Below are 68,556 nucleotides of genomic sequence, written 5' to 3'. Positions count from 1 at the left end.
CATATACCCTATACGCATACACTCATGCCCTTGAGCTACCCTCCACCATTATTTTCCCAACTCCCCCCTGCGCTGTACTCACTGGTGTGCCTGGGGCAGCCCTCACTGAAAATGCCAAGGTCAGGGCAGGCTGCAAAAGGTAGATCAGATACTCCCCAAACTGGTGGTTAACACTGAAGTTAAACTCACCAACTAGTCACAAACTGTGCTCCTGATCCCCTACACTGGTTGTCGAGAAGCTGAAAAAAGAAATCATACTGCCCCCTTTATTGCATTGCAGTTCTCTGCCTCCCAATCAGCATGTGATGGGTTGAACCCCGCATCTGAGATGCCACCTGATGTGCTGGGTTCGCACTGGTTCCGCCCGTTCCACCAGCCCGAGTTTCCTCACCCTGTTCTAGCTGTGCCAGGCCCTCAAGCCCTCTCCAGCACACTCATTCAGGCTGATTGCCAACTGTCTGGTGGGCGTTCCCACAGTTATAATTGTTACAAAGTCAATATTCCTAACCTCAGATACGGAAATGATACATGAATACAAATTGGATAAACATAATCAGTAGATCATAATCTTTTTAATGATACTCACATGACCCATCTTCCATAAAGCATATCTTAGTTATGCCATATTTATATCATACCAATATTTCTATGAAGAATATGGGGAGTCACACAGCACATAGGTCCAGTACAGTGAGAAGTTATTTAAAAACTCTGCTCACATATACAAAGAGTTCTTCTGACCCCAAAGGGTCAGCCACTTTACCAGGTCAATATTAGTTTGGATCTTACCCAAAATACCATGCTGCCAGCCAATCCTTCAGTGATTAAAACTAAAGATTTATTATAAAGGAAAAAGGAAGAACAAGAGAGTTGTTAAATAGTAAAACAGTCACATACATACAAAGACTTCAAAGTCCATATATCTGGTTCTTAGCAGTATTGGTGAGTTTGCTGGCTGGCTTGAAAGTCCCTCTGGAACACATCCACAGCTTGGAGTCACACATTCAGAGCTTCATTTGTAGAAAAGCAGTCACTGTGGTTCTGGATCCAGACATTTATACTGATGCACCAACACTGGATGAAGAGAAGTGTGCCCTCTCTACACTGAAAAACGGACGCGCAGTCGGTGCTGATGGCATCCCCCCAGAGCTGCTAAAATGTGTTATTGTTCCTGTAGCAGAATCACTTCTGGCCATATTTCATCTAGTGTGGAGAACTGGGACCCTGCCTGTTGTAGGAGCAGCAGTGATCTGTATGTTCTGTATGACTATGCTATGTATAACCTGTATGCTCAAAAGGTCTATTATACTTCCCCTCTCCCCGCTTTTGTCTCCTCTCCCTCTCTGAATACCTGTGAAGTGGCTTTCCCCCTCCCCCTCCCACTCCCTCTTGGAATGCTTGTGGGATGAATGGGCTGGTTGAACAGTTGGAAGATCAGAAGAGCTCCCAGGTAGACAAGATGTCTGGGACTCTAATTAGGCAGCGATCACACACCCAATGCATGGACACTGCCCGAGGTGGAGTGTGACCAACCAGACGTGGCCAAGTCATCTCTAGTTGCAGACCATGAGGAGCAGGTCCTTAAAAGGGGAAGGGGCCATGTGCTCAGCAGTGCACTCACAAGCTTGTACCTCCCATGAAGGCCCTTCGCCTGGACCGCCTGGACAGTGGTTCGCTGCGTTGCATTCCATCGTGCCTCGGGAAGACTTTCCTTCATCACACTGTCCATCACTGTGCTGTGGGACACTTACCTTGAAGGATCCTGACATCTCCAGTGCCATGCCTGTCCTGGGAGCGTGAGTATGCGAGTGTAAGTGTGATCCCCCCTCCCCCCTTCTTTTGAGCTTAGCTATCAGTATAATAAAAATGCTGCTTCCTGCCAAACTCTGGTGGGTCATTAGTCCTCCCTAAGCTTACTAGCTGGCCCAATTTCGGGTAACACTGCCAACCGCCTGGAAGGACGATATTGTGATCTCACTCTATAAGGGCAAGGGATCGTGCAGTGAAAGTAAGAGCTACAGGCCGATCACCTTGTTCTCCATTCCAGGGAAGGTGTTTGCGCATGTTTTGCTGGCACGCCTGGAGCCTTTGCTACACCGAAAGCATCGTCCCCAACAGCCAGGCTTTACGAGGAACAGGTCCACATTAGATGCCATTTTGGTCCTTCACTTGTTGTTGAAGATACATTGCGAGTTCAGAAAACCCCTGCACGTAGCGTATGTTGATCTTAAGGCTGCATTTGATTCAATAGACCGTGTCGCGTTACGGAAGGCCACAAGGGTGTAGGTGTCCCTACCACTCTGCTGGACTTGATTAGAGAGCTGCATAATGGAACCACTGCCTGTGTTCGTCTGGGGAACTGGGTGTCAGCACCTTTTAAATCAGTATCTGGTATTAGGCAGGGTTGCGTTTTGGCCCCTGCACTCTTTTGTTGAGCAATGGATTTATAATGCAGCATTCCGTCTGGTCCATAGGCACTGAGATCGGTGATCTCTCGCTCACAAACCTTGACTACGCTGATGACGTTGTTCTTTTAGTACAGAGCCCTGACAGGTTTCGTGAGGCCCTCCAGCATATGGAGGAGGAGTCAGCGAAGATTGGTCTCCATGTTTCATGGTCAAAGACAAAACTGCAAAATCTAGGACCAGGTCCACCCGCAACTCCAATCTCTTTGAACAATAAAACCATCAAATCAGTTTCCAGCTTTTGCTATCTGGGTTCTATACTTACCAGCTCCTCCAATTCTCACACGGAGGTTCTCCATCGGATTGGTATCGCAGCATCTGCCATGGGCCGTTTACAACGGATATGGAATCAAAATCATCTTAGTGTGACAACCAAGTTCAGGATTTATTCGAGCTGTATCCTCCCTATACTGTTGTATGGCTGCGAAACATGGACACTACACCGCTCAGACTGGACAAAGCTGGAGGCTTTCTACACAAAATGTCAACATCGTATATTGGGCAAAAAGTGGAATGACTTCATCTGTAATGCAGATGTTTATGGTTGCTCGGGTCTACAGACTACTGGGGCCATTGTCTGCAGGTCGCACCTTACGCTTTTCGGACATGTTGCAAGGATGCCACAAGATGTTCCAGCGAAGGCCGTTCTCTGGGTGGCTTGTGACATCTGGGATAAAATTCCACCAACCGAGGGGTGGAGGTGACCTAAAGGCAGACCCCCTATTACATGGGTTCATCAAGTCTGTTCCGATGTTGGACTCTCAGACGGTCAAGCCTTTGCGGTTGTGCAGGAATGGACCAAATGTCGAATGATCGCTATGGCCAACTGTCTGTCTAAGTGTTGAAGAAGAAGAGAAGACATGTGCACTGTTCCCCTCTGGTTTGTTACTCCCAAAGGTGTGAAGCCAGCCCCCCAGTTAGGAGCTAATTTTGGCACACGCACGCCACACAGTTTGCACCCCAGGGACCTTCTTCGGGTAAAAATAAACAAAAGGTTCATTGTATAGAAAAATCCCAGATTCCAAGATAAAATAGCAGGGAAAAGAAACATGTACAAGTTACCCAGAGTGAGTGACGGGGTGTGGGAATGGAGTGAGCAGGGGGGAGAGGCCTCAGAGAAGAGGCAGGGGTGGGACAAGGGTATTCATTTTTGTGCGAGTAGAAAGTTGGCAACCCTACCCTAAATTTCTATCAAGAGGAGCAAAGAAGACCAGGGAATTATAGACCAGTCAGCCTAACTTTGATACCTGGAAAGATACCGGCACAAATGAATAAATAATCAATTTGTAAGCATCTAGAGCAGGGGTTCTCAAACTTCATTGCAATTGGACCCTCTTCTGACAGCAAAGTTACTACATGACCAGGGGAGGGGGCGCAGCCCGAGCCCTGCTGCCCTGGGATGGGGAGGGAGGCAGCTGTATCCCAAATCCTGCCGCCCTGTGTGGGGGTGGAGCTTGGGTTTCAGCATCAGCCCTGGGTCCCAGGAAGTCTAATGCTGGCCCTAGCGACCCCATTAATATGAGGTAGTGACCCATTTTGGGGTCCCGACCCACAGTTTGAGAACTGATGATCTAGAGGATATAAGGGATAGCCAGCATGCATTTGTCAAGAACAATCATACTAAACCAACCTAATATCCCTCTTTGACAGGGTTCTGGGCCCAGTGGATGCGGGGAAGCAGCAGATGTGATATATCTTGATTTTAGGAAGGCTTTTGACACAATCCCACATGACAATCTCATAAACAAACTGGAAAAAGATGGTCTAGATGAAACTACTATAAAGTTACCTGCCTCTGGAGATTTCCATTACTTGCATCTGAAGAAGTGAGGTTCTTACCCACGAAAGCTTATGCTCCCTATACTTCTGTTAGTCTCAAAGGTGCCATAGGACCCTCTGTTGCTTTTTACAGATTCAGACTAACACGGCTACCCCTCTGATACTATAAAGTGGGTGCACAACTGGTTGAAAGACCATACTCAAAGAGTAGTTATGAATGGTTCACTGTCAAACTAGGAGGACATATCTAATGGGGTCCCACAGAGGTCAGTCTTGGGCCCAGTACTATTCAATATTTTCATTGATGACTTCTTGGATAATGGAGTGGAGAGTATGCTTATAAAATTGCACCAACGTGGGAAGGTTTGCAAACACTTTGGAGGATCGGATTAAAACTCAAAACACCCTGGACAAATTGGAGAATTGGGCAGAATTCAACAAGATGAAATTCAATAAAGACACGTGCCAAATAATTCACTTAGTAATTAAAAATCAAATGCACAACTACAAAATGGGGAACAACAGGCTAGGTGGTGGTATTGCTGGAAAGGGGTCTGAGTATCATAGTGGATCACAAATGAAATATGAGTCAACAATGTAATGCAGCTGCAAAAAAGACTAATTCATTCTAGGATGTATTAACTGGAGTGTCATATGTAAGACATGGGAGGTAATTGTCCCCTATCTACTCGGCACTAGTGAGGCCTCAGCTGGAGTAGTGTGTCCAGTTCTGGGTTCCATGCATTAGGAAAGATGTGGACAAACTAGAGTTACCATATTTCCACAATCAAACAAGAGGACACTGGGGGGGGGGGGGAAAGCCCTGCCCTAGCCCCGCCCCCATCCACTCCCTCCCACTTCCCACCCCCTGACTGCCCCCCTCAGAACCCCAACCCCCCCTGCTTCTTGTCCTCTGACTGCCCCCTGCTGAGAATCCCCCACTCTAACTGCCCCCCCTAGGACCCTACCTATCCCCTGACTGCCCCGACCCTTATCCACTTGCATGGGTGGCAGGATTGTAGAAATTTTGGTGGTGCCCAGAACCCACCCCCCTCACCTGCCTAAGGCTCTGGGAGGGGGGTTGGGTGGGGGGAGGAGGTCTGGGGTGCAGGTCCTGGGCTGGGGATTAGGGTGCAGGAGGGGTGCAGGTTCTGGGATAGAGTTTGGGTGCTGGGTGCAGGCTCTGGGCTGGGGCAGGGGATGGGTGTGCAGGAGGGGGTGAGGGGTGCAGGCTTTGGGAGGGAGTTTGAGGGCAGGAGGGGGTGTGTGGGAAGGGAGGAGGGGGTTTGGGAGGGAGTTTGGGGATAGGAGGGGATGCAGGGATGAGGGCTGTGGGTCTGAGGATGGGGATTCATGATGCAGGAGGGGGCTCAGGGCTGGGGCAGAGGATTAGGGTGCGGGGGGATGAGGGCTGGGGCTGAGGGGTTTGGGGCATTGGAGAGGCTCAGGGTTAAGATGGAAGGGCAGGGTAAGGGCAGCCTGTCTTGCCATTAGGGGATGGGGGATGCTAGGACCCAGGGGCAGCAGACAGCAGTTGCTGCTGGCTCTGGCAGTACAAGCAGATGGGGGGAGGGCCCACGGGGGGGGGGGACGGGACGCGTGGAGTCGGGGTGGCAGGTGGAGGCCGGGGACCCATCCAACACTCCCCCGCTCCCTGACTGCCCCCCCCCGACTCCCTTTACCATTCTGGCTCCACGTTTGCAAAACACGCTGCCCTGTGTGTCGGTTTGTGTGTTACACCGGGCTGCAGACAGGGGGAGGAGGCTGCTGGAGGCCAATGGGAGCGGGTCAATTGGCCCAGCCGCCCAATCAGCAGCCGCACTCTGCATGGAAGAGGGAGGGAGGTGAGGGAGAAAAACCCCCCAGATATTTTAACCTTGTTACCAGTTCCTCACGGATGGCTATTTAGAGATGCAAAAGCCAGACATATCCGGGGAAATATGGACGGATGGTAACCCTAGGACAAACTGGAGAGTGTCCCAAGGAGAGCAACAAAATTGATAAAAGGTTTAGAAAACCTGACCTATGAAGAAAGAAAAAAACTGAGGCCAGGTCTATGCCACAAACTTACATCAGTATAACTATGTTGCTCAGGGGTGTGAAAAATCAACCCCCCTGAGTGATACAGTTATACTGACCTGTCGCGGAGGTGGATTAACTATGCTGTTAGGAGAAGCTCTCCCATTAGTACAGTAGCATAGTCACTAAAGCGCTACAGCGCCATATGTGTAGACAAGCCATGAGCATGGATAGTCTTGACATAAAAAGTCTGAGTGGGAACATGATCACAGTCTTCAAATATGGTAAGGACTGTTATTAATAGAGAGGATGGTGGGCAATTGTTCTCCATGTCCCCTGAAGGTAGGACAAGAAGTAATGGGTTTAGACTACCACAAGGGAGATTTAAGTTAAGTATTAGAAAAAAAACTTTCCACCTGTAAGGGTACTTAAGTTCTGGAACAGGCTTCCAAGGGAGGCTGTGGAATCCCCATCACTAGAGGTTTTCAAGAACAGGTTGGACAAACACCTGTCGGGGTGGTCTAGCCTTACTTGGTCCTGCCTCAGCTCTGGGGACTGGACTAGATGACTTCTCAAGGTCTCTTCCAGCCCTGCATTTCTATGATTCTAGAACAGGTCCATGATATTCATAGACTCTCAGACTGGAAGGGACTTCGAGAGATCATCGAGTCCAGTCCCCTGCCCTCATGGCAGGACCAAATACTGTCTAGACCATCCCTGACAGACATTTATCTAACCTACTCTTAAATATCTCCAGAGATGGAGATTCCACAACCTCCCTAGGCAATTTATTCCAGTGTTTAACCACCCTGACAGTTAGGAACTTTTTCCTAATGTCCAACCTAGACCTCCCTTGCTGCAGTTTAAGCCCATTGCTTCTTGTTCTATCCTTAGAGGCTAAAATGAACAAGTTTTCTCCTTCCTCCTTATGACACCCTTTTAGATACCTGAAAACTGCTATCATGTCCCCTCTCAGTCTTCTCTTTTCCAAACTAAACAAACCCAATTCTTTCAGCCTTCCTTCATAGGTCATGTTCTCTAGACCTTTAATCGTTCTTGTTGCTCTTCTCTGGACCCGCTCCAATTTCTCCACATCTTTCTTGAAATGCAGTGCCCAGAACACAATACTCCAGTTGAGGACTAACTAGCGCAGAGTAGAGCGGAAGAATGACTTCTCGTATCTTGCTCACAACACACCTGTTAATGCATCCCAGAATCACGTTTGCTTTTTTTGCAACAGCATCACACTGTTGACTCATATTTAGCTTGTGGTCCACTATAAACCCTAGATCCCTTTCTGCCATACTCCTTCCTAGACAGTCTCTTCCCATTCTGTATGTATGAAACTGATTGTTCCTTCCTAAGTGAAGTACTTTGCATTTGTCTTTATTATGTAGTGTCCATGCCTGGCTTCTTCAGAGCTTCATAAGAATGTCAGCATCCTCCTTCTTTTCAAAACGTTTCTCAGAGTTGTGAGCAAAACCATCCCTCACAGAAGACATGGGCATGCTCTTGCATTGACCAGCCTCTGATGTCACAGGGCTCTCTTCAGCAGATATATTTATAACATTTCCTCCCTGGAGTTCTGATTGGCTCAGTGAGAAGGTGAGTAAATGGGAAGTGACCTGCCATGTGGTTTGTCTACAATGAAACCAACCATCCTATCGAGCTTCAGAAACAAATGCAGAGCCTGTCTAGTAACTGCCATACCCTGATTCTGGGCCAGGTGATCAGCCCCGCACTGTACACGTGCTGAAACACAATATCACAATATTTTAAGTGAGCCCCAAATATTTTTGTTGCACCTATGAGACTGTGTCCTCACACCTTTGTGGCTATCGCAGTCATGGACTCATTAATATTACCATCAGAATGGAAGAAAGGTATAACAGACAATGCTGTGTTTGTAAGTTACATTTTCCTGGGAGCTCATAGTTGGTAAAAAAACAAGGTTTATATCCTGTGTGGCTAGTGAGCAGGGAGAGGCTGAGATCAAAGGGGAATCTTTAAAGCACCAAAACCATGGATCAATTGGTTAAGTCTAACGGGAGAAGAGTGCCACCACTTTATACGCATTGTTTATAAAGGGGATCACTGTGCCACTAGGCCAACACCCTCTCTGTGCATAGCAGACTCTACCCGTGACACTATCAGGCCTTTATTCTGCTCAGGAAAGGTGTCCTGACCAGCATAGTGCAGACAAAAGGCATGAGAGCATCCTTAATTGTAATTTATTGAACTTGTGTCAGGCCAGAATTGATACTTGTTCAATATTGCCAAGGCTTTTCTACCCAGGGGACCGTTCAGGGAAGTTCAGAGGAGTGCCCCACTGCTTTGCTCCTTCTCTTTGGATTTAAAAGGTCAAATGGGGGATACACCTGGACTCTACAAGACTTTCAAAGTCTTCAACACAGGTCAAAGGCCTGAAGATTAATTGTGTTCAACACTCTTCGATGGCTTCCCTGACTGCCACTGTCAAAACTAAGGCCACTTTATAAAAGCATCCACACAAGGGTTTAAGGCATGTAACTTACATGCATTCACTTCGTATCTTTAGTTCCACACGGTCTAGACAAGCCCTTCATAAAGGAAGGGAACAAGGGAAATTGAGGAGGGAAAAGTCTCTGTTAATTCCTTTTGTTTAAAATATTTTAACTGGTTTTCCAGGACACCCACACAAACTGGGGGCTGCAGACATTCAGATGCAAATTTCTCTGCTGGCGAAGGAGCAGTGTTACCAAACAGCCAGTGTGTCGGAGTTGTCAAGCTATGAATAATAATGGTTAATTTAACATCTGAGTCAGCAGTAAAGTCTGTGTCCTCTGTGCTAAGAAAATGTGTGTTTTTATCATGGGGTAACTAACATGCATTACCCATCCCACTGTAAAAACAAAGCGGAGACAATGCTTTTCTCTCTCACCAGTAGAAGTTGGTCCAATAAAAGCTACTCACTGCCTTACCCACCTTCTCTCTAGTGGAGACCAGGCACTTTAGTTTCACCAAAAGGCAAACTAAGTGAGGTCAGCACTATGCCCCCAGTGACACTGGCCCAGCAGGCAGGGCCGGCTCCAGCTTTTTTGCCGCCCCAAGCGGCGAAGAGGAAAAAAAAAAGATAAAGCCGCAATCGGCGGCACTTTGGCGGCTGCTCTACCGCGCTGCTTCATTCTTTGGCGGCAATTCGGTGGCCGGTCCTTCCCTCCGAGGGACTGAGGGACCTGCTGCCGAAGACCCAGACGTGCCACCCCTTTCCATTGGCTGCCCCAAGCACCTGCTTTCTGCGCTGGTGCCGGCCCTGCCAGCAGGTGTCAGCTTATGCCAAAGTCTCAGGCCAATTCACTTATGTATTAGCATAGATCAAAGTGATTGTTATATGTGTAAGAGTGTATTTGGTATTTAAATGACATGAAAACTAATGGGATGTTAAATGCATTGTTTTCACTTATCTGTATCCTGTTATAATGTAGTAGCAAACATTTGCATTGTGTATACCCCTGTAACTAAATAACCCATCAACCAAGGAAGAAGCCTTGTGGGATGCAAATGAAGAACGTTAGCAGGCAAGTGCTAATTTGTGCCCATTTGAAGGCAAGTGGTCATTGTGTGTGATGATCAGAGATCAAACTCTTCTCTCTCTCTCCACCAATCAAAGAAAGAACCCACATGGGTGGTGACCCTGTCAGCTAGTTTTCTGTGAGAAGAAGCTATAAGTGTGAATTCAGGGAAAAATCCTGCATTTCTGGAATCTCTGGACTCAAAGGGCAGAATAACTGAACGAGAAGATGGAGATCCCCAGAGTTATTCTGGGTAGCCCTGAGAGACTTTTGGGAAACTGGCAAATTACTACATCTCTGCTACCATTTGGAATGATAGAATGTGATGCACCTGTACGTATATTTTACCTGTTTTAACCTCTCAATATATCATTTCTTTTTCTTAGCTAATAAACTTTTAGTTAGTTTACTATAAAGTTGGCTAGGACCGTTGTCTTTGATGTAAGATCTAGAATGCAACTTAACTTGGGTGACTGGTCTCTTGGGATTGGGCCCACAACCTAGAATATTTGTGATTTTTGGTACAAGTGACCATTTATCAAAGTCCAGTTTGTCTGGATGGCCAGACAGATGGGACGGGAGAGTCTAAGGGGACTGTCTGTGACTCCATGGTAAGCCTGTTAGATGTGAACTCCTGGATCATTGTGTTACTGGCTTCATAGGTGCCAACTTTCCCTGGCACTGGTGGGTGCTCGCACCCCTCCACCCATTCCAACCCCTTCCCCAAAGTCCCTGCCCCAACCCCCCCCCTCCTTGCCCCTATTAGACCCCTTCCCCAAATCCCCGCCACGGCCCCGCCTCTTCCCCTGAGTGTCCCCTCTCCTCCCCCCTCCCTCCCTGCTGTGTGAAACAGCTGTTTCACCTGGGAGCTAGGGGGAAAAAGCGGGCAAGCAGTGTGCTCGGGGAGCAGAGGTGAGCTGGAGCAGGGGAGGGGGGGTTACAGAATGGTAAACTTGTAGGAATGAAGAATATCATTGAAAGGTATCATAACAAAATATGTAGCATACATAAAGGGCTATGAAATTAAAATATGGTTAGAAATATAAACAACTCAGTAGAAAAATCCACATTTGTGTGTGCAACAAGTAATAAAGCGTAAAGGAATGTTATAGGAATGTAGAGTTGTTTTAGGTATGTGGATTCTTTGGGTGAGGTAACAGCAAAAGTACAAAGCTCAGAAACAAAAAGGAAAATTAAAAGAATCCCAAATGTACTTATTTATTTATTTTCATTTCATGACTTTTGGGTGTATAACTCATGATTTTTAAATGGTTGTGGGTGTCAGTCTACCTTGGGGTTGTATACTTGTAGTTATTAAAAACTACAGTAGAAAGTTGCCTTTGAGAAGGGTTTCATACAAATAGTACAGTGCCCTTAGGGCCAGATTTTTAAAAGTTATTTAGGCAACCAGTGGGATTTTCAAAAACATTTAGGTGCTTTCAACCTTTAAAAATCGGGCCTGTGATGAATACTTGGAAACCAAGTTCTACACACAAGTGGAGACATATGATAAAGAACTAGGGTGTTGGACAGAGAGGCAAAACAACAGTCGACAAAGGGGCGTGAAGGAAACTGAAGAAGTTTTGACACCAAACCAGAAAATCACTCAACTAGCAACTACTACTATTTTTAATGATAATTGGCTATTAAAGATATCAATTAAATAGCCCAAGGCCATCCAGCCGCACCCTGTTACCGAAGGTAAATGATGTAGTGCTCAGAGCCATAAACACAACAGTCTCTGCAGTAAATAATGGAAAGGTGTGAAACTCCATCTGCAGTGCATTGCTGTGTGGGCCAGGCCTGGCACCGAGACACCCGCCGAAGGCCGAGCGGTGAACGGCTGCAGGCTGGGTGCAGACACGGGCACCCAGAGGGGATTCGAAGCGCTGGACGTGATCATTTCGGGGGCTTTGTAAAGTGTTTCACTGCATCCAGTGCTAGGGTTACCATACGTCCTCTTTTTCCCGGACATGTCCGGCTTTTCAGCAATCAAACCCCCGTCCGGGGGGAATTGCTGAAAAGCCACACATGTCCGGGAAAATGGCCGGCACTTCCTCTCCCCCTGTGGCTCTGCTCCACTCCTCCTCTCTCAGATTTACAGAGCCAAGCTGCCCGAGCAAGCGCTACTGGCTTCAGGCAGCCTCCGGACCCCGAGCCCCCAGCCAGGCACTTCTCCTACCCGGCTCCAGCTGAGCTGCTCCCACGGTGCAAGGTCCAGAGGCAGGGGGGGTGCTGCCTGAAGTCGGTAACGCTGGCTCCTGCAGCTCTGCTCTGTAAGTCTGAGGGGGAGGAGCCAAGCAGCTCGGCTGGAGCCGGGGAAGGGACGTGTCCAGCCAGCTCTGGGTCCTGAGGTAGGGGAGGGCTGCCAGAAGCCAGCAGCTCGGCTCTTACAGTCTGAGCTGGGAGGAGCAGCTCAGCTGGAGCCCAGGTAGGAGAAGTGCCTGAAGCCGGTAGCACTAGGGCAGCTCGGCTCTTAAACAGAGCCGAAGAGTCAGGGAGCAGCAGCAGTCGCCAGAGCCTGCTCTAAGGTAAGCCAGGGATGCCAGCAAAGCTGGGAGTACCATGCGCCGCTGATTGCACAGGTGGGGGGCAGTGCTGGGGGAGCTGCTCCGGGGAGTCGCCAAAAAGCACTGACTGGTGGGGGAGGAAGGGAGGGCAGTGTGAAAAAGGCAGGAGTGTGCAGAGGGATCAGAGCTGTGGCTGCGATGGGCATCGGGCTGCCTTGCCTGCAAGTGGATCAGAGCTCCTGGGGCTGGGGTGTGCTGTATGGCACTCAGCTCCCCATTTGTGATGAGACACAGCAGTGTGGTGGATCACTGCGAATTGATGAAGAGTGTGACAAATTCTGTGCTGAAGTGAATAATATGTACAGCAGATGCTTAGAATATTTGGAGATGTGGCTTAGACCCCTTGAAGACTTCTCTTGTTTCAGGTGGATTACCCTGAGTGAGACACCGAATTGGAGTGATTTGGAACCTTGTATCAAGTACCTGACCGATAAGGGGATGCAAATTGATGACGTGAAGTGTTTTGATCAGTTCAGCAACCTGAAGAAGTTTACAGAAAGTTGCAACAGTGATGAAGAGTTCAGTAATTTGCTAGCACACCAGAAGTGGACCAAATATTTTGAGAAATCCAAAAACATTGAGTGTCATTCAGAACTGTTAAAGATTGCACAGTTTTTCTTTGCTATTCCTTCTCACAATGCAAATGTAGAGCGAATTTTTTCACTGATGCAAAGCCAGTGGACAAAGGAAAGGACCAACTTGAATGTTGAGTCGTTGAAAGGAATTCTACTTGTACAGTACAACTTCAGACAAACTTCTTGTAAAGACTTTCATGCCTTCTTAAAGAGCAATCAACCACTGCTGAGAAAAATGCGATCTGCAGAGAAGTATGCGTGGGCACATGAGGAGAAAGAAAACTGAAGAACTAGTGAAAGGAAAGGACTCACTACATATAAAGAATTACGTTTTAGAATTAAAGAATTAAATAGCTCAAAATGTCCGGGATTTTACCCGGCAGGGAGGAGAACTGGGTGCTCCAAGGCATCTGGGGAGCTGGGAAACAGAACAGTGTGAGCTGCGTGTCCTGACCGCTCCCAAAAACGGAGCGCTGGGGCAGATCCTCCACTGAGCAGCTTCATTAAAGTCATGGGAGTCTATACTAGTGGAGTGCCTGACTTTAGAATTGGTGCAGTTGTTTCGTGTGGCTGGGAAGGAGGAGGGGGAATGTGGGGTGCTCAGGGGAAGGGGCGGAGACTTTGGGGAAGGGGTTGGAATGGGGGCAGGGAAGGGGCGGAGTTGGGCGGGGCCAGGGACGGGGAAAGGGGTGGGGTGGGGGAGGGGAAGGGGCAGAGTTGGGGCGGGGCCGGGGCCCCGTGGAGTGTCCTCTTTTTTCAATGTTCAAATATGGTAACCCTATCCAGTGCTCAACGCTGGGCATCAGGGAGAGGGAGGAACCGCCGGGTCTGGCACTGCGATGCGGGGGGGGGGCCGCACTGCATAGCCCAGGGAGGGGGGGGGCCGCACTGCACCGCACCGTCCTGTGGGGAGAGCCCCTCCCCCCTCTTTTTGCACTCACTGCAGGTGGCTCCCCCCGCCTGGGGTAACTGTCACCCCGTCTCCCCCCCCCCCCAGGTCCCCTTGCCACCGTCGCAGGCCCCCACCCCCCAGCTCTGACCCCCCCCGTGCCCTTAGCCCCCCCCCCGTGCTCCCATCCCAGGACGCTCTTGGACGGAGTCCCCCGCCCCCTATCCCCGGGCGGGGATCCAATTTCCACGTCTCCATGGAAACGGTACACAGGCAGCACCTCCTCTTCCGCGTCCCTGCCCCGCCCCCATGACGTATGTGAAGGCGTTGGCTGCGATTGGGTGAGAGGAGGGCGGGGGCGGGGCCTGGTCGTGCCCCGCCCCCAGCCCCAGCCGGCTGAGCCGCGGCTGCTGCTGCCCGGCCGCTGTGTCCGGGCCCCGGCGGCGGCCATGGGGGCGGCGTGGCCGGGCCGCTGCGGGCGGGACCCGTGCGGGGCGCTCTGCCTGCTGCTCACCTACCTGAGCGTGGGCTACGCCGACTACGTCATCCTCACCCACATCCTGCTGCAGCCGGGCTTCCGGGGCAGGTAGCCGGGCCCGGGCCGGGGCGGAGTCTGGCGCGGGGGCGGGGCAGGCAGCGCGGGGGGCGGGGCCGAGCAGTTGGGGGCGGGATCAGAGTGGGGGCGGGGCGAATGTTGGGGTGGGTCAGAATGGCAGTAGGGGTTTGAGATGCCCCTCTGAAACGTCCCCCCCTTCCTATGGTTCTGGGGTGGGTCAGTCCCGTGAAGCCCTGCTCTGGGGTGCTGGGTCGACCCCTGCCAGGGGTCACTAGGCCCCCTCCCAGATATGGGGGGGCTCCCCGGGTCCCCTGCACCGGGCCGCACTGCTCCCAGAGAAGGTGAGGGACAGAGGCGCTGCCAGAGCCAATCCCAGTTCTGTGGGCTGGTGTCTAATGGACGAGGCGCATCCCTGGGTCACAGACAGGGACTGAGGCTGAGAGATGGAAGCGACTCCCCCAAGGTCACGTGCAACGTCTGGCAGAGCCAGAGCTTGAATCCAGCTCCCCTGAGCCCCAGCACCAGCCCCCGTCCCTGGATCAGCATCGTTCTGCATTCGTTTGTCTGGCTAGTGCCATCCCTGCCACGCGTGTTCTTCCTCCATTGCCCCTGCAGGGGCCAGAATCACTACAGGCCAGGAGCCCCAGCCTGGCTGCCAGCTCCCTTCCTGCCCTCTTCAGACCCCTGGGGCTGACCCCGGCTCCCACAAACTGGGTCGGCAACATGCAGCTGTCACTTTGGTGCCACTGCAGGGTGCAGGAGCTTCCCCAGCCCTGACTCCGCTGTGTCTCAGGTGTTGCTGGCCTCCAAGGATCTAGGCATGTCACAGAAGAGCTTGCAGCCACCTTTGACTTTCCAGCAGCAGGGCCTGGCGTTAGAGCTCTAGTGCAGGCCGGGGGGTGTCTCTCACGCAGGCCTTGTGGGCTAGATGGGCAGCGAGGGATTCACCAGACAACAGGGAAGGAATCTCTAGCTGCTCAGAACATGGTTCCCCTTCTAGTGTCTGTTCCCCCTGCCTGGTAACTTTGCCTGGGGCGTGTGGTGCCGATTACAGCTCCAGGGCTGGGCTTAGTGCACCTGTAATGTGATCCCCCCTAGCGACTGGAATGGACAGGCCTGGGAGGTGCCAGCTGACCGTTTCTGCTGAGTTGTCTCCAGTTCTCAGAGAGCCGAGAGGAGGCTTTGCCTGTGCCAGCCCCCACCCCCCGGTGATTGCACAGACTGATAAATCTGCCATTTTGCTTCCTCCATCTCTGCCAGTCCCCACCCACCCGGGGTTTACACCCTTCCGTAGACCCTTCTCATGCCTCCAGCCCCTTCGCTGCCGTCCCCCAGATTCCTCTCTGCACGTAGCTCTTCTGCCCTGCCCTCGGGTGCAGGTTTGGGAGCGCTTTCTGGGTAACCTCGATTCGTTTCTGGGTATATTTCGCATTTTTAACTTACTGACCCGGCAGCCAGAATAAAGGCCTCGCACACTGGCGTTGTGTGACCGCAGAAGCCGATGTTCGTAACGGAGTCTAAAATAGCCCTGCAGCCCCTGGGGAACCTGCACCTGGGCTCGGTGTCTGATAGGTTTGGTTCTCCTTGTTCCCTTTACGCCAGCCTCTGGTGTCCCTTCCATGCCGTGATGTTTAACCTCATTGTCCTTCTGTTGCTGGCCTGTCACACACGAGCTGTCTTTGCTGATCCAGGTAAGCACCCACCCTCAGCTGGTCCTCTGCCCACGCTGGGGAAGCATCGGTGGCCTAGTGGCTCAGACAGAGAGCCCGGGAAGTGAGAACTGAGGTCTCCCCGTTCCTGACGCTGACTTGCCGCATGGTCCCTGCCCCAGGCTGCGCCTCTCTCCAGAGGGCGGGAATGGAAATGATCCTGCCCCTGTTTGTAAAGGGCTCTGGGCTCTCTGGGTGAAACGCTCGATGAGACGGTCCTGCCCCTTTCTGTCTTCTCTCACTAGACCCGCATGTGTCCTTTGAGTCTAGCCAGGCTGGGCTGGTTTAGCAGTGGCAGAGATGCATGATAATGGCAGGCGGCCCCCACTTGCATGCCTGTGTCAGTAGTGGGTAAGGGACGGTGCAGTTGGGATTATGTTCACTTACCTGTGTACACCCAAGAGTCACTCTGGGGATGTCAGAGGGCTGCTTGATTCACTCGCTCTCTGAGACCCCCTATAGGAGCCAAGCAGCAGGTGGAAAGAACCAAGGTCCAGCAGAGGAGGGGACTAGGGGTCAGGACTCCTGGGTTCTGTCCCTGGCCATAGGAGGGGAGGAGGGTGTCCTGGATGGCTTGATACCCTATCTTTACATTGCCTCTCTTGGGAGCGTTCCTGTTATTTGCTAGGCCCTGGGTTGAGCTTTATTCAAGGATGAGTCGTGTGGCCCTTGACTCCAAACCTGGGCCTCTGGGCTACAGCCCCCCTGTTTCTTACAGTGGCTTCCCAGCGAGTCCCGCTGAGTTCAGACTCTTGTTAGCGCCTTTAGCGCTTCAGGGGTGATGCAACCAGGAGGTGCCTTCAGTGACGCAGGACAGCCTTGGCACAGCAAGCAGCAGGTGTCATCACCTGGAGTACAGGACTGAAGTGTGCAGGTTCCAATGGGAAAGCCAAGCTTCAGTCAAAGTCCATCTCAGCAGTCGTCTGCTCCTTTCCTGGAGCCTCTGGGTTTCCATCTCTGTGTCTTGGTCGCTCTCTGGCCCTGTGTGTCTGTGTCCCTGTGCATGAGCCCGGTCTCTGGGCATCTCCTGTGTCTGTCCCCATTGCAGCCCCGGTGTGCTCACAGGCAGGGCCGGCTTTAGGCTGATTCCCCCGAATCGGGCCCTGCGCCTAAGAGGGACCCATGCTTTACTCACCCGGCGGCGGTCCGCTCTGGGTCTTCGGCGGCACTTCGGCGGCAGGGGGTCCTTCAGGAAGACGTGGAGCGGACCCCCCACCGCTGAAGACCCGGACCTTCGCCAGGTATTCGAATCGGGCCCCGCAGATCCTAAAGCCAGCCCTGCTCACAGGTTCCACTGCCTCGGATCCCAGATGGTAACCGTTACTGGCCGGTCCCCAAGGCGCCTGTTTTCTCTGCAAGGCCCTCCCTGTGCATGGAGGCGCATCCCTACCAACCCAGACCAGCCCCTTGCCTGTGTGACATCCAGCCAGCCTCTCTTATTCCTCTGTCCTGGGGGAGAAATTAACCCCTTCAGCCCCAGTGGGGAGCAATACAAAATAAGTGGGGAAACTGAGTCATGCAGCTTGTTCATAAACGTACAACAAACATTCCCCCATTTTGCACCTCTGCTTTAGTTCTTTGGAGTGGGAGCCTGGCAGACTCCAGGTTTCTGCTGCTGGCTCCCTGTGACCTGTACAGGTCCTGCCCTCTGTGCGGGCTGGGAGGCTGGGCTGGCATGACGGATGCGGGAGATTTGCTGCTTTTGCAGTGACCCCAGGCCTCTTGTCACAGGTGGAATCATGTGAACTTGTTAGTGCCATCTGGTAGTGAGTGGCATCTTGCACGGCTTTGGGGTGGTCTGGGGTAGCGTGGTGTGTCCCTGGAATGCGAGTCTGGAGCTAGACTCCCCGACTCAGCCCCATCTTTGACAGGGAACCCTGGAGCCAGGCGTCTGACGTGGCGAGGTGACGCGTAGCCATCCCTGGGGAGGGGGAACTGGAATTCACCCACCTGCTGCTTGGCGTCCCGCTCCCTACAAAGGCTCTGGAAATGGGGAGTGAACAGAGTGTCTTAGAGACCCTACGCGCCTCGCCTGGCATCAGCCAGCTCTGGGCACGTGCAGTAAGGGAAGAGCTGCGGCCGCTCCCTCTCACATCCCTCTCACATCCCTACATACAATTCAACGCTTGTGATAAGGGTGCTCCCCCTTGTTCCCAACTCTCCAGCTTCCCCCCCAGCCCTTGCAGCCCAGGCAATCGCTGAGCTGGCTCCAGGGCGACCCAAGGACTCGAGAGCCATGCATGCAGGGTGCGACGTGGTGCCATGGCCCATCTGTGCCCTGCTCGCCGCTGGTGCCTCCTCATTGTCTCCCGTTCTGGTTCCTTCCCAGGCATGGTCCCACTGCCCGATACCGCCATGGACTTCTCTGACCTGCGCAGCAACACGCCCCACAAGAGCGAGCGGGTGAGTGGTGCACAGAGCTCAGTGCACTCGCGCAGGCGGGGGCAGGTCTAGCCACTGCCCAGGATAGTGAATCCAGCAGCTTAGAGAGCCTCAGGATTAGGTGCGTGGATCAGCGTAGTAGCATTGGGATGGGATTAAAGTGGCGTGGCTGCCGGTCCTCACGCAGCTGGTGTAACCTGCTGTCCAGCTGCTGCGAGGGGCTCCGGGAGAGCTGCCCTCTGGGACAGGCTGCGCGGCTGGGTCAGCTCAGGGGGTTATGGGCGGAGGGTTACTCTGGGCTCTGGAGACGAGAGCGAGGGGAGATGTGCTGCAGCGGCAGTTCTGCTCTCCGATGACCCCGTCTCTCCCTGTGGCTGGAGACCGTCTGAGCCTGGGGTAGCAGGAGACTCGCCCTACGTGTTCAGCTGCCTCTAAGCACCTCGGCAGCTGGTCACCCCCCCCAGGCAAGGCGAAGATGCTGAGCTGGCACATGGCCAGGTTACAGCCTAGGAACGACAGCATCCTGGCCTGACTGCCCAGCCCCCCAGCCCCGTGTGCTGGGCTGGCAGCCAAGCCCCCCTCCCCATGCAATGGCTGAGCCACAAGGGTTGCTCCCTGCTGGGTCAGCCAGCGCAGGAGTCAGTCCCAAACCTTCCAGCAGACCCAGCGTTCCCTTTGCAGCGGTGCCGGCTCTGGCTGGCTGTGGAGAACCCCCCAGGCTGATGCAGCTGTTCTGGGAAGTGGAGCTTCGTGTCTCGTTGGGGGAGATGGCAGGGGAGCAGGCTTGCTAATGCCGGGGCTGGGCATGCAGCGATCCCAGTGACTCTGCCAACAGCCCTTGCTGCGCATGGGCCCCAAACTCCCCAGTGGAGAGACTTGCCCGGGGAGGGCTCTGGGATGCTGGTGACGGACAGGCCTGATGGTCAGTTCCCTGCCGAGCTGGGACTGGTCCCTAAGTTCCTGCCCCAGGGCTTTAGCTTGTTGCTGCCCTGGCAGTGCCTGCTTGTGCCCCTGGCACTGTAGCTGGTAGCTCCTGCCGTGACCGGTGTGTCGATCCTCCTGCTCCCGCCCAGCTCCAGAACCGGTGCAGCCCCTCACTCTGCCCAGTGTCTCCCTCCCACGTTCCTCTCCAGGCTGCATGGCCCTGGTGCTGTATATCCTCTGTTACCCTGCCCAGAGGCGCCCCCTAGTGGCAAAAACCCGGAGTATTTCCAGCCTGTATAGACCTGCGTGGGGAGGGAGCCAGACTCCATCTTTTGCTTTTATATGCAAAATCCAAGGGATTATGGAAGTGCTGGGGCTGTCTAGGCTCCCTCCCCTCCCCAGCTCCGCCTGTCACTGTCAGTCCCATGGCTCTTGCTGCTCCAGTGCTGGGCTTCCCAGATGCTCTGACGCCGCTCGCTGCTGGCGCGCCTGTCCTTCCGGCCCCCTGCATTACCTCTGCCAGTGCCTGCTCCGGCGAGTCTCCAGGATCCCAGGGAGGGCTGAAGCTAAGAGTTCTCTTCTCTGCTCCCCAGAGCAATGAGGACTGGACTGTGTGTAACCGCTGTGAGACGTACCGCCCGCCGCGAGCGCACCACTGCCGCATCTGCCACCGCTGCGTCCGCCGCATGGATCACCACTGCCCCTGGTGAGGTGCCTGGTAATAGGGTTACCATACGTCCGTTTTTTCCCGGACATGTCCGGTTTTTTGGTAATCAAACCCCCGTCCCGGGGGGAATTGCCAAAAAGCTGAACATGTCCGTGAAAAATACTGGCTGGGCACTTCCTCCCGGGCTCCAGCTGCTGTGCTCCTCCCCTGACTCTTCGGCTCTGTTTAAGAGCCGAGCTGCCCGAGCGCTCTGGCTTCCGGCAGCCCCCTTGCCTCCGGACCCTGCGCCGCCGGCCAGGCACTTCCCCTCCCGGGCTCCAGCTGCTCTGCTCTGGCGGCGCAGGGTCCGGAGGCAAGGGGGCTGCCCGAAGCCGGAGCGCTCGGGCAGCTCGGCTCTTAAACAGAGCCGAAGAGTCAGGGGAGGAGCACAGCAGCTAGCCCGGGAGGGGAAGTGCCCGGCCGGGGGCGCAGGGTCCGGAGGCATGGGGGCTGCCCAAAGCCCAAGCGCTACCGGCTTCATGGTTTGCCGGGCAGCCTCCAGACCCTGCGCCCCCGGCTGGGCGCTTCCCCTCCCGGGCTCCAGCTGCGCTGGGGAAGCACCGGCCGGGGGCGCAGGGTCTGGGGGCTGCCCGGCAAACCATGAAGCCAGTAGCGCTGGGGCAGCCCTTTTCGCATGGCTGGGAGGGAGGAGGGGGAGTTAGGGCGGGGACTTTGGGGAAGGGGCGGGGAATGGGTGGAGTTGGGGTGGGGAAGGGGCGGCGTTGGGGCAGGGCCGGGGGTGGGAAAGGGGCAGGGCCAGGGCCCCGTGGAGTGTCCTCTTTTTTTATTTTTTAAATATGGTAACCCTACCTGGTAACAGCTCTGGCCCGTGAGAGCTGCAGGGAAGAGAAGGGGGCACGTGCGGAGACCCTGGCTCCCCCTGCCATGGCTGTTGGGCTTGTCACTGCAGAGTCAACCTGCTGCGGCCATGGTCTATGCAGTGCAGCCCCCTTCACCCTGTGTGTGTGCAGACACCCCCTGGGAGTGTCCTGTGTGGGCAGGGCACACGCAGTGCCCTGCATTGCTGGAGCTGCAGGACCCCCTTCCTCTCCCCTCCTTGCAGCTGCCCCTTCTGCCTCCCTGCCCCCTGGGTGAGGTGTCCCCTGTGCTGGGGCCCTCGCAGATGGAAGCAGAGCTCTGGGATATCTCCAGGGTCATGCTGTTCTGGAGGGGTCTGCGAATCCCAGTTCTGTCCCCAGTGCTGTGGCACTTGTCAGAGTCCTCTCTGGCCACATCAGCTGAGCTGGGGAGGGCTGGGCGCCACCTCAAGGCTGCAGGCAGTGGCACTGGGGACGTGATGGGGGAGGCAATGCCTCAGGGTAGCACTAGGGGGTGCTGTGTTGCTGCTGGAGGAGCTTGTTCCAAATCCCTGAGTGCCCTTTGGGAGACGGGTGTTAACCCCAGGGTCCTGGTTCAGCTCAGCGGGTGTCCCTGAACTTCCCGGCGGGTGTTGGATTCTCCATTGCCTGCCCTGAGCTGCCCTCCCCCCAGAAAGGGCTGCCTGTCCCTGGCAGGTGGAACCGACCCTCCAAAGGGGCTTCGCTTTGCTGTCCTTGGGTGCAGGTGCCGGGGAGGGGGAGGGACGGGGCACCTGGTGTCTGTTGCCAGCCATTGCTGGTGGTGTTGAGTCACTCTGCTGGCCCCAACCAGACCTGTGCTCTCTCTGTCTCTCTGTAGGATCAACAACTGCGTTGGCGAGTTAAACCAGAAATACTTCATCCAGTTCCTCTTCTACACTGGTACGTGGCTGCCGAGTGGGGGGAGCCGGCCGTAGGGCGCTCTGATGCAGGCATGGTGATGCAGCAGTAGGTGGCGCTGCAGCTCACAGCACGAGCATAGAGCTGTGCCCTCCCCTGCCGTGGGTCCCTGTCCGCTGCTGTCCTGCCAGGCCCCTGCCATTCTGCTGTCCCTCACTAGGGGGAGCTCTGGTCCCACAGCCCTGCACGCAGGAAGCTGGCCAGCCAGAGTGGGTGTCTCCCTGGCGCCTCCTAGGGCCCTTCCGCAGCAATGGCCAAGGGGAGCCGGGGCGGGAGGACCCAGGAAGCCCAGCTACATGCACCAGCTACCTGCATAGCCCCTTCTCCGCTACTGCCTGCCAGTCCTGCTCCCCTCTGCTCCCTACGTGACCCCCAACCCCATAGCCACCACCTGCTCCCCTCTGCTCTGCTCCCTGTGTGACCCCCAACCCCTGCTCCCTTCTGCTCTGCTTCCTACGTGACCCCCAACCCCATAGCCACCACCTGTCCCCCTCTGCTCTGCTCCCTACGTGACCTGCCAGTCCTGCTCCCTTCTGCTCTGCTCCCTACGTGACCTGCCAGTCCTGCTCCCTTCTGCTCTGCTCCCTGTGTGACCCCCAGCCCCATAGCCACCGCCTGTCCCCCTCTGCTCTGCTCCCTACGTGACCTGCCAGTCCTGCTCCCTTCTGCTCTGCTCCCTACGTGACCTGCCAGTCCTGCTCCCTTCTGCTCTGCTCCCTACGTGACCTGCCAGTCCTGCTCCCCTCTGCTCTGCTCCCTGTGTGACCCCCAACCCCATAGCCACCGCCTGTCCCCCTCTGCTCTGCTCCCTGTGTGACCCCCAACCCCTGCTCCCTTCTGCTCTGCTTCCTACGTGACCCCCAACCCCATAGCCACCACCTGTCCCCCTCTGCTCTGCTCCCTACGTGACCTGCCAGTCCTGCTCCCTTCTGCTCTGCTCCCTACGTGACCCCCAACCCCTGCCCCCCTCTGCTCCGCTCCCTGTGTGACCCCCAGCCCCATAGCCACCACCTGTCCCCCTCTGCTCTGCTCCCTGTGTGACCCCCAACCCCTGCTCCCTTCTGCTCTGCTTCCTACGTGACCCCCAACCCCATAGCCACCACCTGTCCCCCTCTGCTCTGCTCCCTACGTGACCTGCCAGTCCTGCTCCCTTCTGCTCTGCTCCCTACGTGACCCCCAACCCCTGCCCCCCTCTGCTCCGCTCCCTGTGTGACCCCCAGCCCCATAGCCACCGCCTGTCCCCCTCTGCTCTGCTCCCTGTGTGACCCCCAACCCCTGCTCCCTTCTGCTCTGCTTCCTACGTGACCCCCAACCCCATAGCCACCACCTGTCCCCCTCTGCTCTGCTCCCTACGTGACCTGCCAGTCCTGCTCCCTTCTGCTCTGCTCCCTACGTGACCCCCAACCCCTGCCCCCCTCTGCTCTGCTCCCTGTGTGACCCCCAGCCCCATAGCCACCGCCTGTCCCCCTCTGCTCTGCTCCCTGTGTGACCCCCAACCCCATAGCCACCACCTGTCCCCCTCTGCTCTGCTCCCTACGTGACCTGCCAGTCCTGCTCCCTTCTGCTCTGCTCCCTGTGTGACCTGCCAGTCCTGCTCCCTTCTGCTCTGCTCCCTACGTGACCTGCCAGTCCTGCTCCCCTCTGCTCTGCTCCCTGTGTGACCCCCAACCCCATAGCCACCACCTGTCCCCCTCTGCTCTGCTCCCTGTGTGACCCCCAACCCCTGCTCCCTTCTGCTCTGCTTCCTACGTGACCCCCAACCCCATAGCCACCACCTGTCCCCCTCTGCTCTGCTCCCTACGTGACCTGCCAGTCCTGCTCCCTTCTGCTCTGCTCCCTGTGTGACCTGCCAGTCCTGCTCCCTTCTGCTCTGCTCCCTACGTGACCTGCCAGTCCTGCTCCCCTCTGCTCCGCTCCCTGTGTGACCCCCAGCCCCATAGCCACCGCCTGTCCCCCTCTGCTCTGCTCCCTACGTGACCTGCCAGTCCTGCTCCCTTCTGCTCTGCTCCCTACGTGACCTGCCAGTCCTGCTCCCCTCTGCTCTGCTCCCTACGTGACCCCCAACCCCTGCTCCCTTCTGCTCTGCTCCCTGTGTGACCCCCAACCCCATAGCCACCGCCTGTCCCCCTCTGCTCTGCTCCCTGTGTGACCCCCAACCCCTGCTCCCTTCTGCTCTGCTTCCTACGTGACCCCCAACCCCATAGCCACCACCTGTCCCCCTCTGCTCTGCTCCCTACGTGACCTGCCAGTCCTGCTCCCCTCTGCTCTGCTCCCTGTGTGACCCCCAGCCCCATAGCCACCGCCTGTCCCCCTCTGCTCTGCTCCCTACGTGACCTGCCAGTCCTGCTCCCTTCTGCTCTGCTCCCTACGTGACCTGCCAGTCCTGCTCCCCTCTGCTCTGCTCCCTGTGTGACCCCCAACCCCATAGCCACCACCTGTCCCCCTCTGCTCTGCTCCCTGTGTGACCCCCAACCCCTGCTCCCTTCTGCTCTGCTTCCTACGTGACCCCCAACCCCATAGCCACCACCTGTCCCCCTCTGCTCTGCTCCCTACGTGACCTGCCAGTCCTGCTCCCTTCTGCTCTGCTCCCTACGTGACCTGCCAGTCCTGCTCCCCTCTGCTCTGCTCCCTGTGTGACCCCCAGCCCCATAGCCACCGCCTGTCCCCCTCTGCTCTGCTCCCTGTGTGACCCCCAACCCCATAGCCACCGCCTGTCCCCCTCTGCTCTGCTCCCTACGTGACCTGCCAGTCCTGCTCCCTTCTGCTCTGCTCCCTACGTGACCTGCCAGTCCTGCTCCCTTCTGCTCTGCTCCCTACGTGACCTGCCAGTCCTGCTCCCCTCTGCTCTGCTCCCTGTGTGACCCCCAACCCCATAGCCACCGCCTGTCCCCCTCTGCTCTGCTCCCTGTGTGACCCCCAACCCCTGCTCCCTTCTGCTCTGCTTCCTACGTGACCCCCAACCCCATAGCCACCACCTGTCCCCCTCTGCTCTGCTCCCTACGTGACCTGCCAGTCCTGCTCCCTTCTGCTCTGCTCCCTACGTGACCTGCCAGTCCTGCTCCCTTCTGCTCTGCTCCCTACGTGACCTGCCAGTCCTGCTCCCTTCTGCTCTGCTCCCTGTGTGACCCCCAGCCCCATAGCCACCGCCTGTCCCCCTCTGCTCTGCTCCCTACGTGACCTGCCAGTCCTGCTCCCTTCTGCTCTGCTCCCTACGTGACCTGCCAGTCCTGCTCCCTTCTGCTCTGCTCCCTACGTGACCTGCCAGTCCTGCTCCCCTCTGCTCTGCTCCCTGTGTGACCCCCAACCCCATAGCCACCGCCTGTCCCCCTCTGCTCTGCTCCCTGTGTGACCCCCAACCCCTGCTCCCTTCTGCTCTGCTTCCTACGTGACCCCCAACCCCATAGCCACCACCTGTCCCCCTCTGCTCTGCTCCCTACGTGACCTGCCAGTCCTGCTCCCTTCTGCTCTGCTCCCTACGTGACCCCCAACCCCTGCCCCCCTCTGCTCCGCTCCCTGTGTGACCCCCAGCCCCATAGCCACCACCTGTCCCCCTCTGCTCTGCTCCCTGTGTGACCCCCAACCCCTGCTCCCTTCTGCTCTGCTTCCTACGTGACCCCCAACCCCATAGCCACCACCTGTCCCCCTCTGCTCTGCTCCCTACGTGACCTGCCAGTCCTGCTCCCTTCTGCTCTGCTCCCTACGTGACCCCCAACCCCTGCCCCCCTCTGCTCCGCTCCCTGTGTGACCCCCAGCCCCATAGCCACCACCTGTCCCCCTCTGCTCTGCTCCCTGTGTGACCCCCAACCCCTGCTCCCTTCTGCTCTGCTTCCTACGTGACCCCCAACCCCATAGCCACCACCTGTCCCCCTCTGCTCTGCTCCCTACGTGACCTGCCAGTCCTGCTCCCTTCTGCTCTGCTCCCTACGTGACCCCCAACCCCTGCCCCCCTCTGCTCCGCTCCCTGTGTGACCCCCAGCCCCATAGCCACCACCTGTCCCCCTCTGCTCTGCTCCCTACGTGACCTGCCAGTCCTGCTCCCCTCTGCTCCGCTCCCTGTGTGACCCCCAACCCCTGCTCCCTTCTGCTCCGCTCCCTGTGTGACCCCCAACCCCTGCTCCCTTCTGCTCCGCTCCCTGTGTGACCCCCAACCCCTGCCCCCCTCTGTTCCGCTCCCTACGTGACCCCCAACCCCTGCCCCCCTCTGCTCCGCTCCCTGTGGGACCCCCAACCCCTGCCCCCCTCTGCTCTGCTCCCTGTGGGACCCCCAACCCCTGCCCCCCTCTGCTCTGCTCCCTGTGGGACCCCCAACCCCTGCCCCCCTCTGCTCTGCTCCCTACGTGACCCCCAACCCCTGCCCCCCTCTGCTCTGCTCCCTACGTGACCCCCAACCCCTGCCCCCCTCTGCTCTGCTCCCTGTGGGACCCCCAACCCCTGCCCCCCTCTGCTCTGCTCCCTGTGGGACCCCCACCCCCTGCCCCCCTCTGCTCCGCTCCCTGTGTGACCCCTAGCCCCATAGCCACCACCTGTCCCCCTCTGTTCTGCTCCCTGTGGGACCCCCAGCCCCATAGCCACCGCCTGTCCCCCTCTGCTCTGCTCCCTGTGGGACCCCCAGCCCCATAGCCACCGCCTGTCCCCCTCTGCTCTGCTCCCTGTGGGATCCCCCAGCCCCATAGCCACTGCCTGTCCCCCCCTGCTCCGCTCCCTGTGTGACCCCCAGCCCCATAGCCACCGCCTGTCCCCCTCTGCTCTGCTCCCTGTGGGACCCCCCAGCCCCATAGCCACTGCCTGCCCCCTCTCTGCTCTGCTCCCTCCGTGCCAGCCCCCGCCTCTCTCTGCTCTACTCCCTGTGTGACCCCCAGCCCCATAGCCACCGCCTGTGGGACCCCCCAGCCCCATAGCCACCGCCTGTCCCCCTCTGCTCTGCTCCCTGTGGGACCCCCCAGCCCCATAGTCACCGCCTGTCCCCCTCTGCTCTGCTCCCTGTGGGACCCCCCAGCCCCATAGCCACTGCCTGCCCCCTCTCTGCTCCGCTCCCTCCGTGCCAGCCCCCGCCCCTCTCTGCCCCCCTCCTTGTGTGATCCCCAGCCCCATAGCTACTGCCTGCCCCCTCTCTGCTCCGCTCCCTGCTCCCCCTTGACGTCTCCATGTGTAGAAGCTGAAAGGACCCTGGGCTAGAGGGGGCCAGGACTGGGAAGGGGTGGCGGGGGGACTTGGCTGTCCCACTCGGGTGAGTGTGAGGGTGGAGTGGTCAGTAGTGAAGCAATTAATGGTGGGCGGCTAGGCCCTGGGCAGCCCTCGCAGGGCAGGTCAGGTGAGATCAAACGGCATTAACTGGGGCTGTGACTCCAGAACTCTGCTCTGCAGCAGCTGGCACCTGCCCTTTCCCCGGGGCCGCCTCCTGGCCAGGCTCTCTGGCCTTAACCTGGGCTGGAGATTCTGAGCCCGGCCCAAGCCCAGGGCGAGGGCGCTCGTCTCTGGCCTGCACTGACCTGTGGCTCTGTCTCAGGGCTGGCGAGTCTCTATGCCATGGGGCTGGTGTTAACCACGTGGCTGTGGCCGGTGGACAGGAGCTTCCCCGGGAAGATGGAAGGTGTGGCTGGAGGCATCTCTAACAACCATGTCCAGATGTAAGTGTGCAGGGGTCACAGCCAGATTCCCCCCGTCCCTGGCTGCAGGGTGCAGGCAGATCCCAGCAAGGGGAGGAGAGGTCCTAGAAGCGGGACACCTGGGTTCCATTTCAGCCCTGCTCCCTGTGGGTGACACTGAGCTCCTGCCCCATAGAGCTGTGGGGGAGGGAGTGGCCCCGAGTCCCTCCATGAGGTGCTAGAGGAGCAGGGTGTTGTACCAAGCCCATAGCCAGCTGGAGGTTCCGGCTGTCACCGCTGCGTGCCAGAGCCCTCTCCTGCCCCCAGAGCCCCTTTCCCAATGCAGAGGTCAACTCTCTGGTGGGTGTCATCAGTACAGGGCCTATGACATGCAGATGGGTGGTTCTGGGTCCGAATCCTCAGTAGCAAGGCCTGAGCCTGCCCTTGAGAGCTCCTGAGCAAGCTGAAACTGACCGCTCCCTCCCCCCCAGGGCTCACTGCATCGTCCTGCTGGTGGAGTCCATCCTCTTCGGGGTCTTCGTCACCGTCATCTTCTATGACCAGGTTAGTCTTCAAGGGACACCACACCAGGTGGCTTCGCGCCTCGTCCCCCACAGCACCTCCTGCTGGGAGAGGCCAGGACTGGAGTAGCTGTGAGCTTCCCCCCATAGCCAGCGTCCCTGCCCTACCCCCCACAGCGCCCCCTGTTGAATGAGGAGTGTAGCTGTAAATCCATGTGCCTCTCTCCCTGGGAGGGCTGGGCAGTGCGTCAGGCTCCCCTCTTGTTTCTCAGGTGGTCTCTATCATCATGGACGAGACTCCGATCGAGCAGCTGCGGAACCGGCTGCTGAAGGAGGCGCGCCGGGAGGTGGCACACACCCGGAAGCCGAAGATCGCGCTGCTGCGGGAGGTGTTTGGACGGGGTACGTGACCTGGGCAGGTGGAGAGTGGGCTGGGCTCCTCTGGGGGGGCAGTTACTGGGGCTGCCCCGAGGGCTCGTATTTCCTGGGGAATTTAGACTGGTGTGAGCCAAGGTGTGACCATAACCTAGATCCCAGGCTGATCCCTCACCAGGACATTTGTACCCGAATGAGCGCCCCCCAGGGGTGACACCAGGGTAACTACACCTGAACAGCCTGTGTGGGCCAGGGCAGGGCCCGGGGCTGAGCCTGTCTGGGCCAGGCCAGGCTGTGATGCCCCATGGCTCCCTGCCCACACTGACCTCCCCTCCCCTACTCTCTCCTCTTCTCTTCCAGGCTTCGTGATCTGCTGGTTTTTCCCATGTAACTGCAGCCCCCCATCAGGCGGGGCCCCTGCCTACAGCTACCTGCCCAACTACGATGTGTGACCTCCATGGCCCCTCTGCAGACGCTGCCTCTTCCCCCTCGGGGAGGGGACTTGTCCTGCCGGTGGCTTTGCAGAACTTGCCGCCAAACGGCTCATTTAGGCCTGCCCAGCTGCCCCCTGGTGGCAGCCTGGGGCCAGGGTGCAGCTGCAGCGCCCGGCTCTGCTGGGTCTGCCGTGCCCGGCCCTGCGACTCCTCCTGGGACATGGTGCTCCTGCGAAGCTGAGATCCTGAGCTGTGGAGGGGCACTCTCCAGCCCCCTGCGCCAGACTCCCTGCAGTGCCTGGCTGCCCAGCGGGTCCCGGCGCATGGAGAGCGATCGCTTAGGCAGGGTGGGCCCCGTGCATGACCCTTCCCCTGGATCAGTGTTAGTGCTGGGAGGCTACCCCCCGAGGCTGCAGTCTGACACCCCCCTCTCGCCACAACTGCATCTGGATCCTAGCCCCCTCCCTGGAGCTGGGCACCCTGCCCCCGGCTGCCAGCACCTCGCTGCCCGGGGATGGAGCCCGTTGTTCTCTGCTCCTGGCCAGGGAGGGATGGCACCATTTGTACATAGCCCTGTGTGGCAATACCAGCGCGCTCGGCTCTGGGTGCCTGCTCTGTGTGTGTGTGTCTGTCTGTCTGTCTGTTTACGGTAGCTGAACTCGCTTGTGTCCAGGCAAATCGGAGCTCCTGTTCTTGCCCCAGGCACCAGCCTCTGCTGACTCGGAGCCCCCCACGCCGTCCCCAGGGGGATGGCCTGCTCCATATCACGGGGGTGGGGGAGGGGGCGTTGGCACCCCTCGCTGGTGGCCCCCTCCAGCCCAGCAGGCAGTGTTACTATTTATTAGGTGTATTACAATAGCGCCTAGGAGCCCCAATCCTGGACAGGATCCCTGGTGCCAGGGGCTGTACAAACACAGAACAGAAAGATGGTCTCTGCCCCAAGGAGCTCAGTCTGAGACAGGAGCTGATGCAGACAGATGGAGGAGGCAGCAGCTAGAGCACTGGACTGGGGGATCTTGGGTAGGTCACTTCCCCCTTTGATGCCTCATTTTCCTCATCTGTAAAATGGGCATAATGATAGCCCCTCCCATTGTAAAGCAGGTGGAGATCTGCTGATGAGAATTGCTAGACAAGAGCTAGGTGGTGTGATAAGGACTGAGGCAGGGCAGTGGGACCGGCAGTGCTCCCCACATGCCAGCAGCATAACCCAAGTGTTTTCTGCAGGCACCACCCCAAAGGGGGTTTGAAGGAGGATGAAGAGGGTGTGGATGTGTATGGGGAGCTCCTCCTCCTCCCCCCAAGCAGGAGGGGCAGCCTGGGGGATGCACCAAGGGGCTTGCTTGGTGCTGGAGGCTGGCAGCACGGGCTGATGAGAGGCGGGAGTGACTCCACATCTCCATAGCGTATGGGAGACGCCAGGTGGGTGGGGACAGGCTGGGAAGGGAAGACGAAGAAGGGGGTGCCAGGGAAGGTGCCCAGCGCAGGGACGTGACTCCTCTCGAGGGAGCTGGCATTGCCGTTCCACAGAGGACATTTGTCCTGCAGTGGCTGGGCCTGGCCCCCTCCCCTGGGGCTGCCTAGGGCAAGCGAGAGCGGGGTTCTTGGCTGCGGGATGCCATGGACCAAGTGGGGAGCCAGCCACACGCCCGGAGGAGCTATGCTGTGCGGCAGGGCCCTGGAGCCGCCTCCCCCATCCCTGGCTGGCAGAGCGGTTCCTGGCTAGCTGTGCCTAGTGCCAGGGGTGCCAGAGTCTCTGCTGGCTGCACGCTGCCCTGTGTGTCTGCCTCGGTGTCCTGTGTGCGAGGCCCCCAGCATGGCTACTGCATCCCAAGGGCCTGGTCTGACCTCCCCTCTTCCTGGGGGTCTCTCTGGCTCTGGTGTGTGGCATACAGGGGTGCCTGGGGTGGGTGCCTTGCTGCCCTGGCAATTGCTGGGGGCTGCTCCCGAGTGGCGGCTCTGCCCATGGCCCTGCAGGTGATAAACCTTTTCCAGGGGCTGCCCGTCTGCCCTGCTGCCTCGGTTTCCACTCCAGGCTCCCCTGCCCAGTGGCACGGGCCAGAGCAGGGAGCTGGGACCCTGCCAAGGGAAGGAAGGTCCCTGGAAGATGTGGGCAAGCCAGCCTGGCACTCAGGTGAGGGCAGGGCCTGTGGTGAAGCCTTGCCCAGCTCCCAGCTGCTCCCCCAGGCTGGCCTGGCTTTTCCCAGAGCCCACCTCTTGGTGGAGTGCTGGTGACTCTCCTTGGGCCCTGAGTGCGGGGAGCTCTGGGCTGGGTGCACTTGGGCACCATTGCTGGGGACTTAGTGTGCGGCAATCTGCCCTGGCGTAACCGGTCAGGCCCTTGCTCCCCACAGGGGGGTGGGGGGGTGGGGAGCCAGGGCCCTACAGCGGGGGCGGTTGGTGGTGTAGCCTTGCTCCTGGCTGACCTGCCAGCTCCCTCAGCCCGGCGCATGTTAGCGGGACGCTGTCGGGTTCGGACAGCCCTTTGGCCTGACTCCTGCAAGCTGTGAATAAACCCTGCCTGGGAACTGCTCAAGATGGCTGTGACTCTGTCTGCCTTGTGTAGTGACTGGCAATGGGCTGCCTGTGTGCTCGGTGCTGTACATCCCTGGAACTCAGCCCTGCCCCCTGGTGCCTCACCCTGCCTGGGCTGTCCGTGTGCTTGGTGCTGTATGTCCCTAAATTCAGCCCTGCCTGGGCTGTCCATGTGCTCGGTACTGCCCCCTGGTACCTCGTTCTGCCTGGGCTGCCCGTGTGCTCGGTGCTGTATATCCCTGGAACTCAGCCCTGCCCCCTTGTGCCTCTTCCTGCCTGGGCTGTCTATGTGCTCAGTGCTGTACATCCCTGGAACTCGGCCGTGCCCCCTGGTGCCTTGCCCTGCCAGGGCTGCCCATGTGCTCGGTGCTGTACGTCCCTGAACCTGGCCTCTTCATTCCCTCTGCTGGGTGTGTTGATCACTCCGATATGCCAGCTGCAGTGGTCAGCCCTTGGGAGCCCTCAGGCCCCACCCAGATAACCCCCTGCCAGGCGCTGGCTGTGATGCCATGTACAGGGGCGGGAGGATGGCAGCACATCTCCCTGTGTGCCTGGGATTCTGCCCCAGCAGCCTGTGCTCCCTGGGGCTGTGCTTCGAGGACCCTGGCCCTGTGTGTGCCTAGCTTTGGGGGGGAGAGGCTGTAATCAATGCCTCTAGCACCCCTGCTTTCCTTCTCGCACCTGGCAAAGGGTCCAGCTGGGGACCTGGCCTGTGCCTGTACTGTGGGGCCAGGGCTGGGCTGGGAACCCCCCCCCTCACCCACCACATCTCTGAGGGGTGCAGGGACCTCCCCAGGGCACTTAGCGCGGGTGGCTGAGCTGGCAGCAGAAGCCTGGGGTCACCTGGGGCAGGTGAGCTGTGCCCCGGCTGGGATCCCCAGGTGGCACTGACCAGAGCTGTATCCTTCCAGGGGGAAAGCAGGCTGTTTGCTGCTGTCCATGGGAGTGTGTCCCAAAAGGGCCTGTGCCCCTATCGCAGCATTGCCCCCCTCTGCTGACCCCCACAGGGGACTCGGATGGGGGCTGAGACCCCGCCCAGGTGCATGTGTGGTGGTGCTGGGCTCCCTCTAAATCCAGTGTGGCCCACAGGAGATACACCCTGCCCCCCACTGCCTGTAGTGCTGGCAAAGGGGAGAGCGGAGGGGTGATGTTCGGGATGGGCTACCTGCCAGCCCTGCAGCTCCCATGTCAGCCCCAGCTCGGTGCAGACAGCAGGAGCCAGCGCCACATGTGCCCAGCAATCCAGGAAACTGCCCACGCCTGCTTCCCCCTCCCCAGGGAGGGCAGTGCCCGGCCTCAGCAGGAAGAACCACTCCTGCCCGCTGCCCCCAGGCTCCCTCCAGTGCCCAGTGTTGGGTCTTGTCCTGGCCATGAATGGGCGAGCTGCCCTGTGGGCCCAATCCTGCTGGGCCGGCCCCCTGAGCTTCAGTGTGTGCCCCTTGGCACTGGGCGGGGGGAGAGGGGGCGCTAGACAAGCCCTCCTCTCCTGCAGCTTTCCCCTGAGCGCCCACATGCTGGTCATAAAGAGGATGGGGGGTGGGAGCAGAGCAGCTGTGGAGGGGTCCTGGCAGGGCTTAGCCCTCTGGCCCAGGATCAGTCCTGGGAGCCAGGACCCCAGCCCTGGGCTAGTAGATCTTGTCCCATCCCCAGGGCTCTTGTTGGCCTGCAGCCCCAGGGCCGGGCCATACACACACGATCTGCTCTTTGCCGAGGCCCGGCACGTGCTGGGTTTGCATGCCCAACTATTGCAGGCCCTAGCCCTGGCATGGCGGCTTTGGGCTGGGGCTGCATGGTACCAGTGTGGGAGCCTCTAGGGGCACAGCCTGGCTGCACAATGGAACATCGGCCCTGCCAGGGCCTGGTGCAGGGGGAGCCTGGTGCCCGGTGGGGCAGGACGTGAGTGCCCAAGAGTGCTGGGCCTGCGTGGAGCCGGATGTCTGGGCAAGGCCAGTTCAGCCTGGGTCGTGCCCCGTGGAGCTGCACTGCGGAGAAGGGGGGATTCGATTCCCAGCTGCCCTCGGGCCCGTGGGGGGAGCAGTAACGGGAGTCGCGTGGGCCTGGCAGCTGGCACAGAGCGAGCCCCTTGGGCGCGGGGGAGGGGCTGGCATCGCTCCCACAGTCATCAAAGGCTGGGGTCAAAGCGGGTCTGGCAGGGAGAGCCGTGGCGGGGAAGTTCCTGCAGCTTCCACCCCCACCGCCATGCAGCCCCCTGGGCCGGACTCCTGGCAGCAGCCAGAGCCCCTGTCTCCGTCCGACAGGGTGAGGGGCTCGATCCCATAGCGCGGCTCCCAGGGAGCGGGGCTGGGTGAGGACACAGCTGGAGGGGGCGGTTTGTCAGCCCCAGCAGAGCCCCGACCCCCTGCCCAGGGCGTTAGCTGAGCGGGAGCGGTGAGCTGAGCTCTCCAGGAGCAGTAGTTGTTCAGCTGCCTGCTGGATCCCAGGGGGAAACGGCCCGCGGAGGCCCCCTCTGCCCCCGGGCACTGGAGCCCTCCTGGCTGGGGTGGAAGGAGGCTCTGCCAGCTTGATTGGCTGCGGGAAGCTGAGGAAGAGCCAGCAGCCGACACCCAGGCCCAGCGTGGGCAGCCCATGGCGACAGCAAACTGGCTGAGCGGGGTCTGGTCTGCTCCGTCCCCCACCGGGCCTCCAGCGCTGGGCGCCTCGCTGGGACAGGAGCGCAGGGAGTGGGGGGGTGTGTGTGTCCGTCCCCCTCCCACCCGAGCTGGCGCTGCCCTGGGCACTTCACTGCCCCACCACAGCCTGTCCTGGGGCGGGAGCGCTGACCTCCCAGAGGGCCAGGAGCAGCCACAGCCTCCTCAGCTTCCCGGGGCTTAGCGCTTGCCCCTCCGGTGCTGGGCCGCTGGCAGGAGCCAATGACAGGCCAGGACAACGGGTATCATGCTGGGCCTTCTCCAGCCACATCACCCTCCTGGGCTCTGGGGACAGGCACCTGCGGCAAAGGGGCTGGCCTGACACTGGACAGCAGTGAGGATGGGGACGCGCCCAGCTACGCAGCTCCGGCCTGTCCCAGCAGGGGGTGTTGTAGAGGTGGGCAGGGGCCCGGGCTGTGGGAGGTCCCAGCTCCGGTCCTGCTCCAGCGTGCTGGGCGCTATTGCTGCCGAGCGCGGCGTGACAGGGCGGAGCGTGGCTCCCGCGGGCCCAATAACCAGGCGTCACTCGAGCGTGGTCTATAAATAATTTGGCAGGTTTTTATTACAAAAAAATAATGACAATAATTAATAGAAAAATGCAACTGGTGCAAACCAGCAGCAGCCGTGCCAGCAGGGACTTGCCCGGGCACCGGCCCTTTGCTTTAAATAGACCTTAAATTATTACCCGCAGTCCCTCCTCTGCTGCGTGGGCAGTCGCTGACCAAATGGGCTGGGGGAGGCTGGCTCTTTGCTCCTGGGCACTGCCAGGCTGCCACGATGCCAGCGCAGCACCAAGACCAGACAGTGCTTGGATCACACACAGCAAGGCCTGGCCCACAGCCCCAGAGGGCTCTAACTCAGCCCTCGTATTCCTCTCTGCAGCGAAGGGGGACGCATCCTGCCTGCCCCTCCCAGCCCCCGGGACCAGGCAGTCCTCTGCTGCCCAGCGTGCTAATGAACCCTGTGAGACCCAGCTCTAGTGGGGATTGCCGGGGGACTGAGGTAGAAGCTGATTCAAAATGTGCTTCGTGGCTCGCGCCTGGCGGCACGTGGGGCGAGTTTGCCGAGGCTCAGCCAGGCCGAAGGAAGGTGCTGAGTGATGTACCATGGCCAGTGCCCATGGCCCCGGCCACGAATAAATACCCGAATAAATAGAGACCTGGCACACGCAAGTGTCCCTGCCAAACAGGAACGCCACAGTGGCTCCCAGTGCAGAGTCCCCTTCAAACGGCCAGACGCAGAGCTCTGTTCCACGGAGCCCTGGCCTGGCAGGGGGAGCCCCCAGGGGTAGCCTGAGCTGGGGGCTCCAGCATCTGATTCTGTCTTTGGGACGGGCTCCAGCCCATGGGTCCCTGGTACCAGGGGAAGCTGCACCGGGTGCTGCCACTCCAGCCATGCGCTAAACGGCTAATGCCGGGGGGGTTCCTTGCGGCCGCGCCGGTTCCTCAGGATCTCCAGGATCTGGGCCTTCTGCTTCAGCCACTGCTCTGTCGTCCGCTTCTGCTGCTTGGGCTCGAAGAAGGTGTATTTGAGCCGGGGGGCTTTGTGGTCACTCACCACCAGTGCCTGCAGGGTGAGCGGCTCGTGGAGTGGCCCGCGGCCTGTGATGATCTCCGTGGCCTTGGTGGCCCCGCTGTAGCGCAGTGTCACGCTGCCCGCCAGGCTGACGTCCAGCTCCGAGGGCACCAGGACATAGTTCCCGTTCAGGGCGTAGGTGCCGTCCTGCCTCCGCAGCGCCAGGTAGATGCCATCGCTGGCCGTGGCAGAGCTGCTGCTCTGGCGGATCAGGATGTGGGTGGCCCCAGCTGGGATGGTGACCACATCATTGTAACCGTAGCTGAAAGGCAGAGATACAGGCATCAGGACGCTTGGAGGGAAAGCAAAGGGAGGGACTTGGGGGCTGGCCCCGAGCAGAGCCCTGGAGACGTGGGCTCCGGCGCCCGCTCCAGCACTAGGAGAGTTTGGCATAGCTCCCCCTCATGCCTGCGTCTCAAACCGCCCAGCCCTGTGCACCGCCACTGCTCCAGGAGGGGAGAGGATTGGGAGGCTGCAGGCTGGGATTGAGGAGCCCAGAGCTGGGGGGCTGCGGGTCAGGATTGAGGAGCCCAGAGCTGGGGGTGGAGACCCTGTCCCTGCTAGGGCTCTCGCTATTAGCGCCTCGTTACCATAAGCTGGTAATGAGCTGAGCGTGGGGGCCCTGGCATTCCGGTCCTGGAGCCGCTGCTGTGACGCTCGCCCCCTGCCTGCTGTGTGCACACTGCCCCATGCCCAGGCCCTGCCCTGGGGCCAGCCTGCGAGGTGGGGTGGGGACTCACCGGGGCTTGGCGAAGGAGCCGTAGGTCTTGGAGCAGCGGGACCCATCTCCCCCGCACACCATGCACTTGTCAAACTTCTTCTTGGAGCCGATGACGCGGTCGCAGCCGGCGTGGACGCAGCGCCCCTGCACGCAGACCGAGGTGCTGTCGGGGGAGCAGGGCGTCCCATCCGCAACCTGGAGATGGGCACAAAGTCAGTGAGGCCTGGGCCAGTCCTCTCCCACCACGGCTCAGCTCTACAACCTCCCTCCACACCCCGTCCCCACAGATGGCTGCATTGCAGGGTCTGGGGAGCCCTCACTCACCCTTGGTTCCAGCACGTAGTAGTAGCCCAGGGCCCGCGACTGGCACGTCAGCTTGCACTGGTCCTTCTCGGCCACTCCGCTGTAGCGGGGCACCCAGTCCATGGGCGCGGGGAAGCCCTTGAACAGGTCTGAGCGGTGATTGTAGACGGCGCATTGCTGCTCCCGGAAGGTGAGGGCTGGAACGAGACACGGGGGGGCGGGTGCTGGGTCAGTGTGGGGCCGTGCTGGGCCCTGGCTCCTGGGGACTCCCCCCTCCCTGTGCTGGCTTCTGGGACATGCTCTCAGAGCCTTGCACAGACTGCCCTGCCTGACCCTTTCCCTGCCCCAGACCCGCCCCCGTGTCCAGCTGGGGCCAGCTCAGCCCACGGGCCCTTCCCAAGGGGTTCCCCCTTTGTCACCCCCGCAGCAGCTGCAGCTCTGGCTCAGGAAGGGGAGTCGCTCAGTGCACAGCCAGGAGTGCAGGGGCCTCCGAGCTCCCAGGATGGTGCTGGCTGGACCCAGCCTGCCCTCAAGGAGGGTCTGTGCTCTAGCTGGCCAGTGGCTCCTGGCTCCTTGGTGGGGGGAGGGGAAATGCTGCCCCCACTGCTGCCCTCACTCACCCGTGCCGTCCGGGCACTCCCGGGTGCTGCAGGAGCGGTACTGGGTGCGCTTGCCCTCACAGTATTTGCCGCCGTTGCGTGGGACGGGCTTGTTGCACTCGCGGGTGGAGAACTGCACGCCCCCGCCGCAGCTCCGCGAGCACTCGCCCCACGGGCCCCAGGGCCCCCAACCACCGGGGGTGGGAGTCTGCAGGGAGACACAGAGCAGGGTTAGAAACGGGGATGGCGGGGGTCAGAGCCACATGGCTGCCAGGGGGCGCCCTGGGCCCAGGCACCCAGCGCCGTTCTGCAGCTGGGAAGCATAGACGGGGGTCTCCATCCCTCCCAGTCCCCAGCCACCCCCCACCTGCCCCATTCCCTCCACACTCTGCCAGTCCCTGAGCCCCGCCCTCACCCCTCTCCTGGCTCCCCTGTGCCCTGTTCCGCCCCCGCAGAGGAAGGCAAGTGCTTTTCCCCCTGCCCCGTCTTGCAGGTGCCCAGAGCCCGTGGGTAGCACAGGGCCGGCTCCAGGCACCAGCTTCTCAAGCAGGTGCTTGGGGCGGCCGCTCCGGAGAGGGGAGTGAAGGACCCCGCTTGGGAGTGAAGGACCGCCCGCCGAATTGCCGCTGCAGATCGCGATCGCGGCTTTTTTGTTTTGTTTTGACTGCTTGGGGCAGCCAAAACCCTGGAGCTGGCCCTGGGGTAGCAGGACACTCACGTTGAAGGCCTTCATCTCCACTTTGCTGATGCAGCGTCCATTCATGCAAGCCTTGCCCTGTCCGCAGGCGGTGCCGTCTGCCCAAGGGAAGTGCTTGGTCTGGCACATGAAGTGCCCGTTGATCTTGCCCGTGCACCACAGGGAGGAGCAGGGTGGGTGCAGGTTGGGGCAGTGGCGGGAGTCCGGCCCAAAGGTCAGCTGACACTGCCGGTCTGCGTCATAGTTGCTGCCCGGGAAGGGGGCCGGCAGGCGCAGGGGCTCATGAGGCTTGTCCAGGAGGCAGTGACCTGTGGGGAGGGAGCGGGTTGGCACGTGAGGGGCCTGGGCATCACAGACACAGACAGGCTGGGGCAGAGCTAGCTCGGGGTGCTCGGCGAGGGGGCAGCTGAGACAGGAACACTAATCGGGGCAGGGGGATCATCCCCACACCAGCATGGGCAGCAAATTCTGCCTGGGCAGAGATGTCCCCTCCTTGGGCCAGGACAGGGACCCTGGTACCCCAGGGGCTGGCTCAGCTCCAGCCTGACTGGCAGGGGCTGGCCGAGGGCTGCTGGGCCCAGGGTGATGGGGGCGGGTCTCAGCCCTGTTCCTAATGCTCAGTTGTTTGCCCCACAAACCATGATCCCTGCTGGCATGGGCCGGCCAAGGGTCTGACAGGCGAGGGGGGCTGAACTGTAGACTCATAGGGGGAGTGCAGGGCTGGGACGGCACGGGGCTGCAGGTCAGGATTCAGGGACACCGACAGAGCTGCTTTGGAGAAACTTGCCCAGTCCTTGCCCACGCTGTGCCTGGCTCTGGCCAGCCCTGTCATGGCTCCGGGATCCCAGAGGGGTCCTTACCATGGCCGTTGTCCAAGAAATCTGTGATGAACCGGGCGCTGCAGGGTGACCACAGCTGGTCGGGGTCCACGTAGGACATCACCGGAGCCATCATGTGCCGGGTGCCGCTGGAGTTCAGGTCCTCACAGGCCTTGGCGTTGTCATGGAGCATGTTGAACACGTGGCCTGGGAAGGGGGAGATAAAACGGGGTCAGTGTGTGGCATAGGGACCTGGCCTGTGGGGACTGCCATGGGGAGGGCATGAGAGGGGAGCCCTGGGCTGGGGGGGGCACTGGGCAGCGGGGGCTCTGCAGTGGAATCAAGCAGCTAAGCCTGGTGATACTGGGACTCTGATCCCACGTGCTGTGCAGGGGAGAGGGAGATGGAGCGGGGAGGTCGGTGTGCAGTGGGGAGAGATGGGGGCGTGGAAGTGGAGATGGAGCAGTTGAGCCTGGCCATGCTGGACTCTGATTCTGTGCCTGGCAGGGCTCTGGGCTCTCGCTGCCTCGTGATGCCCGGCCCTGCTCTGCCCCCGGCCGGCAGCACTTACCGAGTTCATGGGCCGCGGTGAAGGCCGACTGCAGCCCGTCATCCTCCACGATGGAGCAGCTGCGGCTGGGGTCGCAGACAGTGCCCACGTCCGCCATGCCCAGCGTGTCGCAGGTGGAGATGCCGCACAGGTTCTGCGGGAGAAAGAAGATGCTGGGGCATGTGGGGCGCTGGGACGGGGAGCCTGCCGTGCGGTCCCAGCCCCTGGGCCTGAGGCACACTGCTCTCTCACGCCAGTGGGGCCAGCCCCACCTCCCCCAGCTGTGAGCCAATTCGGGGTACTCAGGGCTAGTGCTGGATTGGCCAAGCAGTCCCTCCATGGGCCCCCTGCCCCATCTGAGCCTCTCACCCCGAGGGCCGCTGCTGGCACTGGCCATTGCTGATGTGATTTGGGCCCCCCAGAACCCCCATGGCTGGAGACGAGGAGAGTCTGGGAGAGGCGCTGCACTGGGGGGGCTGCACTGGGGAGAGGCTGTCCCGGGGGGCACCGTACCTGCCGGGTAAAGAAGATGGCCGTGTCGAAATGCTCTGAATCCGCGTCGTCCGGCTTGTTGAGTCCCTTTTGCCACTGGCAGAAGTTGCGCAGCATCTGGGCAGCGTTGGCCGTGACCTGCAGCCCGTCCTCGCCGGGCCCCAGCACCACCAGCCGCGTCACCACCAGCGTCACCGGGTTCCGCAGGCTCGCGTGGCGGAAGAACTTGGCGGTAGCGGCCATGACGGTCAGCAGGTAGCGGTTGAGCCCAGCGCCGTGGAACTGGGCCATGTGCTCGTCCGCCACCACCAGCGTCTCCACGTAGCGCGGCACCGAGGCGAACCGCTGTGGGGAGGGAGATGGTCAGAGATGGGGTGGACCTGGTTCATTCTGTGGCAGGTGTTGTGAGAGGGGCTGGGGGGCTAAGACCAGTCACTGTCTCAGCCTGCCCCATTTTATAAAGGGAGAAACTGAGGCACGGAACAGAAAAGGGACTCACCTGGGGTCATAATGTCTGTGCAGAGTTGGGAATAGCACCCAATCCCCCCACCTCCCCCCTGCTCTGACCACTAGACCCCACTTCTCTCCCAGAGCTGGGAACAGAGCCCAGGCATCCTGACTCCAGCCCCTGCTCCTCAGTCAGCCCCAACCAGAGACTGAACGTGAACTCGGAGCTCTGGCCCAGGGGGCCTCAGCAGGGACAGAAAATGCTGGAGTTTTCAGCTCCTCTGGCGCCAGGTGATGGGCGAGGGGCAGCTGGGAGCCTGTGCCAACCCACCTGTCCCCGGGGCAGCTCCAGCAGTAGGGATGGGGGGGGAGGGGAACAGTTGTTTCCATGGCAGCGAGCCACCCCTCCCAGCTGGGTTGGGAGGCAAATGGCCAAGGTAGAAACAAACAAATGACCCAAAGAGAGTTGGAGGGGAGGTGGCTGGCTCAAGGAGGGGACAGGGCTTCCCACAACAGCCTGGCCGTGCTACAGGAATGGCAAATAGCTGGGATCCCCCCTCCCCCTAGAGACAGGAAACTAGCTGGGAATCTTACAGGTGCCAACCCTCCAGAATTGTCCTGGAGTCTCCAAGAATTAAAGATTAATCATTAATTAGAGATTATATCATGTGATGAGACCTCCAGGAATATGTCCAACCAAAGCTGGCAACCCTAGCCAGGATCCCCCTGCCAGCCTGGGACGGGAAACTAGCCGGGATCTCCCACCCCCGGGAAGGGACGGGAAGATAGCTGGGATCCCCCCTCCCTCCCACACAGAAACGGGAAACTAGCCAGGATCCCCCACCCCCGGGAAGGGACGGGAAGCTAGCCGGGATCCCCCCTCCCTCCCACGCAGAAACGGGAAACTAGCCGGGATCCCCCACCCCCGGGCAGGAATGGGAAACTAGCTGGGATCCCCCCACACCCAGGCAAGGACGAGAAGCTAGCCGGGATCTCCCCCTGCCCCCCGGGCAAAGACAGGAAGCTAGCTGGGATCCCCCCCGCCCGCCCCCCAGGCAAGGACGGGAAGCTAGCCAGGATCCCACCCCCACCCCCCCCGGCAAGGACGGGAAGCTAGGTGGGATCCCTCCCCCCACCCCCCCGGCAAGGACGGGACGCTAGCTGGGATTGCCCCATTCCAGGATTCCCACTGCAGCAGGAACAGGACTAGGTCACCAGGCCAAAAGCCACAGGCCCGGGAGGAAGCCTCGTCTGGGGCGCATGGCCAGGGGAGGCGGGCCAGTGAGGACACTGCCCTGCCCCTTGTGGATGGTGCCAGCAGCCGCCCCTACCTTTGCTCTCCTCGAGGACGCTGCTGCGGCGCGGGGCTCCCTTCCGCTGGCTGGAGCCGTGCCCAGAGCCTGGGCACCCACACTACACATGGTGCCATTGGCTTTCTCGGGTATCTTCTTCCTGAGCACGTGGGCACCGGCTCCATCTACGGCATTAGGCGCCCCCCCATCCAGGGGCTGCACGTGGTACTCGGCACCGTGGTACTGCAGCACCCCCAGTAGCGACACCCCGTCATAGTTCACCGCCGCGACGGAGTCTGGGTCAGAGTTCACCGTGCCGGTGTAGTAGTTCCCTGGCTCGGTCGTCCCATCGACCGCGGCTGGCTGCCCTCTCCTGCCCAGGTACTGTACGGTCAGCCCCTCCGCCAGGAAGCTGGGGTCCCACTCCAGGTCCAGGACCAGATCTTCCCCCAAGGTGCGGATGCGGTAGAGAAGCCACTGGCTGGGGCTGCCGCCCAGCCCCTCCCCAGACTTGCCCGCCAGGCGCTCCGGAAACACGATTTCCTCCCTGTAGCCACCAGCACCGGCTCGCTCCCCCGATGCCAGCACGAGGTGGCAGCCGGCAGCAATGAGAAGCGTCAGCGTCGCACAGAGTGGGCTTCCCATGGGGGCACAAGGGTAGATGGGGAACAAAATACGATCACAAAAGCTCTGTGATGTTACACTGCCGTGGGGAGGCCCTGGGACTTTCCCTTAACTAGCAACAGCAGCTGTAATTAACAACAAGGACCCGGGGCTCGTGCTCTGGAGATCCGCTCTGTCAACCGCTCTCAGCAGCACCTGGCACAGGGCAGCGCCTAACAGCGGCTCCTAGACGAGCCAGCCATTGGCAAGCGGGCTGTGCGCTCGGGGAGGTTCGCGGCAGATGCTGACCCGGAGCCAGAGGAGGCGCGCGCTGGCTGGCTGGCTCTTCAAATAGTTTATAAAACGTCTTCTCAGCTCTTTTGTTTCAAGTCCCAGACCTTCCCCGGAATATTCCTTCAGCAAACTGCAGGGCGGGCCAGATCCTGGGGGACTTTGTAGAGTCCCAGCAGGACGAGGCTGGCTCTAGTTTTCAAATCTTGGTTGAGAAAAAAAATAGAGAAGGTTTTTCTTCTCCTTTTTGCAAAGAAATAGCAGAAAAAGTTCCCACCGGGAAGAGGTCAAGTTATTCCCTCTAGAAACTGGCTCCCAGTTCACAGCCCTCTCTGCCAATCCCTGCAAATTTGAGATTAGACTTTCTTTCTTTCTCTCGCTCTCTCTCTCTCTCTCTCTGCTGAGTTTCTCTGGCTGCTCATCCGCTCAGCCCCTTTTAACAGCTGTCTCCCGAGAGCGGCTCGGCCCCCATTGGCTGTCACATCCCATGAAGTTGAGTACACGTTTTTGCAATCTCTTCTGTTGCTTGACGCAATTGCCCCTGTCAGAGCTTTAGTCCTTTTATTTTTGTTGGTTTTTTTTTTTTAAATTAAAAATAAAGGAAATTGGGAGGGGGGTTGGAGGTGGGAACAGAAACGGCTGGCGGCCGGCCCAGCCTTCCAGCATGAAGTTGGCACTTTGCCCCGTTTGCCCGAGTTTTTCTACAAATTGTAGCTTTGTTTGAGGAGTATTTCTCCTTTCTCTCTCTCTCTCTCTCTCACACACCCCCTCCATGAGAAGAGAGTCTGGATACTGCGGTGATGGGTGCCCTGCCCAGGACACGCAGCCAGTTGGCTCCAGATTCCTTGGGCTCAGATCCTCCTAGAGACAAATCCAGGTGGCCCCGCCAGCCCCAGACGTTCAGAAATCATGAGTCAGGCCACAGAAAATCATGACATCGCAAAAAATAATATCGTAACTGTTGGGTCCTTTCCTCTGCCTCCTGCTTCATGCCCATGGGCCTCTCTGCAGTCAGAAGGGCTGGAAAGTGACTCTTACTTTAATCCCAAACCACGTGACTCCTGGAGCTGGGGCTTTAAGAAAAACACCAAGTATCACCAGAGTCCCGCTGAGACTAGGAGCATTGGCGGCCCCGATTTCCTGTGCTCCCAGCACTGACTCCACTGCATCAGGACAGGGAGTAGCTCTGGGAGAGCCAAACTCCCTGTCTGACCTGGGCCAGTCCCTGACCCTTCTGCCACAGCTTCCTCCTCTGTAGAGGCCAGCACCTGGCACGGAGCAGGGCTTTTCATCCAGAGATCTCAAAGCCCTTCCTGAAGGTGGGGCAGTGTCACCACCCTCATTGGAGAGGTGGGGAAACTGAGGCATGGAGAGGGGCAGTGACCTACTCAAGGGCACAGAGGAACTCAGTGCCAGGGCTTGGAATATAACCCAGGAGTCCTGGCTCCCATGGATGGGCCTCCATCCCAGCAGCTGGGGGCTGAGTTCAGGAGCACGTGCCGAGCTCTGAGCTGGAGCTGGGCACAGCAGAGCAGGGTGAGTGGGTGGCTGGCTGTGCTGGGAATACAGGAATACAGCAGAGCTGGCTTGGGCAGGGGCAGACCCGGTGCCTGGGGCTGTGCCGTAGGTCCCCTTTGCCACCTGCTTTTTGCCATTGCTGCGCCATGGGAGACCAACACGTACAGAGGGAATTTGGGGCAAAGCCCCATGGAATCGGGCTGGGTGAGGACGGGCCCTCCGAGGGCAGTGAGAACAGGGGAGGGGAGAGGGCTGCCAGCCCCCTGAGGGAGATGGCCTGGCAGCCTGGGGTCCCCCGAGAGCAGGGGTTCCCCCTGTTCCGTCCCCCCAAGCCTGTCCCAGACACTCCACATGTGCTCGGGTCCTTGGGGCTGAAGCTGGCACGTCTGTGACCCCCTCCGTCCCAGGGGGCTGCAGTGGGGCCGGACACCCCTCTTCCAAAGCCTGGCAGGTCAGAGAGGGGCCGTCCCCCAGGGGCACCGTGCCCAGGGGGAGTCTGGGCCAGCCGAGCTCAGCCCGGGCTGGGGGCGAATCCCCTCGGTGACAGAGGAGGTTTGGGCTGGCGCAGGCCTTGGCAGCTGGACCCTGCAATTATAGCCCAGAAGCCTCTCCCTGCTGGCCTCCCTTCCCTGCCCCCTCTCTTTCCCCCTTTACCCCCATCCCACGCCAAGGCTCTGGGACCGTGCGGCTGTGGCCGAGGGCGGGGGCTGCTGGCGCCGAGCTGCAAACGCAGGCCGAACCGCGCGGTGTCTTGCTTGGCCTTTTGCAGCCTTTGCTTTTTCATTGACACCCCCCCACACACAACATCTTCCTCCTTCCTCCCTCCTGCTCTTGGCTTTTAATTTTCCTTTTGATCTTCCCCGGCAGCCCCACCATCGAGGGCCTTCGTTCTCCCTTCGTTCCCTTGCCCCCCTTCCCCTTCCCCTCCCCCTCACATCTGCTTTCCCTGCACCGCGGCGCTCCTCCAGCCCTCTCCTCCCCCGGCCCGGCGGCGCACTCAGCCCTGAAGACAAAAGGCAGACACGGCTCCAGCCCGCGTCCCTCCCAGCCACACCACACCAGCGCCTCCCAACTGCTCTGCCCAGCGCGTTAGCCGCATGCCCTACCCTTGCATTTCTAGGAAAGGCCAGTCACGCCCTCTCGGATCCTCTGCCCCACGCCTGCCCCTCCCTGAGGTGCCTCAGTTTCCCACCTTGCAGGTTGAAATTCCAGTGGACAAATGTCTCTAACTCATCTCTCCCCTCCACTGCACCCCACAGTTTGTTTTCTGAGCTCAGGGGCACGCCAGCCTTCATGGCATGCATTCAGGTGGGTTGGACACCTCCACCGCTGCTTTTCCACACTGCCTCCCCCACTGCTGCGTCCCTCGTCTGGGTCCCCCAGTCACACGGCCACCACCACCTCGCCCAGCTATCAGCAACCACAGCTCTCGGTTTGGCTGGGTAGAGGCCGCCCCTCGCGCTGCCCTGGGCCAGGTTCCACTGCCAGCCCGGTGCTTAGTGATTGCTCTGGGTAGTGCTGGGGAACTTCACTGTTGGCTGGTGTCTTTTCTGCTTCGTCTTTCCTGTCCCCACACAGCATCCCCGTACCCAGGCTGCGTCTACACTTAAACCACTGCATCTCTGCAGCTGCACCATCGACCTAGCTACTGCCTCTCAGAACCCATCCCAAGTGTTTTAGGTGTAGACATGCCCTGCGTCTCAGCCCCCCAGACCAGTTTATCAGAGTGTGTCCACACTTAAAACACTACAGTGCTGCAGTGTAGACGCTACCTATGCCAATGGGAGCGGTTCTTCCATCGGTGTAGGTAGCCCACCTCCCCGAGAGGCGGTAGCTAGGTTGATGGAAGAATTATTCCATGGACCTATGCTGTCTACATGGGGGCCTTGGTCAGTATAGTTACATCTCTCAGGGATGTGGATTTTTCACACCCCTAGATATACTGACGTAAATTTCTAGCATAGATCAGACCTCGGTGATTTTGTTTTTAGGGGTCACAGACTACTCAGCTTTGCTTATAAACACTCAAGCACACCCCCCCCCGAATCCCACATCCAGCTCTTAGAGACAAGCCGCCCCTTCTCCCTCTCACTTGGCTCACTAATCCAGATTTAGCAGGAAGACTAGGTCATGGTGACCCCTCAGTCAGGGCATAGTAAGAACCATTCTGCTACCCTTTAGTTGTCCAATAGGGATAACAACATTTCATTACCCCGTATCCACAGCTTAAGTGAATTTGAACCCAAAACAGCCAGCATTGAGCACCGTGACAAAGGAGGTGTGTCTATGCAAATAAGGTTGGCTCATGAGGACTTTTCCTCCGGTTCATCAATAGATGGTGTGAGAGAGCTCATTCAGGCCACTGGCTTACAGGTGTCGTGCTCTGTGGGTATGTCTACAGTGCAATGGAAAACCCAAGGCTGGCCAGTGCCAGCTGACTTGGGCTTTGGGGGGCTTGGGCTAAGGGATTATTTCATTGCAGATATTCGTAGCGTCCCAGAGCCCGCGCTTCACACTGAGCCAGAACATCTACACTGCAATTAAACAGCTCCTTAGCCCAAGCCCCACGAGCCTGAGTGAGCTGGTACGGGCCAGTCGCAGGTGTCTATCTACAGTGTAGACATACCTTGAGAGCTCCTGCTCCGGGTCTCAGGCTCACGCCTTCACTTTGCAGGGGTGGGATCCTTGATTCACCCACTCTCAGCCCTGGCCCTGGGCTCCAGCCCCCCATGGTTACCCAGCAGGCCTGATGGGGTCCGGCCCCTGTTGGGAGCTCTGCCCAGAGTGACCCCACCCAGACTTCTTGACCCAAAGCAGTGCAGGATTTGAACCATGGGAACCCGTCCTAGCACAAGAGACGGGATTGAAACAACAGTCCGTCTGCTTGTGCTTCACTTAAAGGCTCAGGCAGGCCTGGCTTACCACCAGCCAAGCCGCTCCCCCACGGCCTCTGCCTCAGTGTCCCCAGTAACTGTCCGACTGCTCAAGAGAGTGTCTCTGTCTTCAGACCCCTCTGAAGTGTCTGACCCTGCCCCCCTTCCTGGGGAAACTTGTCCGGCAGGTCCAGGAGGGGCAAGCGGTGAATCAAATTGAACGTCTTTCTCTCCAGTTTCCCCAGGTGTTGGCCAGGAGATGTGTCAGCCCCTGCCCAAGTGCTCATGGAACATGCAGCAAGGAGCGCACTGAGTCAGCGATGGCAGCTGCACGGGGAGCGAATTGTGTGTGTGTCGCTGTTTGTACGGGGTTGTGTGTGTGTGTGTGTGTGTGTGTGGGGATTGTATATATAGGGAAGGGTTGTGTGTGTGTGTGTGGATAAGAGTTATGTGTGTGTGAGCAGGGAGTTGTGTGTGAGGAAGGGTTTGTGGTCTGTGATGGCTGGAGTTGTGGGTGGTGGTTGTGTGTGGAGGGAAGTGTGTGTGCACGTGGGTGGGTAGGAGTCATAGGGGGTTGTGTGTGTGTGTGTGCAGGGAAGGGTTTTGTGTGTGCGCGGGGGTAGAAGGTGTGTGTGGGGAAGGGTTTGTGTGTGTGTGTGTGTATGTGTGTGATCCCCCTAGTGGTTCCCCAGAGAGAGGATCCTGGCCCTTCTCCTTGTTCTTGCCCTGGGCGGGTCTCCCCTCTGCGAGTGGCCGTGGGTTAGTCCCTGAAGTTCAGGGTTTTAGTCCCAGGGGTTGGGGGTGTTTTGTGACAATTGTTGCCTGGCCCCTGACCCCATGGCAGGGCTGGCAGCATGGACCGTAGCTCTGCTCTGGTGCCGGGGGGAGCCCTCGAGTATGTCTACACGGCAATCAGACCCCCGCACCACCCCGTGCCAGCTGAGTCGGGCTCAGGGGCTGTTTAATTCCGGTGTAGCCGTTTGGGCTGGGTTCTAGGACCCTGCGAAGGGGGGGGGCGGGGCGGATCCCAAACGTCTGCACTGTAGTTAAACAGCTCCATAGCCCGAGCCCCTTAGCCCGAGTCACCTGGCCCGGGCCGGCGCGGGCGTCTGACTGCGGGGCAGACGGACCCTAGAGGCCGGAGCCGGGTGCTGCGGCAGGAAGGCCTGGTTCCGCTCCCAGCGAGGCCAGCTGATTGCTGATGGCCGGCGGCCAGGCATCGCTTCCGCCCCTCCCCCCATTGTTGCCTCTTGCTCCATGAAAGGGAGGACGGGAAAGCGTGACTCAGTCGTGGGAGCGGACGGGCCCAGCACCTGAGCCCTGACCCACGCCAATGAGTCCATCTCTGTGGGAGGGGGTCAGGACCAGCAGCTCCTTTTACTCATGGGAAAAACACCCTGCCCAGCTGTCATCCAATCCTCAGCTGGATCACCCACGTCCCAGGGAGCAGGTCAGTCCTTCCCCCAGGGGTAGCGGTGCAGCGGGGACAATCCAGTCACACACCGAGCGCATCAAATATTCCAGAAAATTCCCCAATTCGCCACGCTGCAAGGCCATGGGAATAGAGCCCAGGAGTCCTGACACCCAGCCCCCCTGCTCTAACCATTAGACCACACTACCCTCCCAGCACCAGGAATAGGACCCTGGATCCTGACTCCAAGCCCTAACAGCTGTCCGGCTTCGCCTCTTGGCAGCAGGAGGTGTGAGCTGGACAGACCCGCTGACTTCGTCCCTCCATGTTTTTCCTTCCAATAGTTCCAGAGAACTCGGCGTAAGAGCTGCCTGTGGGCCAGGCTGTGTCCTCGGTGCTGAGCGCCCAGCGCTGCCACCCACACTGCAGAGTAGACACAGCCCTGAGCCCATTGCTACTTCCTGCTTTGCAGGAGCCTGCAGATGGGCTTATCTATCTATCTATCTATCTATCTATCTATCTATCTATCTATCTATCTATCTATCTATCTATCTATCTCCATAGCCCGGATCTAGCCAGGCATCCCTGGCACCACACCCCCTTTACTGTAGAGTCAGGCATGACACCCCTGCCCCCCCAGCACCTACTGCAGTGGATCTGGAGGCTTTGCAATCTGGGCCTGCCCTGGGATCTGCATTTTGCCGATGGCCCCTGTCTCTCTAGGGCAGGTTGAACAGAGTCCTTGCTCTGCCCTCAGGACAGGCTGGCGCAGTGCCATTGAAAGGCTGAACGGGGGAGGGAACCATGTGTGGCCAGTTCCAGGCCCTGTCAGCGTGCTGGAGTCCCAGCGAGGCAGAGCAGAGCAGGCCGCATGGGTCCAGGGCAGGCCAGCTCCAGGCCCAGCTGCTGGTCATCCAGCCCATGGTGCATTGGGCCTGGCTGGTGCAGAGACCCCTCCACAGACTATGGGCCATGGGAGTGCTGCTGTGATGGCACCCAGAGCCTGCTGGGCTGGGGCACTGGTGCCAGGTGCTTTCAGTGATCAGGCCCCTGGCTGGGGATCAAGCCTAACCCTAACCCTAGACAAATTAGAGGATTGGGCCAAAAGAAATCTGATGAGGTTCAACAAGGACAAGTGCAGAGTTCCATGCACTGCTTATCCCATGCACTGCTACAGACTAGGGACCGAGTGGCTAAGCAGCAGTTCTGCAGAAAAGGACCTAGGAGTTACAGTGGACGAGAAGCTGGATATGAATCAACAGTGTGCCCTTGTTGCCCAGAAGGCTAACGGCATATTGGGCTGTATAAGTAGGGGCATTGCCAGCAGATCGAGGGACGTGATCATTCCTCTCTATTCGACATTGGTGAGGCCTTATCTGGAGTACTGTGTCCAATTTTGGGCCCCACACTACAAGAAGGATGTGGAAAAGTTGGAAAGAGTCCAGCGGAGGGCAACAAAAATGATTAGGGGGCTGGAGCACATGATTTATGAGGAGAGGCTGTGGGAACTGGGATTATTTAGTCTGCAGAAGAGAAGAATGAGGGGGGATTTGATAGCTGCTTTCAACTACCTGAAGGGGGGTTCCAAAGAGGATGGATCTAGGCTGTTCTCAGTGGTAGCAAATGACAGAACAAGGAGTAATAGTCTCAAGTTGCAGTGGGGGAGGTCTAGGTTGGATATTAGGAAACACTATTTCACTAGGATGGGGGTGAAGCACTGGAATGGGTTACCCAGGGAGGTGGTGGAATCTCCTTCCTTAGAGGTTTTTAAGATCAGGCTTGACAAAGCCCTGGCTGGGATGATTTAGTTGGGGATTGGTCCTGCTTTGAGCAGGACTAGATGACCTCTGGAGATCCCTTGAAACCCTGATATTCTCTGATTCTATGCGCTGGCCGAGCTCTCCCATCTCCCAGGGCTCAGTGCACAAGGCATCACATTGGTCAGGCTCCTGAATGGCCACCGGGGCAGCTCGAGGGCAGCACAGATGAGGGGGAGATGGTCAGGAGATGAAGGTGGGGCTGATGTCACCCTGCTCAGCGCAGGGGAGGGATGCACTGATTCGACCAGCTTCCAGGGTGTGTGATCGGCCCCCCCAGGGTGACCCCAAACTGGCTCCCTCCCGATCTAGCTGGGACCAGCATTCAGCTCTAGGCATTTCAGACTCCATCTCAGCTCGCCAACTGGCTCCTCTGCCTGGCTGCTTCTGGCCTGGCCTGCAGGGCGGCGTCTCCCTGTAGGGGCAGCTGGAGGGAAGGGCTCCTTGCTGGGGGAGGTGCTGGGTACAGGGCGGCTGCGTGTCCACAGGCCTCGCTCCATCCAGCTACCACATGCTTATTTAATTACCGCCAGCAATGCCTTGTGCCGGCCAAGAACAATAGAGCCGGCCTCAGCGGCGCTGCAGCCCGTGATATATTAGCCAGGGCAGCCAAGCATGCACCGGGCCATGGAAATCCCGGCACGGGGACCGTAAATCCTTCTTCCGCCCGGGGAGGGGACGGTGCAGAACAGAGACTGATGCTGCGCGGGGTCCTGGGTGCTGTTGGCATGGGACGGTGACCAAGGGAAACACAGACCCTGCAGGCTGTGGGGGAGAGGACTTACCTTTCTACTGCTGGGGAATGCTCCTGGGACAAGCCAGGTGGGCAGGGTTTGCAGGGGCTGGGTGCGGGGGCGCACCACCCGGAGGCTGCAGGGAGGTAAAGACTGGAGGCAGGCCCCTGCCTGCCTGGAGTGAAGCCCTAAGATCTGGTACCTCCCAGTGCCACAGATCCCATCTGGATGGCACTGGCACCGTGCCCATTCCAGCACAGCCTGCTCCCAGCCTAGCTCAGAGGAGCTGGTCCTGAACCCATCCTTGTTCCAGAGTCCTGGCCGGGACCCGCCTGGGACAAAGGGAAGCTAAAGTTCAGCTCCCAGACCCAGATTTAGGCCCCTGAAGAGCCAGCTGGTTCCCAGGGCTCTGAGCGCCCACAGCTCCCCTTGGATCCCTGGAAACTGAGGTGCTCAGCACCCCTGGAAACCAGCCGTTTACTGAGGTGTTTAGATGCTGTGTCTCTGCCCAGAATCGTAGTGCCAGGACTAGCGATCAGCGCTGATGGGTTAGAACATGGGCTGGGTCTAACACCACGTCCCAATGTGTCTGTCCTGACTAGAAGGGCCTGGGAACCGCCAACAGGTGCAACATTGTTGCTACTAATGTTCTAGTCTGCAGCTAATTGTCGACTGTATTTCAGTTTGACGCTGGGTCTAGTTTTTCCCCCTCCCTCCCGAGTGACTGACTCAGGCTGTTTGGGTTACTACCCCCTGGCCCCGGGAGACCCCCTGCTGCATCTTACAACAGCCAGTCATTGCTAATGGGGTCCAAGGAGATGTTTGTTGCTTCCACAGACCCTGCTCCCCCTGGCTGCGGAGCCCTGGAAGCCCCGTCCACCATCTGGGCACAGTGGGCTGGGCTCTCGCAGGAACCAGGCTCCGCTCTCAGATGTCTCCTGTGAAGGGCAGAAAGCTGAGAGCTTGGGGGAGGTGGGGACAGCGACTGGCCCTCCCAGCTGCCAGCCCCACCCGCTCTTCAGCCAGGCTGCAGCCCTGCAGACAGGCAGCAAGGCTGAGCCCCACGGCTGTGCTCCCTGTGGTGACTGTCTCAGCGCTTGCCTTGCCAGGAGATCTGGGCTCTATTCCTGGCTCTGCCCTGAGTTGTTGGGCGACCCAGGGCAGGTCCCGTCCCTTCTCTGCCTCCATTTCCCCTCCTGCCCATGGTCCATTAGACCGAGAGCTCTTTGGGGCAGAAATGTCTCTCACTCTGTGTCTGGGCATCACCCGGCACCCCGGAGCTGGGTCAGGGCCAGCGTAGTGCCCGGCACGATGGGGCTCTGACCTTGGTCGGGGTTTGCGCAGCAGTGGGGCCCTGAGCTGGATGCAGCCCCCTATCTTGTAAATGACAGGTTTCAGAGTAGCAGCCGTGTTAGTCTGTATCCGCAAAAAGAACAGGAGTACTTGTGGCACGTGACTCATGCTCTTGAGTCCCAAATGCGTGACCTTGCCTTTGGCTGAGTGAATAAGCACGCCGTTCTAGTGTTCACCCAGCTTGCCAAGTGCTCCAGATCCCCGGGTCAAGTCCTCGGCGTTCTTCACTACTCCACCACTCCGGGTCATCTGCACAAGTTACCAGCAATGATTTTATTTCCTTCCAGATCAGTGCTCAGGCTGTCAAGGAGCATTGGGCTGGAACAGAGCCCCGTGGAAACACCCCCCCGCAGGGCCAGCTGCTCCATCCACAGTTTTCGTTTGAGAAGATCTAGCACTTAGCCAGTTTTTAATGCATTTAAGAGGGGTTATGCTGATTTTGTAGTGTTAACTTTTTAATTTTAATGTCACGTGGAACTGTATCAAACGCCTGACGGCTTTCTGCCAGCAGTTACCTGTCACCCAAACTTGTCATCCCAGCAAACAAAGCTCCCCCTTTTATTTGAAGAGACCTGTCTCCCAGAAACCCAGCTGAATAGCATTAATTATGCTGCTGTCTTTACATATGTGCAAGGAAGGATGGCCCAGTGGTTAGGGTGCTAGCCTGTGACTTGGGGGAGCCGAGTTCAGTCTGACTCCTTGTGTTGCTTAACATCTCAGGGCCCCAGTCTCCCCCCGTACAGTGAGGCTCAGAACCCTGCCCTGCCTCACAGGCGCTGTAAGGAGAAATAACACCACCGACTGTGAAGCACTTTGAGCATTACCGGTGACCAGCGCTGCGTCATAGCTAGGGACCCTATTATCCACACTGCGGGACCATGGCAGCACCGGCCACCGACATTCTCCCAGTGTTGTACTGAAGTGGGCAACCACATTATACCACTTGTGAAACAATCTCACAGAGGAACTCGCAGGCTACACTGGGACTAGAACCAGCCTGGCTCTACACACCTTCCCGAAGCCACGGCTAGAACCGGGGAGGCCTGACTCCCACCTTCCTAGCCATTAGCTACGCAGTGGACAGGGCAGGACACTGGACATCAGACCTAGGGAATCGTTACAAGGCAATTGGATTATTATTATTATTGCCTTAAAATGTGACCTACAAGCCAGGCTGGGGACCCCATGCAGCACAGCTGATGCCCCTCAATGCCCTCTCAAAGCCCTCAAGCCCGCTGGTCCAGACAGGGGCCCTGCACAGCTCCTCCGACACGCCTCACCCCGAGCACACAGCAGGGGTGTCTCTGGAGCAGAGCGGCACTGGGCAACGGGGCCAGGCTGGGCGCTGGGCTCCAGGTCGCCGAGTGGCCAGGCGGGACTTTGCAGAGTCACTCCCAATTCATTGCACTGGTGAGCAGAGCTGGGCGCGAAGGCTGGTCCGCAGGGGACACCCAGCCCTGTGCTCCCGGCCGCTTCAGGATGCACAAGCCGGTTCTGTCCCTTCTGCTCCCTTCCTGTCACTCGCTGTGTCACAGCCCAGGCGAATCACTGCCAGTCCCAAGCGGTGGGGCATCCTCTCCCAGCCCTGCCCAGGGGCCATGAGCAGTTCCCCTTCCTGGCCCCCGCCCCACCCCGCCGGCCCCGGGACAAGCTGAGTACTGGAGGGAGGAAGCCCTGGAGTGGAGCTGGAAGCTGGGAATTTCCTGCTAGTGAGTTAGTTTCCTCATCCTCTCCCATAACCGGGCCTGAGCCATCTCTGACCCTGGGGAGTTGTCAGCAGGGCGGACACCTGGTGGAAATGGATGGATAATCTCCCCATCCTCTCCTTGTCCCCCACCTCCAGCTCTTCTGCTCCCCCCTCCCTGCTTTCCCACCCCTCCTGCCCCCACCCCTCCACCCCTCCTACTTCCCATCACTCTGCTCCCCACCCCCTCCCTGCCCCCCATTCCCTGCTTCCCATCACTCCTGCTCCCCACCACTTAGCCCTCCTGCTCCTCACTCTCCTCCACCTCTCCCTGCCCCTACTCCTCAGCTCTTCTACTTCCCACCCCCCTGCCCTCCACCCCCTCCACCTCTCACTGCCCCTCACCCCCAGCCCTCCTGCTGTCCACCCCTCCTGGCTGCCCCACCCTTCTTGCTCTCTTGCCCTTTTGCTCCTTCGCCCCCTCCATGTCACCCGCCGCTGTCAGTGCAGAGCACGGCTGAGGACTCCAGGCCCAGCACTCCAGACTGTGATTGTCCCACGCCCAAGATCTCCAGGACAGCCAAACCCTCCCCACACTCCCCAGGGTCAGAGCCATGCTGGGCGCGGGTCCCTCTGGCTGCCCCCTCCCCCGCACAGCATGGGGGGCTCACAGGGCACTGGCAGTATTGTTGGGGGAGGGGGGCCCCTACAGGCCCAGCAGCGAGGCGAGGCAGCAGGGGGCTTGGCTGGGCCTGGTTGCACTGCAGGGGGGCTCTCACAGGTTGGCAGTCCCAAGGAGCTGGCTCTCAGCAGCGGGGGGGGGGGGGGGGGGGGAGGAGTGGGGAGAATGAGGCCGTGTCGGGAGGAGATGTCTCTGCACCCGGGGCCAGGAAAGGACAAACAAACCCGTGTCACAGAATGAGAACAAAGGAGGGTGACGAGCACCCACAACAAAGGGCCTCAGTGCCCCTGGCACCGTGGGGTCACTGAGCCAATGGTGCCGCCCCCCGGGCAGGGCCAGCACATAGCAGCCCTGCTGCCAGCTGGCTTGCCAAAGGCGCTGGGACCCCACCCCGACAACCACGGTCCCCCCGGCTGCAACAGACCAGAGCAAGGCCCCCCACCCATATCCTCCCACTGCCCCAGACCCTCTCAGGCCCCCACCCCATATCCCTGCTGCCCCAGAACAAGGCCCCCCAACCCATATCTCCCTGCTGCACCAGACCAGAGCAATACCCCCACCCTTATCCCCCCGCTGCCCCAGACCAGAGCAGTGCCCCCCCCCATATCCCTTCTCTGCCCCAGACCAGACCCTCTCGGGGCTGCCCCCATATCTCCACTGCCCCAGAGCAGAGCCCCCCACCCCATATCTCCCTGCTGCACCAGACCAGAGCAATACCCCCACCCTTATCCCCCCACTGCCCCAGAGCAGAGCAGTGCCCCCCCCACCCCATATCCCCCTGCTGCCCCAGAGCAGTGCTCCCCAACCCCATATCTCCTGGCTGCACCAGACCAGACCCTGGCGGGCCCCCATTGTGTCCCAGCTGCCCCTCCCCTCAGGGTCCTGCCTGAGCCTGCGTCTCAGGCATCTCCTCTGCTCGGGGCCAGCAGCTGTGTGGCTGTTTGGGCCTCTCTTCATCAGGGGGCGGCAGGACTCTCGCCCCAGGACCCCAACCCAGCCCCCTACTCCTGGTGCTTGGCCCAGGAGGGTTTCCCAGGGACACGCTCTGGCCAGTGGCTGGCACCTGGTCAAGCTGATCTCTGGCTGCCAGGGCTTGGAGGAGCTATCAGGGGACAGGCCTTATGAGTCTGTGCCCGGTGCCACTATCCCTTCACCTCACTGCCTAGCGCCCCATCCTGACAGCTCCTGGAGCCCAGCCCCACGGAATCCAGGCCTCTCGCCGGGGTGCCCTGTGTCCCACCACCCATGGGAGTGGAGTCAGAGGGTCCCTGGTCCCTGTTGTTGCTAGAGTACCTGGTGACCAGGGACCGTGGGGAGCCTCAGCATCGCACAGGGCTCAGTGAAGTCCCACTAGTGCCCCATGGCGTGGCAGGTTCTCCCGACGCGACGCCCCCCATCCAGCCTCCTGTCAGCAGGGTTATTGTCCAAACATCAGCAAATCACCAAACAAAGCCCAGGCCCTCAGCCCCCGCTTGTCCTAGGGGTTCACAGCCTCCCCGTCAGGGGTCTCTGGTCATCCTGCTTCGGGCAGCTTCCCAGGCCCAGCCTCTCCCTTCTCGGCCAGTCCTCACTCAGCAGCTGCATCGCTCTTCTGGAACAGCAGCTCCAGGGCAACCTGGTCTGTTGCCCATCTTAGAGTAGCTCCATCTAGATTGTATTTCCCTAGTTTGTTTATGAGGCGGTCATGCGAGACAGTATCAGAAGCCTTACTAAAGTCAAGATATACCATGTCTACCACTTCCCCCCATCCACAAGGCTTGTTACCCTGTCAAAGAAAGCTATCAGGTTGGTTTGACACGATTTGTTCTTGACAAATCCATGCTGACTCTTACTTATCACCTTATTATCTTCTAGGCGTTTGCAGATTGATTGCTTAATTATTTGCTCCATTATCTTTCCGGGTACAAAAGTTAAGCTGACTGGTCTGTAATTCCCGTGTTGTCTTCATCTGGAACCTCACCCGCCATGGCTGACAGCGATTTCTACGTAAAATGAAGTCTGGCTCATGATCTCAGGCTAGAACTCGTGAGTGTCAGGATTTGTTTTTTCAGCCGTGGCTGACATTCGAGAGTTCTCTGGCAAACTCCCGAGCAAGGCTTCATTTTACTTAGAAATCATGTCTCTCACGACGAATTCGCCAGAGTTGGCATGTCTGAACTAGTGAGCCAGGAAACTGCCTGCCGTTGTTGGTTCCTGCGGTGTTCAGGGAAACAGGACTTTGTGCATTCTTTGTAAATAAACAGCACTTTGCACCCAAGCAATACCTGACTCGTTGCATCAATGTCTCCTCCTACCAGAAAAGGCTCAGCAAGGGCCCGGAGATTGGCTAATACTCGGCCTAAAGGACACCGCATTGTTCTGCTTCTCCCATACAGCTCCTCATTCAGCGTGAGCACAAAGGGACTCTGTGATCTGCTCGCGTGGCCACAGGCCAGCGCCAGCCAGGTGCCTGAGGAAAGTCTCCCAAGGCCTGGTAGGGTCAGGCCCTGTCTGCGCTAGCAAGTGCTGGCGGATCCAGCCCCAAAGAGCTGTCAGTAGCCAGAAGAATTCCCAGCACTGTTCCGATGGCCCCAGCTCCGAACAAATATCCCAGCTCCTCATCCCATGGTTCTGTCCCAACCACCATGGCGCAAGAGAGGGCGGGACCCACACGCTTCACAGCTGCACTGGTCCTCCCAGTGCAGTCCCACCATGCACCTGCTTGCTGGCCAGACAGCACTCTAGACCAGTGGTTCTCAACCAGGGGTCCGGGGTCCCCTGGGGGGGGGGGCATGAGCAGGTTTCAGGGGGTCCGCCAAGCAGGACCAGTGTTAGACTAGCTGAGGCCCAGGGCAGAAAACCTAAGCTCTGCCGTGCAGGGCTGAAGCCCGGGACTGAAGCCAGCTGGGGCTGAAGCAGAAGCCTGAGCAACTTAGCTTCATGGGGGGGCCCTGTGGTCTGGGGCCCCAGGCAATTGCCCTGCTTGCTACCCCCCCAACGCCGACCCTGGCTTTTATATGCAGAAAACAGTTGTTGTGGCACAGGAGGGCCGGGGAGTTTTATAGCGCGTTGGGGGGATCTAAGAAAGAAAAAGGTGGAGAGCCCCCTGCTCTAGATCAGGCTCCTTCACACTCCCCCTGCACAGGGCGTCCCGGAGTAACGGGCCCCTCCCCTGTAGACACTGCAGGAGGCGCTGGGTGTTGCTAGTGACATATTGCTGTATACTGCCTAGTCCCTCAGTCCGTGGCAGATTCTCCCACTAGCTTCTGCTTCAGGGATCTGTGCCGGGAGTGGCAGAGCTGGTATGTGGGGCGGCCCATGCTGCACTGGCGCTGTGACGGTGCGGAGGGTAGTGTGTGCACCAGGCAGGCTGGCTCGTGCGGGAGAGTGCACGCCGGCTCTTGGAGCAGTGCAGGACATGGCTTAAGCTGTGGGGAGGGGCCTTGCCAACCCCAGCCTGCGCTGTGGGGCTGTAGAGCACCTGCCTAGAGCTCTCGCCAGCCCCTCCCAGCCGGAAATATTGTCAGCTGTGAAACTACAGCCCAAACTGTGGGGTAGATGGGGCTTGAAGCCCACAGAAACCCAGGTGTAGCAGCGTCCCAGCTGCCTGGCTGCTTGGCCTGCGGGACAGACATACGTTACTAGTCAAAGTCCTGGATTTCCAGTCTGCCCGTGCCGGCTGACCTGCTGCACCCCCCGGGCCCAGGGTTCCAGCATCTCGCCCAGCTCTAATGGCCGGGCTAGTATGCATGTGATGGCATTGCACAGCTGCCTCCTGCTGGGCGATTGGTACATGACATCGCGTCACCCCTCTTCGCAAGTGTCCCTCAGTCTGGGGGCGCCTCTTGTTTTCACCTCAAAGCTCCCTGCAGTTCCCACCAATCTCACCCTCACCCCCTTTTCTGACTGAGCGTTATTTGCATCGGAAAGGCCAAATGCTGGAGCCGAGGCCCGAGCGCCATTTGCTACAGCGGTCGCAGCTTTCTTCCTCATTTAGCGGACGCTGTGTCCCAGGCATGGCCCGGGCCGTCCAGGATGTGCCTGTGTCCTTGAGTAACATCCCATTGCAGGACCATGCCTCTGCACAGCGTCCGCATTGCCACATGCCACTGTGCTGCTGTGCAAGCTCATTGCCCCACCAGGGGATGTCACTGCACCGCAGGGTGATGTCATCGTCTAACCCACTACTCAGCACGTGCCGTGTGTCCCCTGCGGTGCCCACACCACCCAGGAAGTGACTGGTGCAATTCGCAGGTGACTCTTTAGCTCAAGCTGAAAAGACGCCTGCATTTAGCTCTCCAGGTGGCCGGTTCAGTCCCTGCTGAGTCAGCCAAGGGGGTGGCGAGTGCAACAGCATGGCTGGGTGATGTCGCTGCAGCTTTGAGTGACGTCATTGTGCTGCTGAGTGATCTCATTACAAGGCTTGGTGAGATCACTGCAGCACTGAGTGATGTCATTACAAAGCTTGGTGAGGTCACTGCAGCACTGAGTGATGTCATTACAAGGCTTGGTGAGGTCACTGCAGCACTGAGTGATGTCATTACAAGGCTTGGTGAGGTCACTGCAGCACTGAGTGATGTCATTACAAGGCTTGGTGAGGTCACTGCAGCACTGAATGATCTCATTACAAGGCTTGGTGAGGTCACTGCAGCACTGAGTGATGTCATTACAAGGCTTGGTGAGGTCACTGCAGCACTGAGTGATGTCATTACAAGGCTTGGTGGGGGCACCGAATGGCGTCCTACCCGGCTGAGTGAGTCATTGTGTGATGTTGTCACGACATAAAGACCCATTTTTCTCCAGGAAATACCTGTGGAAGGTGAGCCCTGCCCTACCCCTGGCTGCTGTCCAGCAGGGTGGCACTCTGGGGTTTCTCAAAAGGCCCGTCACTGTCCGATAGGTTGATGTCATGGTTCTTCGCCTTTCTCTCTACTTCTGAATGTCTTTAGCTCACCAAACCCATACCAGCCCTGCCGGGGGGCTCTCAGCTGGGACTGGCTCAGCGTGACCCCTACCAGCTCTACCAGGGGGCTCTCAGCTCGGACCGGCTCAGTGTGGCCCCTACCAGCCCTGCCGGGGTGGAGCTCTAAGCTGGGGCCCGCTCAGTGTGGCCCCTACCAGCCTGGCCAGGGGGCAGGTCCCATCCCAGACTGGCTCAGCTTGTTTTCTTTCCCTCTGTCCCGTTCTCCAGCATCTGTCACTTGAATCACCATAAAGAGGAGTTAATCTCAAGCCCCCCTAGGCCCACAAGGAGGTTTGGACTGGGTGGGTGTAGAGGGCTTTTGCTGAGGCTTGTTTTGTATGGGTGGGTGTGCGGGGAGGTGGCCTATAGGCACTGACTTTTGTTTTTGCGGGTGGGTGCTTTTGAAGAGATGTGTGTGTGTTTGGGTGGGGAGGGGCACTTTGCCAGTTTTGCGGGGGGAGGCTATTTTCAGCATAGTTATACACACCTTTCATATTCTAGTTACTGAATGTGGCTATCTTATTCATACGTAGTTCCCTGATATGGTCTTGATCAGGGCCGTCCCTACCAATTATGGTGCCCTACGCAGCCCGAGCACCTGCTCCCCGCTCCGCCCCCGTGGAAGGTCTGGGGTGCGCTCAAGGCGTGCGGGGCCGCGGAAGCCCAGAGTGGCCCGGGGGATTAGCGAGGGGGCCTGGCGCTGAGAGCAGGAAGTGGAACCGGCCCCAGCCTGCTCTGCTACTGCCCCAGCCATGTCGCTCAGGGGAAGGGGTCCGCCCCCCCGCCCCCACTCACTGGCAGCAGGAAGCGGAGCGACACAGCGAGGAGCCAGCGGAGTGGAGCGGGCTGGGGCGCTCTGCTTCCCGCCACCGCTGGTGAGTGCGGGGGGTAGGCCTGACCCCTGCTGCCAGAGCCAGGCCCCCCTGCTAATCACGTCTGTCGCTGGGGGAGGGGGCTTTGGAGAAGGGATGGAAAATGGGGGCAGGTTGGGGGCAGGAAGAGGCAGGGAGAGGAGGAGGGAGTTGTCCCAGGCCCTATACCCCCTAGGAATGCATGGGGGGCCAGCTGGGGGATGGAGCTGGCTGCCGGCACTGCCGCATACAAAGCACGCAGCTGCGTAGGGCACCATGAAATTTGGGGCGATTTGGTGCCCTAAATTTCTTGGTGCCCTACGCAGCTGCATATTCTGTGTCTGCCTAAGGACGGCCCTGGTCTTGATGCACATTAAGGACAGCTAAATGATTCAGTTGCGTCTGTCCCACTGATGACTGGAGACAAGTTTAAGTCTTCTGAAGCTGGAGAATGAGTTCAGGATGATACAGGCACAGTGAGAAGGATTCTTATACATTTGCAATACAGTGCTTCCAGAGTCCTGAAAATGTGTCCAAGATCTCTTTCTTGAGGGGTAACAGCTAATTTAGGCACCATCATTTTGTATGTGTAATTGGGAATGGATTATATTTTGCCAGGTGTATTTCTTTGCATTTAACATTGAATTTCATCGGCCATTTTGTTGCCAAGTCACCCAGTTTTGTGAGATCCCTTTGTACCTTTTCACAGTCTGTTTTGGACTGAACTATCGTGAGTAATTCTGTATCAGCTGCAAACTTTGCCACCTCCCTGTTTACCCCTTTTTGCAGCTCATTTATGAATATGTTGAACTAGGGTTACCATATTTAAAAAATAAAAAAAGAGGACACTCCACGGGCCCTGGCCCCGCCCCTTTCCCACCCCTGGCCCCGCCCCTTTCCCACCCCTGGCCCCGCCCCAACTCTGCCCCTTCCCCAAAGTCCCCGCCCTAACTCCCCCTCCTCCCTCCCAGCCACACGAAAAGGGCTGCCCCAGCGCTACCGGCTTCATGGTTTGCCGGGCAGCCCCCAGACCCTGCGCCCCCAGCCGGCGCTTCCCCATCACAGCTGGAGCCCGGAAGGGGAAGCGCCCAGCCGGGGGCGCAGGGTCTGGAGGCTGCCCGGCAAACCGTGAAGCCAGTAGCACTCGGGCTTCGGGCAGCCCCCTTGCCTCCGGACCCTGCGCCGCCGGAGCAGAGCAGCTGGAGCCTGGGAAGGGAAGTGCCCGGCCGGCGGCTGGGGTCCGGAGGCAAGGGGGCTGCCCGAAGCCAGTAGCGCTCGGGCAGCTTTGCTCTTAAACAGAGCTGAAGTCTGAGTCAGGGGAGGAGCAGAGCAGCCGCGGGAGGGGAAGTGCCCGGCTGGCGGTATTTTTCCCGGACATGTTCGGCTTTTTGGCAATTCCCCACCGGACGGGGATTTGATTGCCAAAAAGCGGGACATATCCGGGAAAAAACGGACGTATGGTAACCCTATGTTGAACAGCCCTGATCCCAGACCAGCACAGACCCTGGGGGACACCTCTATTTACTTCTCTCCATTCTGAAAATGGGCCATTTATTCCTACCCTTTGTTTCCTCTCTTTTAACTGGAGTGCCTGGCAATGCTTTCAGGATCATCTAATGATCCTTAATTTAATTTAACTGACAAGCCTTTTGTTATCTTAGGCTTGGTCTACACTACCCCCCCCAATTCGAACTAAGGTACGCAACTTCAGCTACGTGAATAACGTAGCTGAAGTCGAAGTACCTTAGTTCGAACTTACCTTGGTCCACACGCGGCAGGCAGGCTCCCCCGTCGACTCCGCGGTACTCCTCTCGCCGAGCTGGAGTACCGCAGTCGACGGCGAGCACTTCCGGGTTCGACTTATCGCGTCCAGACTAGACGCGATAAGTCGAACCCAGAACTTCGATTTCCAGCCGTCGAACTACCTGGTAAGTGTAGCCAAGGCCTTAATCACCCTGCCTCTGTTTATAAACAAACTCCCTGTCCCAAGAGCAGAGGTTGTTAGCAGTCCAGAACTCATCACATTCCACACTCAAACTCTGCCTCCTGGGTGCTGAGCACCTCCTATTTTTTGTTCATGGGTGCTTAAGCCCCCCTGGAGCACCTACGGAGTCGGCGCTTATGAGTGGACCATACAACCAGACAGGAGTAGAGACAGAGTCAGCGACAAGGCCGAGCAGTGACCTGGAAGCAGGGCGTGATGCTGGGAGAAGTGCAGAGGAAGGTTTGGGGCTGGGGAATGGCCGGCTGAGAGAAGCCTGAGCTGAGAGCCAAGAAGCTCTCCCTGGGCTGGGGTCTGCCTGCATCCTTGAGGACTTTGCATGTTCCCTGCTGTACAGGGCCACCCAGAGGATTCAGGGGGCCTGGGGCAAAGCGGGGGAGCTGCGGCGCTTGTATTCAACCGGCAGCGGTCCTGGTCTTCGGCAGCATTTCAGCAGCGGGGGGCCCTTCAGTCGCTCCGCGTCTTCGGCAGCACTGAAGGGCCCCCCGTCGCCGAAATGCTGCCGAAGACCCGGACCGTCACCAGGCCTCTGTGGGGCCCAGGGCCTGGGGCAAATTGCTCCATTTCTCCCACCTCCCCTGGGCGGCCCTGCTGCTATGCATCAGATAGGCTGCACCAAAGCAGACACCAGACTCTGTCGTCAGTTTATGCTCCCAGCTGGAAGATCCCCAGCATGGCTCGTCTGGGGCCGGAAAGGGGTCACAGCGCTCTCCTGCCCTCTGCCCTCTCCCCTGCCTTTCTCTGGCACTGCCTGCTGCTGGGACATCCCGTTCCACTCTGGGGACTTCCTTGTGGAACAGCGCTGGGACACTGCAATGAACCCCATCTGTGCCAGCGTCTTTGTGTTTCCAGAGCAGAATCCCATAAGGGAGCAAGGCAGGGCCCTGGCTGGCGTGTGTGTTCCTGTCACTGGGGAACTGGCATCGCCCAGGGCTCCGGGCCAGGATCCCGGCTGTTGGTTACGTCAGAACTTGCTGCAACTCAGTTTTGCAAATTGAGATGTTCTTCCCCTTTGTAAAGGAAACTGAAGGACACGGTGAATCTCCTGCCGGTGGTGGGAGCAGGGGCAGTGGGGGGACGCCAGCACCGGCGCAGTGAGCTCACTGCAGTGCCCAGCACAGAGTGGATTCCTGGTGCTATTGTAGATCAATCTCTGATAATTTTCATATGACTTTACATTGTGCCTCTTCATATAACCTTGTGGTGGGTCTACCCACGTGTGACCTCTGTTTTCATGGAACTTTGTATCAAAGCCTCATTTAGAAACTTTGCATTGCCCTTGGTATAATATTATAGCCCCTAAGGATAGAATAAGATAGAAGAAACATTTCTTTTTGCTAGCAGTAGAACAAGAGCTCTTCCCCCCCCCCCCCTTAATCAATTGCCCTGTTGAATGAATGAGGTGTGGATGAGCAAGGCATGGAAGGCAGCACCTCCAGACAGCCTCAACTGTTGGAGAGGGGCTGGGAGCCAGACCCAAGAACAATAAAACGTGTCAAGTGGGCTCATTAAAGACAAGCAGACATACCGACGGCCTCGGGGGTTAGAAGCAAGCACCTTCTTTTGGAAACACCCTCTTTGCAGCATTGGGACAACACTCAAAAGAAAGCAGCACAAAGGACCAATGGACACAGACACAGAGTTTGAATCTGGTCTAGATTTGCATAAGAGAAAAGCTGATATAAAAGTGAGGTGTCTTGCAAAGGACCCTGGGTCTCGTCTTGTCAACATGGGAGCATCGATCCGGATCGGCAGAAGCCCGGCTCCACCCCCTCCCCCATCTAACTCACCTGGCCAGTGAAGTTAAGGGGAGCAACTAATTGGTAACAACAAGACGGAATGGGTTTGTGTGTGTGTGTGAGTGTAAGTGTAATATATTATATGCATATAATACAGTGTTAATGAATACATGTATTACTAATAAATGTGGCGTTTTGCCTTATTCCCCCTGAAAAGATCCTGTGCAGTACTTTAAGTACAACGTTTTGGTGGAGAATGCGAAAGGGGGAGCAAGCATAAAATCCACAGTTATTATAAACTGGTGTGCACACCGCCAGCTTTAGCAAGCCTGGCACTAGAGGAAAAAGAGCGTAAACTTTCAGTTAATTAACCAAACTCTGAAGGATATCGGAGTTTAGGTTTAAATTGTGTTTCTCACTGTGATCCGGGGAAGGATCTAACCAAACTCTGAAGGATATAGAAGTTTAGGTTTAAATTGTGTTATAGAGGTACATACACCCTCAGACGTAGCATGACTGAGCTAAAGAGGAGAACTTAGTGTTTCTCACTCTGATCCGGGGAAGGATCTAATCCGGGGAAGGATTTGTATAATTGGTGTATGAACCCTCGGTGGTAGCAGACCGAGTAATACAGAGGGAAGCTTAGCGTCTCTCCCTCTGGCCCAAAGTGGGTTAAAAACATAAGATGCAGATCTTGTTCTGTTAAGCCAAACTCTGAAGGATATAGGAGTTTGGGCAGTGTAGTGTGGTTTATGTTTGTTTGTTTGTTTTTGTAAGTAATATTGTGGTAATTTCACAATTTTGAAAAAAATGTTTAAGAAACGGAACCAGGAAGGGTGGGGGCTAGTTAAAAAGCCCACCCTCCTTGCTAAATTGGTAGTGGAACAAGACTTGTGCCCAGGGAAAGGAACTGTTTATTGGAAAAAGCAGGATCGGGCCCAGGCAAGCAATAGATAAAGAAACTAAAAAACAGGTTGGGTACAGAGAGTTAAAACAGCACTCTCAAATCTTACAGCAGCAGTAACATCAGGAGAAGAAACATTTGAGACCCCAGAAGGGGGCAGACCTTTGGGACCCCTCTGGAGATTGGGAAGGGGGATATTTGGGTAAATTCCTCCTCCCAGGGCCAAAATGACATTGAAACAGTTAACAACAGTGCCTGCTTCTGCCTCAGATCTCCAGGCCATGGCAAAATGGCTGGAGATTTTAAAACAAAATTTTTTTTCTAAATAAAGTTTTAACGCCCTTTTACTGAGAGAAAGGGAAAATTTACACTCACAAGAAATGCACCACTTAATTAGCATTTGTGCAGCCCCAAGTACCAACACACTGTGGCAGAGACCAAGCAGGTTCTGCCAGGGTAAAAGCACTGTGCTAATTTGTTTCCAAGCTTCTATCTTTCAGGCGCTGAACCAGAACATCAGGAGAGCTGGTACCAGCTGAAGAGTTATAAAATACCATGGTTATAGTGTCATGACAAAGTCTGTGTTCAGTGTTCTGTGTTGCATGTTCTGTGTCTGTCTCGGGTGGTGTCCTGTGTTAGCATTGGGTCCAAAGAGCGAGGGGATATACTACACTAGACAGGGCAAATGTCTTTTCCTCTCTCTACTTCCCCCATCTCCATCCAACTTATCAATCACCACTTGTGTCCAAAACACTTTGGTCCCCAGGGCATCAGGTTTATTTTTTGTTAGGTTCTCTAATAGTCATTTTGTTGTTAATTTTTGTTATTAATACATTTGTATTGTTAGTTAAATTTGCTTGTATTATTATTAATTCCACACTTTCCTCTATGCACTCTGGTTCTATTTCCCCAAGCCCTGAAGGGTAGTTCTTGGGCCCCCATAACCTGTAAGACCTTGGCCCATAATTGTATGGCCCCATCTTTCAGGTCCCCAAAAACCTCTAAGAACAACTGTTAAAAATAGGTAATTCTACAACATTTTAGCAACTGAATGTTAGTTTAAGTCCAAATCAGCTTAACCTTGCATAACAACTGTGGTACTCCTACAAAATCTTTTTTGTTGTGTGTGCTTAAAAAGTGACTTTTATTGTTTGATGGCTATTGCAGCATCAAACTTGGGCCTCATTTTGTTTGTCAGTGTACCCTATTATTGTAATGGTAATGGTTTTGTTGTATTTCCAATTACTATAATTATAATTGTTTGCATTTGTGTTTATGTTATATCTGGTATTTAGTCAATTGTAATGGTTTTAGTTATATTCACCTGGTTATAAGTGTTTGGTTTGTTTGCAACAAATACAAAAGATTTATATGGTGACCACTCAAGAATTGTTCTTGAGAGGTCAAAAGGGGGACAATGTAGATCAATCTCTGATAATTTTCATATGACTTTACATTGTGCCTCTTCATATAACCTTGTGGTGGGTCTACCCACGTGTGACCTCTGTTTTCATGGAACTTTGTATCAAAGCCTCATTTAAAAACTCTGCATTGCCCTTGGTATAATATTATAGCCCCTAAGGATAGAATAAGATAGAAGAAACATTTCTTTTTGCTAGCAGTAGAACAAGAGCTCTTCCCCCCCCCACTCTTAATCAATTGCCCTGTTGAATGAATGAGGTGTGGATAAGCAAGGCATGGAAGGCAGCACCTCCAGACAGCCTCAACTGTTGGAGAGGGGCTGGGAGCCAGACCCAAGAACAATAAAACTGTCAAGTGGGCTCATTAAAGACAAGCAGACATACCGACGGCCTCGGGGGTTAGAAGCAAGCACCTTCTTTTGGAAACACCCTCTTTGCAGCATTGGGACAACACTCAAAAGAAAGCAGCACAAAGGACCAATGGACACAGACACAGAGTTTGAATCTGGTCTAGATTTGCATAAGAGAAAAGCTGATATAAAAGTAAGGTGTCTTGCAAAGGACCCCGGGTCTCGTCTTGTCAACATGGGAGCATCGATCCGGATCGGCAGAAGCCCGGCTCCACCCCCTCCCCCATCTAACTCACCTGGCCAGTGAAGTTAAGGGGAGCAACTAATTGGTAACAACAAGATGGAATGGGTTTGTGTGTGTGAGTGTAAGTGTAATATATTATATGCATATAATACAGTGTTAATGAATACATGTATTACTAATAAATGTGGTGTTTTGTCTTATTCCCCCTGAAAAGATCCTGTGCAGTACTTTAAGTACAACACTATCTGTGCTAAGGATCATGGAGCCCAGCTAGGTCTTCCCAGCTCCGGCCTGCAGTCCACACTCCTCCCCAGCCAGGGCAGCAGATCATGTCCTTTCAAATGAAAGGTGAGAGTACCCCTAGCCTGCTGGAGCTATGGGGAAACACCCAACCTTGCAAGAGCAGCAATAACATTGTGGGAGTTGGTGACACCACAATGGTGACACACATGTGGTCACCCCAAGGTAGGGTGACCAGACAGCAAGTGTGAAAAATCGGGACAGGGGGTGGGGGGTAATTGGATCCTATATAAGAAAGAGACCCCAAAATCGGGACTGTCCCTATAAAATCGGGACATCTGGTCACCCTACCCCAAGGAGATACTCACATCTCCTCTCTCTCTCTCTCTCTCTCTCTCTCTTTCTCTCTCTCTCACACACACACACACACACACACACACACACACACACATATATCAGTGACAGGCATATACTCACATGGAAACGCCAGAAAGAGAGACATACAGCATGCATACACTCCTGGATACATCAGATACACACGGACACTAGAACCTGAAGATTTTGTCCACACACAAACTGGAACTAAAGCAGTTGATTTGTTCCTGATTTAAGCTAAATTGAAATCGGAGGCTCTTAACCAGCTGTATAAGAATTAACACTCAGACCAGTGTAGCAATATGACTGGAACATGGCAGGAGAAACACAGGTTTCAGGAGGGAAGAGTTTGGAAGAGGCACCAAGGAGTCAGTCTGTATGCACATGGCTGGAATGTCAGCTGCAGTTGCAGCGTCTCTGTAAATAGTTATCTTAATAAAGAGTCTGTTTAATTTTACAAGCACTGTTATTATCCAGAATAAGGTACAGGAATCATGGTGGCAGCGGCCAGTCTAGTGTGACACACAGTAAAGAAGGGAGTATGATTTACAGGCAAATAAAGCAGCATCTAAAACCACAGCAAGCAGGCAGCACAGAGGGATTCAGCGCACCAGGAATGTTGGATTTTGAATCTGTGCCCAGAGCTGCTTATGGGGGAGGAAGAGGAGACAATTAAAGGGAAAACTTTTGTACTGTATCACTGGGGAAAAGGAGGAGAAGTGAGTGAGACGCGTGCCAGGAATAATGCCCCAGGCACTGGAAGAGCTGATAAAGGGATCTGACCCCAGACAGACTGGAGAGAGAGCATAGACGACTGGTGCCTTCCCATACTGGGGGGCACCAGCTAAAGGGGAGGATTTGTGACCTCCCCATGTGGCCTCCCCATGCGACTCCTCCCTGCCCTGCCCCCAGCTCGGGGCCCCTGCGCTCTCCCAGTCCCTTCCCAACCCCATGGTACCTGGGGGGCTCTCCCTAGCAGCCAAACCCTGGGGCCACTCCGGATGTTGCCTGGTGCAGCACAGCAGGTGCCTGGGAGAGTGCCTGGCTGTGG

The 68,556-nt window shown here is 57.8% G+C and overlaps 2 protein-coding genes across 2 annotated transcripts; one reads left to right on the top strand and one right to left on the bottom strand.

Annotated features, from left to right (window-relative positions):
* Window positions 1-14,222: 14,222 nt before the first annotated feature.
* Window positions 14,223-31,160, top strand: LOC128826999 (palmitoyltransferase ZDHHC3-like). Its single transcript, XM_054010637.1, has 9 exons — window positions 14,223-14,434; window positions 16,007-16,095; window positions 18,443-18,516; window positions 20,013-20,125; window positions 21,803-21,864; window positions 27,389-27,509; window positions 27,959-28,031; window positions 28,261-28,390; window positions 28,724-31,160. The coding sequence occupies exons 1-9, from the start codon at window positions 14,298-14,300 to the stop codon at window positions 28,813-28,815; spliced, it is 891 nt and encodes a 296-aa protein (XP_053866612.1). The 5' UTR covers window positions 14,223-14,297; the 3' UTR covers window positions 28,816-31,160.
* A 3,355-nt stretch (window positions 31,161-34,515) lies between these two features.
* Window positions 34,516-42,721, bottom strand: ADAMTS4 (ADAM metallopeptidase with thrombospondin type 1 motif 4). Its single transcript, XM_054010315.1, has 9 exons — window positions 41,511-42,721; window positions 39,754-40,077; window positions 39,262-39,394; window positions 38,733-38,897; window positions 37,894-38,180; window positions 37,197-37,383; window positions 36,598-36,773; window positions 36,293-36,468; window positions 34,516-35,814 (listed from the first exon to the last, which is right to left on the bottom strand). The coding sequence occupies exons 1-9, from the start codon at window positions 42,114-42,116 to the stop codon at window positions 35,385-35,387; spliced, it is 2,484 nt and encodes an 827-aa protein (XP_053866290.1). The 5' UTR covers window positions 42,117-42,721; the 3' UTR covers window positions 34,516-35,384.
* Between the last annotated feature and the right edge of the window lie 25,835 nt (window positions 42,722-68,556).

This window comes from Malaclemys terrapin, chromosome 21, assembly GCF_027887155.1.
Source record: "Malaclemys terrapin pileata isolate rMalTer1 chromosome 21, rMalTer1.hap1, whole genome shotgun sequence".
Taxonomy (NCBI): domain Eukaryota; kingdom Metazoa; phylum Chordata; order Testudines; family Emydidae; genus Malaclemys; species Malaclemys terrapin.
Note: the sequence above shows the minus strand (reverse complement) of the source record. Positions and strands in the feature narration are given on the sequence as shown.

Coding starts and splice junctions, on each gene's coding strand:
- ADAMTS4 (XM_054010315.1), bottom strand. CDS start 42,116: ATGGGAAGCCCACTCTGTGCGACGCTGACGCTTCTCATTGCTGCCGGC. Junction 39,395..39,753: donor CCATCTTCTTTACCCGGCAG/GTACGGTGCCCC, acceptor TTTCTCCCGCAG/AACCTGTGCGGCATCTCCAC. Junction 36,774..37,196: donor GGAGTGCCCGGACGGCACGG/GTGAGTGAGGGC, acceptor GTCTCGTTCCAG/CCCTCACCTTCCGGGAGCAG.
- LOC128826999 (XM_054010637.1), top strand. CDS start 14,298: ATGGGGGCGGCGTGGCCGGGCCGCTGCGGGCGGGACCCGTGCGGGGCG. Junction 21,865..27,388: donor CCAGTTCCTCTTCTACACTG/GTACGTGGCTGC, acceptor GCTCTGTCTCAG/GGCTGGCGAGTCTCTATGCC. Junction 28,032..28,260: donor CCGTCATCTTCTATGACCAG/GTTAGTCTTCAA, acceptor CTTGTTTCTCAG/GTGGTCTCTATCATCATGGA.